This window comes from Gallinula chloropus (assembly GCF_964237585.1).
Source record: "Gallinula chloropus genome assembly, chromosome: 5".
NCBI classification, from domain to species: Eukaryota; Metazoa; Chordata; class Aves; order Gruiformes; family Rallidae; genus Gallinula; species Gallinula chloropus.
In genome coordinates this window covers 26848379-26909326 of record NC_140090.1, presented here as the reverse complement: position 1 = coordinate 26909326, position 60948 = coordinate 26848379, and the positions used below count along the sequence as shown (strand labels likewise).

The 60948-nt window shown below is 53.3% G+C and overlaps 1 protein-coding gene across 1 annotated transcript; it reads left to right on the top strand.

Moving 5' to 3' along the window:
- Positions 1-268: 268 nt before the first annotated feature.
- Positions 269-33998, top strand: MCM3AP (minichromosome maintenance complex component 3 associated protein; the record flags this gene model as incomplete). The annotated part of the gene is made up of 28 exons (XM_084265755.1): positions 269-1025; positions 1111-1325; positions 1929-2007; positions 3005-3152; positions 3841-4037; positions 4949-5088; positions 6289-6486; positions 7634-7902; positions 8886-9048; positions 11017-11177; positions 14624-14868; positions 15899-16089; positions 16728-16828; positions 17661-17792; positions 18179-18292; positions 18801-18953; positions 19796-19993; positions 20718-20786; positions 21773-21907; positions 22801-22954; positions 23822-24080; positions 25025-25122; positions 27192-27582; positions 27677-27934; positions 29207-29336; positions 30368-30574; positions 32234-32384; positions 32774-33998. The coding sequence occupies 28 exons, from the start codon at positions 269-271 to the stop codon at positions 32930-32932; spliced, it is 5472 nt and encodes a 1823-aa protein (XP_084121881.1). The 3' UTR covers positions 32933-33998.
- Positions 33999-60948: the final 26950 nt, after the last annotated feature.

Below are 60948 nucleotides of genomic sequence, written 5' to 3'. Positions count from 1 at the left end.
CCGCACTCGTCCCGGCTGCTCGGCTGCAGCAGCTCCCCCGCCGCCAGGGGAAGGCGCGGAGCCGCTGGGGTCCTGCACAGGCCGCCGAGGCGCCGCCTCAGCCCGTCACCACTGTGGGAGGTGCCCAGGGAGGCCCCTGGGGCGTTCCGCGGTGCTGGCGGCGGGGCCCCGCCTCTCCCTTCCCTCCCGCCCCTTCCCGCCCGCGGCTGCGCGGATTCGCTTAGCGTCCCCGTTCCGCGCCCGCCGGTTAGAGGTAGTACCGGCCGCCATGAACTCGGGGGGCCCGTTCCGCGGGCCGCCCCCTTTCACGCCGCCTCTGCGCTTCGGGCAGGCCGTGGCCTTCGGGCCCGCGGCCGCTTTCGGGCAGCACCACGGGCTGGGCCCGGCGCCGGCCTTCGCGGGCAGCGGCGGGGCCCCGGCGGGCAACGCAGGGTTCAGCTTCAAGCCTCCCACCGACCTGGGCGGCTTCCCAGGGCCGGGCGAGGGGCCCGGCGGCGGCGGCGGCGGGCCGTTCGCGGCGCCCGAGTTCCGCTTCAAGGCGCCCGAGAGCGCCGCCGGCTTCAAGCCGCTGACGGGCGGCGAGGCGGAGAAGGGACCGGCCGTCCCCGCCGCCTTCACCTTCTCGCCGCCCTTCGGCGTCGCGCCCGAGGCGGCGGCGGGGGGTCCCTTCTCCTTCTCGCGTCCCGCCGCCGCCTTGGGCCGCCCGGAGGAGAAGGGCCCGCGGCCGCTCTTCGAGGAGGTGGCCGATGCGGCGCCCAAGGGCCTGAAGCGGAAGGAAGAGCGGGAGCGGTCGCCGCGGCGGGCGGCGGTGGCGGCGGCGGGGGGTCGGGCGGCGGTGGCCCCGCCGGAGAAGCGGGCGGTGCTGCTGAGCCGGCCCCGCGGCGGCGCGCTGTTCGGCCGCATGTTGCGGGACGTGCTGCGCAGCCAGAGCCGCGGCCACCGCGACCACGGGGACGCCGCTGAGACCGAGCGGGAACCCGCCGAGGAGCCGCCGCCGGCCGAGGCCCGGGAGCCGCCCCGGGAAGGTAGGTTGGCAGGAGGTGTGGGGGGGCGAGCCCCGGAGGAGCCGGAGCCCGCGGCCCGAGGTGACTGCCTCCCCTCTCTTGGCAGGCACCGCCGGCGCGCAGCGGGCTCGGGGCAGCGAGAGCATGGAGGGGCCGGGGGCCCTGTTGCCCGGCGAGCTGGTGGCCATCCAGTGCAAGAACATCCCCGATTACCTGAACGACAGGACAGTGCTGGAGAAGCACTTCAGCCAGTTTGTGAAAGTCCAGCGGGTCATGACCAGGCGCAACAAGAAAATGGCCATTCTCCACTTCTTTGATCATGTGAGTATCGGCAGCGACCCGCGGGTTGAGCGGGCGTAGAGCTGGGCGTTTTGGGGCGAGAGCCCCACCCGGTTGGTAGCACGGTGTGTTTATGCCCTGGGCAGAAGCTGTGTCGGCCAGGGATAGCAGGGTGCTGAGCCGCCCCTGAGGCGTGCCAGCTGCCCGAGCTCTGCCTGGCTCTGGCTGTGACATTAGCGTCCAGTCCGAACGTCAAGCAGGTCTTGCCTTGTCACTCAAACATGAACTGTGTCCGTTGCTGCTTTCCTGCTTGGGTTGGGCATCGCCCGGGCAAGGTGAGTTGTGCAAGCTCTGACCTGCGTGCTGGCAGCACCGCTGCTGCATTAGTGCTGAGGTGTGCTGGGGAGCCAGTTCAGTGACTGCCTGGTCTGCTCCTGTTGTGCTTAGAAACGTCGGTCTCGAGAGCTGTTCAGCTTGCTGCAGCTCTTGGGAAAGCAACAGTTGTCGTCCTGTGGGTCTGAAGTGAGAGGCTAAAATGCAGTAACCAGAGCTTCATGGGAACTGGCAAACAGTTCTCCAGTGAAAAAAACCACGCTGTGTGTTTTGGTGTGGTGATGCTCACACTTGGCCTTTGTTTTCCTTCAGGCCTCTGCAGCCCTTGCCAGGAAGAAAGCGAAAGAGCTGCACAAAGACATAGTAACTTTTTGGCAAAAGAAGAAAACGAGTAAGTCTGTGTCTCCAGCTCCCATCACTGGGTGATACGTAAATGATATGGTATCTGCTCTGTGTCCCAATCTGCCAGGAACTAAGTTTGGAAATGGGAAACCTGGATTGCAGACCCTGCTTGGGATTAGGGTGAGAGATGCAGACATTGGCAGTTCACCCCTGGGTCAGGGTTTGAAATGTCAGGTGTTTCTCTTTCTTTGGCTTTCTGAATGCTGCGTGCATACCTCTGAGATCCCAGCCCGGGGATGCCCTTCAGCTGTCAGCAAAGGATCAGTTCACCGTGGCTTTGATCCACCACATGAACTTGCCATGGCAGGAAATGACCAGCTGCAGAGTTGTCTTCCTCAGAATTCACACTTCAAGGCAGCAGATATGGGGCAGGGGGATGTGCTGCTGGTGGTTTTACTGTGGCATTTGGTCTGCAGAAGAGTGAATGGCAGCATCTGAAAATAACTGATCTGAGAGAGTTCAGGAAATGCAGCTGGGTGAGAATTTGTTCCTGGGAGAAGTTGTTCTCCCTTCCTGTAAGCATAGATGTAACTCTTGAAGGCATGCCAACCTGGGTCTGAGCTTGGGTATGTGAAATTAATCATGGAAATGCTCCTGCAGAAGCACTGGGGTTGTAGTTTGGGTGGGTGAAGGGGATTTCATATCCCATAGAGGGTGGATTGTATCCTAAACCCTGGAGAAGTTAGATGCAGGTAGTGATCAGACTTCATTTGCTGCCGGTCTGCTGACCAGTTAGAGTTCATACAGCTTTGTGTATTGAAAAATACTGATTGAAGGACAGTGAAGCAGGCTAGCAATTAGTAGACATAGTACAGCTTCTAGGGCACGTAGTCCTGGGGGGGTCTGCATACACCTACACAACTGTGACTCTTAGTTTTATGTTCTAGTAGTTTGGGGGTTAAAACAAACACTCACTGCTGCCACCCCCATGGGGAAGAAAAGATGCTGTGTGATGAGTACTTGGCTCTGTGTTTGTGTCACTTCAGGCCCAGCAAAAAGGGACTTCTCATCCAAGGAGAAGAAAGTGGGTGAAGAAGAAGGCAGGCAGAGCAGCGAGGAGCAAAGCTACCAGCATTCCCCTCTTCGAAAGCCCTTAATAAGATCCTCTGCTGGCAGCGGCCTGGCTGGTAAAGGGTATGTCTGCTCCTCTGGGAATCCATCAGGCAGGAAACCGGGCACAGGGAGGGGGGGAGGGAGGATCAACATGTGCCACGTAGCTGTGGTCTCAGCGGTGTTTGGTCTGTCTGAATTGCAGCTTCACACATCTCACTTTATCCACAAGATCCTTCTACCTAGATGGTCAGGGGGCTGGAGCCCCTCTCCTATGAGGAAAGGCTGGGAGAGATGGGCCGGTTTAGCCTGGAGAAGAGAAGGCTGCTTCTGGGGAGACCTCCTGATGGCATCCCAATACTTAAATGGGTCCTACAGGAACGTGGGAGAGGGGCTGTTCACCAGGGAGTGCAGGGACAGGACATGGGGCGATGGCTTCAGGCTGACAGAGGGCAGGGTTAGATTACATTTTGGGAAGAAATTCTTTACTGTGAGGGTGGGGAGGCCCTGGCACAGGCTGCCCAGAGAGGCCCCATCACTGGAGGTGTTCAAGGCGGGGTTGGATGAGGCTTCGGGCACCCTGGGCTAGTGGAGGGTGTCCCTGCCCATGTCAGGGGGGTTGGCACTAGGTGATCTTTGAGGTCCCTTCCAACCCAAAGCTTTCTGTGGTTCTATGGGCTGGGCCCTGTAGTATCTGTTGTACAGAAGTCTCTGTTGCTGCAGAAGTGTTTGGGGTTGGGTTTTTTTCTCACCAGTTCCTGGCTTCTTCCAGTTCTCCAGCGAAGAAGCCTGGACTTCGGAAGGCACTGCAGTTCGAAGCAGATCTGTTCGATGCGAGTTCTGAAGGGCAGAGCTCAGAGGCCTTGGGAGCTTCCTTGTCATCACTCAGTAACCTGGTGGGGTTGGTGGCTGAGACGTCTGAAGAAAGATACCGTCTTTTGGACCAGAGAGACAAAATCATGAGACAAGGTAATTGCACAAGTGAGCAAGGGGAACGTCTGCTCCTCTGCTGGAAAGGAGAAGGTGGTCAGTGTCTGCTGTGGTGGTACCATGGGAGTGACAGTGTTTGGAGTGGAGCTGGCTGTGAAATACTCTGCTGCTGGACATCTCTGCGCTGATTTCCTGGGGAATGTGGAGAACCTGTCTCAGGGAAGAGCAGACCGTTGGTGTTTGGAGAAGGAGGCTGTGTGGGGAGCTTGGCATCCCAGCAGGCTCTTTGAAGAGCGCTACCCAAGGCCCGTCCTTGATTCTCTAAATCCAGACTGCTACACAGCTGGTGATGATTTCAAGAAACAGCCCTTGGTTTTACAGTGCTGGGTTGTGAACTATTCTCCCTGGTCTTACCATTTCAAAGCTGACCCTTCTTATAGTTTAAGATCTTTTATTATCAGCAAGCAGATTTCTCATCCACTTGACATGGAATTGTGAAACTGCCAGAGCTTGCTTAGGGGACAGGACGTTGCTTATCCTTTAAAAGCCTCAATCCTTTCAGCAAAACTCTAAATAGCCATATGGGACAGCAGGAGAAACTTCCCCAGTGAGTGGTACAACCCAGGGACATGCCCCAGAGTGGGGGAACCCCATCCTTGACTTCGTCAAGGTGTGGGTGCAGCCTTACCCTGAGTAGAGGTAGGGTGAGACCTTCTCCTGCCAGTGTTTTGTTTGTTTAGGTAGGGTTGTTTTGTGCACTGTTGCCCTCACAATGTACTACTTGACATCCATCCATCCATCCATCCGTCCGTCCGTCCGTCCGTCTCCCAGTGCACAGACTCCAGCTGAGGCACCTGACCTTGGGCTGTGTGGGCCCATCAGGGTTAGTAGGTTGCCATGAAAACAGAACTGTTGGATGCTCAGTGCTTGTTCCATGTTATTTCTTTCAGCTCGAATCAAAAGGACTGATCTTGGCAAAGCAAAAACTGTGGTTGGCACTTGCCCAGACATGTGTCCTGAAAAGGAGCGCTACATGAGGGAGACCAGAAACCAGCTCAGTATCTTTGAAGTGCTTCTAGGATCTGACAAGGTACAGGCTCTCTGGATGCAGGAGTGTCTGGTTCCTGTGACACCTGGCTGCTCATTGCTTACATACAGTGGTTGGTGGTTTTCACAGAATCACAGAACTGTAGGGGTTATAATCATAATCATGGAATCCCAGACTGGTCTGGGTTGGAAGGGACCCCAAGGATCACAGAGCTCCAACCCCTCTGCCACAGGCAGGGCCACCAACCTCCAGGCCTGGAGCTACACAAGGTTGCCCAGAGCCCCATCCAACCTGGCCTTAAACACCCCCAGGGATGGGGCATCCATCCCCTCTCTGGGCAGCCTGTTCCAGTCCCTCACCACTCTGTCTGGAAAGAGCTTCCCCCTAATATCTCATCTAAACCTTCCCTCCTTCAGCTTTACTCCATCCCCCTTGTTCTGCCATTATCTACCCTTTTAAAAAGCTGATTCCCTCCTGTTTCTCTGCTCCCTTCAGGGACTGGAAGGCTGCAGTGAAGTCTCCCCCACAGCCTTCTCTTCTCCAGGCTGAACAAGCCCAGCTCCCTCAGCCTCTCTTTGTAGTGGAGGTGCCCCAGCCCTCTGATCATCTTTGTGGCCTCCTCTGAACCCTCTCCAACAGTCCCACATCTTTCTTGTATTGGGGCCCCAGCTCTGGACACAGGACTCCCTGTCCCTGCTGCCACCCCTCTCCTGATGGAGCCCAGGATCCCATCACCCTTCCGAGCTGCAAGAGCACACTGCTGGCTCATGGGAAGTTTCTCATCCACCAGAACCCCCAGGTCCTCCTCAGCAGGGTTGGAAGGGTCCTCCAGAGATCGAGTCCAACCCCTCTGCCAGGCAGGTTCCTTAGGTTGGCATCCAGACAGGTCTTGAATATCTCTAGAGGAGACTCAGTTGATTGCAGGGTTAATTCTGGTGGGAAGATGCTGGAGACTGTCTCATGAATGTCTTTTAGTTCCCCATAGGAAACCAAGAAGGCTTTTATAACCACAGCTCTCAAACTGCAGGCCAGCAGCGTGCGTTGTCCTGAAGGTTGTGAGACAAAGTCAACGCTTGGGATCCTGTCCTAAAAGAAAATAGCTTTGTTGTTGTGGGGGATGGATGTGGACTGTCAGTGTGAGCACTGGGGAAACTCATTTCATGCAAGGGATGAAGGCCTCTATGTGCCTGAGAAGCTGAACGTGCTTCTTGGGCTTTGATTCTTTACTCCCTGTCTTGGCAGGTGGATCATGCAGCAGCGATCAAGGAATACAGCAGGTCTTCAGCAGATCAGGAGGAACCTTTGCCCCATGAGCTGAGACCCTCTGAGGTGCTGAGCATGACCATGGACTACTTAGTGACAAACATTATGGATCAAGGAGAAGGGAACTACCGAGAGTGGTATGACTTTGTCTGGAACAGGACTCGTGGGATAAGAAAGGTGAGTGCTGGAGATGTTTGATGATGGGAAGCAGAAGATCACATAATGTTTTAAAAAGTGAAGCAAAAAGCAATACTACTTCATGTGTTTTAAGTTGTGAGGTGACTCCAAGTGCAGTTGAAGTGACTTCTGCAAAGAAACCAGACAACTGTGCTCTTCAAGCAAGAGTTCAAAATTACCTGCCATGTGACAAGTGGTGTCCCTCAGGGGTCTGTACTGGGACCAGTGTTACTTATTATCTTCATCAGTGACACTGACAGTGAGGTTGAGTGCACCCTCAGCAAGTCTGCAGGTGACACCAAGCTGAGAGGTGCAGCTGACATGCAGGAAGGGTGGGATGTCATCCAGAGGGACCTGGAGAAGTGGGCCCATGTGAACCTCAGGTGGTTCAAGAGCTGCAAGGTCCTGCACCTGGGTGGGGGCAATCCCCACCATCAATACAGGCTGGGAGATGATGTGATAGAGAGCAGCCCTGCAGAGAAGGGTGCTGGGTGATGAGAAGCTGGACATGAGCTGACAATGTGCAATCACAGCCCAGAAGGCCAACCCCATCCTGGGCTGCAGCAAAAGGAGTGTGGCCAGCAGGTCAAGGGAGGGAATTCTGCCCCTCTGCTCTGCTCCTGAGACCCCACCTGGAGTGCTGGGTCTGGTTCTGGAGTCCCCAGCATAAGAGGGACATGGAGCTGTTGGAACTGGTTCAAAGGAGGCCACAAAGATGCTCAGAGGGCTGGGGCACCTCTCCTGTGAAGCCAGGCTGGGAGAGTTGGGCTTGTGCAGGCTGCGGGAGGCCTTAGAAGGGGCCTTTCCAGTCCCTGAAGGGGCTACAGGGAAGCTGGGGAGGGACTGTTTAGAAGGGCCTGGGGTGACAGGAGAAGGGGAAACGGGTTTAAATTGGAAGGGGGTAGATTTAGAGTGGATGTTAGGAAGGAATTCCTCACTCTGAGGGTGGTGAGGCCCTGGCACAGGGTGCCCAGGGAGGTGGTGGCTGCCTTCTCCCTGGAGGTGTCCAAGGCCGGGCTGGATGGGCCTTGAGTAGCCTGGGCTGGTGAGAGGTGTCCCTGCCATGGCAGGGGGTGGGACTGGATGATCTTTAAGGTCCCTCCCAACCCAGATGGTTCTGTGAGTGTGGGGTTCTCTCTCTGGCCAGGATATCACCCAGCAGCACCTCTGCAACCCGCTGATGGTGTCTCTGATCGAGAAGTGCACTCGCTTCCACATCCACTGTGCCCACCACTTGTGTGAAGAGCCCATGTCCTCCTTCGATGCCAAAATCAACAATGAGAACATGACCAAGTGCCTGCAGAGCCTGAAGGAGATGTACCAGGACCTGGCAAACAAGGGCATTTACTGCAAGAGCGAGGCAGAGTTCCGAGGCTACAACGTCCTGCTGAACCTCAACAAGGGGGACATTCTCAGGTGGGACCTATGGGTGTTGCTGCCTTTCTCTGGGGAGAATCCAGGTTAGGATTAAGCTCAGAAGAACTGGAATCATAGAATCACCTGGGTTGGAAGAAACCCTTAAGATCATCAAGTCCAACCACAGCCTGACCCTGCCTGGTCCACCTCTAGATCATGCCTTTAAGCACTTCATCTACACACCTTTTAAATACCTCTAGGGATGGTGACCCCACCACCTCCTTGGGCAGCCTGTGCCAGTTCCTGGCTGCCCTTGAGTCAAATTTTTCCTGATATTCAACCTAAATCTCCCCTGGTGCAATTTCAAGCCATTTCTTCTCATCCTGTCACTTGTCACCTGAGAGAAAAGAGACCAACCCCAACATCTCTGTAACTACCTTGCAGGTAGCTGTAGAGAGCAATAAGGTCTCCTCTCACTAATGAAAGTAAGAGCTTAGTTGCAAGATTATTATTATTTTTGGAGGGGGGTCAATGTTTTATTTAAAATAACCTATTGAAAACTTTAAAAATGTCTTTTTTAATTAAAAACAAGCTTTTTTTTTCTCATCTGCTGGAATAACTCAGTGGAGCTTCTGCAGGGAGTTTTGAAAAATAGAAAGCAACCAAAAAACAAACCAAACCAAAAAAGAAGACAAAGTTTTGCTGTTCTCAATCGTGACTATTTTTTATCTGCAGTAGGATGAAGGATGAAAAAAACATTTTCTGAGCAGAATCATGCTTTAATTTTCTGGGCAGTCTCTTAACTGCCTGTCTTCCTGGATGCTGGAGTGGCATACCTGAAGATGAGCATGCTGATTGTGCAAGCATCATTAATAATAATAATAACAATAACTCTGTGGATTGAGTTCACAGCCATTGTCTTGGGATAAGAGCTGCAGGTCTCAAAGCTTCTCATTTCAATTCTCTTTTGTAACAGCTGGCTGTTGAGTTGTTACCCCTAACAGTGCACCAAAGGGTTGATCTCCCTTCTCTTGTCTCTACAGAGAAGTACAGCAGTTTCACCCCAGCGTGAGGAACTCTCCAGAAGTTCGATTTGCAGTTCAAGCTTTTGCTGCTTTGAACAGCAACAACTTTGTGAGGTTCTTCAAGCTCGTGCAGGCAGCTTCCTACCTGAATGCTTGTCTCCTACATGGCTATTTCAATCAGGTGAGGAGAAACACAGGTTTTATTCTTGGCAGAACAACCTGGGGCCTTTGGGAGGAAGTCTCCTTAGCAGGAAACCTGGTGGGCATTTAGCATTAAAAATAACCTTACTCTTGCTTCTTCAGAAGCACTGAAACACATCAGGAGTTTTCCACTATGATATAAAAGGCAAATACTAAAAACCTCTCCTCCTTTCCCATAACCCTGTACAAATAACATGGTGTTTGCCCTGAAAATCCCCCCTGGGAAGCAGAGCAGTGACCTGAGACCTCTGCAAATATCCACCTGTGCTTCCAGGATGCTCTGAGGCTTTTTCTGCCATGCAGGAATCCTGAAGGGGATACTGCAGCTTCAGAGAGAAGCAGAAACTAGAAAGCAAACACCTAGAGTTTAAAATTAAACCTGAATACTTGTCTGTCTGGATGTTTGATGACAAAGCACTGATGAAAACATGATTTTCATGTTTATGGTCTGCTTTACATCACGTTTTTGGGGGTGGGGTGTACTTCACTATGGTGGTTTAGCCCTGGCTGGAGGCCAGATGCCCACCAAAGTCAGTCTATTTCTCCCCTGTCCAACTAAGAAGGGGAGTAAATACATATTAAGAGGCTCAGGAGTCAAAATGAGGACAGGGAGAGATCATCCTGTCATCCACAGCATGGGCAAAACAGACTCAATGAAGACTGAAAAAGGAAAACTATCTACTTTATTACACTACACTACAAAGAACAGTGAAAAACTGGAGTTGGGAGCACAACCAGATCTTAAAACAAACGCAACCAGATCTTAAAACACATTCCCCCCACCACTCCCTTCTTAGCAGACTTTAGTCAGGATTTTGCTCCCTTCTTCCCCCCTGTTCACAGCACAGGAGGGACAGGGACTGGGGAAAATGGGGTTCTTGGTCGCACCTTCCCCCACCCCTCCATTCTAAGCAGACTTCCCTGTAGCCATGATCTTGCTCCCTTCTTCCCCCTGCTTGCAGTACAGGGGGGCAGGGACTGAGAAAAAAAATGGGGTTCTCAGTTACTTCTTCATGAGCTGTTTTCCTTTTCCAGATCTTAAAACACCTCTAACCTCCCCCCACTCCCTTCCTAGCAGACTTCACTCTAGTCATGATTTCACTCCCCTCTTCCCCCCAGTCGCAGCACAGGGGGGCAGGGACTGGGAGATGGGGGCTTCAGTCAGTCCCTTGCTAGTTGGTTTCCTTCTCGGCCGGGGGGCAGGGAGGGTGGGCATTCATTCCACACCCTCCCCCTGCTGCACCGTGGGGTCTCACCCACAGGAGACAGTCCTCCACGAACTTCTCCAACATGAATCCTTTCCCCAGGGCTTTATCTGTTCACCAGCTGCCCTGGCGTGGGTCACTGCTATGGTGGGCAGTCATAAATCACAATGTCTCAGTCCCAGTCCTCTGTGGGGTCACCAGCCTCCCCCAGCAAACTTGTTCCGTTGCAAATCTCTCTCTCACTCATCTCTCTGTCTCTGATTCTCCTCATGGCTGCAAGTGCTGGCAGCGGCTTGTTCCAACGTAGGGTCACAGCATCTCCTCTGTGTCTCCACCTTCTCCATCCAGCATGGAGCCCCTCCATGGGCTGTAGGTGGGATCTCGGCCTTTTCCATGGGTTTCTCCACGGGCTGCAGGGGCATCTTTCTCTCTGGCACCTGGGGCGCCTCCTACCCCACCCTTTCCTGACCTTGGTGTCTGCACAGCTCGTTACATCTTCTCACTCCCTTCTCCAGTGGCAAAATGCAGCTGCTTCCGGGTTGTTTTCTCCTATATGTGATTCTCAGAGGCGCTGTGACTGTCTCTCGGGCCGCGACTTTGTCCTTGAATTGCTCGTTGTTTATAGTTTAGGCTGGCAGAAAACTCTACCTGCTGCTTAAAGAAACCGTCTCAGCAGCACAGCCTCACAGAACTGCAACATGCACTTAGTAGTCAGGTGGCTTTTCCTTTTGTCTTTCCCCCAGATTCGTAAAGATGCTCTCAAATCTCTCAATGTTGCCTACACTGTGAGCACCCAGAGGTGCACAGTGTTCCCCTTGGATCACCTGGTCCGCATGCTGCTCTTCAGAGATGGCGAGGAGGCGACCGATTTCATCAGCTACTACGGCCTGAGTGTGTCTGATGGGTGAGTGTCAGGAGTGGTTGGATGAGGTGGTCTTGGAGGTTGTTCCAGACTCCGTGGTTCTGTGGAAAGGGTGCCTGTGCCTTCAAGGGGGAGGGTGCGTGGGGGTTAGGCCTTCAAGGGGGAGGGTGCGTGGGGGTTAGGCCTTCAAGGGGGGGGCTGCGTGGGGCTTAGGCCTTCAAGGGGGGGGCTGCGTGGGGCTTAGGCCTTCAAGGGGGGGGCTGCGTGGGGCTTAGGCCTTCAAGGGGGGGGCTGCGTGGGGCTTAGGCCTTCAAGGGGGGGGCTGCGTGGGGCTTAGGCCTTCAAGGGGGGGGCTGCGTGGGGCTTAGGCCTTCAAGGGGGGGGCTGCGTGGGGCTTAGGCCTTCAAGGGGGGGGCTGCGTGGGGCTTAGGCCTTCAAGGGGGGGGCTGCGTGGGGCTTAGGCCTTCAAGGGGGGGGCTGCGTGGGGCTTAGGCCTTTGGGGGAGCAGCCGTGTGGGTTTAGGCCTTTGGGGGGCCTGCGTGGGGTTAGGCCTTCAAGGGGAGGCCTGCATGTGGTTATGCCTTCAGGGGGGTGGCCGTGTGGGGTTAGGCCTTTGGGGGGGAGGCTGTGTGGGGTTAGCCTGATGTTAGGTGGAGTGTTAATGCGGGTGGGCTGCTCCCCTGCTTTGCAACCAGAAAAAGAAGAGGAACAAAGAATGAGCCCTCTGCTCCCAAGGGCATGGAGCGATAGGACGAGGGGTGAGGGTTTTAAACTAGAAAAGGGGAGATTTAGGTTGGGTGTTAGGAAAAAATTCTTTACTCTGCAGGTGGTGAGACCCTGGCACAGGTTGCCCAGAGAGGTGGGGGAGGTCCCATCCCTGGAGACATCCAAGGTCAGGGTGGATGAAGCTCTGAGCGACCTGCTCCAGTTAAAGGTGTCCCTGCTCACTGCAGGGTGGGACCGGGTGGCCTTTAGAGGTCCCTGCCAACCTAGTGCATTCCATGATTCCAGTACCAGTAACTCTTGAGTTGCACACTGTTTTCACCACAGACAAACTGGCCCTGAGGCCAAATCCACTCCTCACTCAAGAGTGCACTGGGACTTTCAGGGAGACTTGTAGCCCTGAGCAGTGGGACTCCCTGCTGTTTCCATAGTGGCAGTGATTGTGGTGTTTCTGTTCATCAGGAGTTTTTAGCTTGAAGCCAGCTGGTGTCACAGGTAAAAGCAGTCAGATTACCACTTGCCACGTTTCTTTAGCTGTACAAAAACAGGAGCAGTGCAGAGATGGTCAAAGGCAGAAAACCCATCCATGTAAATCCCTCATGAAGCTGTCAACAAACCCAGAAGTGCCTGTGTCAGTAACAGCTACAGCACAGAGTCTGAGACTCAAGCAGCAACCTCTGGGCCATGTTTTGGTAACGGGACTTGAGTTTCTGAAGGCACTTCAGAAGCTAAATCACTGTCTGAGGCTGGATTTAAGGCTTCTGGGAAAAGAACACTGTAGAAGTGTACCTAATCATAACTAAAATCGGAGATTGTCTCTGCTGCTGCACGTAAACACAGGCACAGTTCTTGGTGAAGAACCTTCCTGCTGCTTGATTTAATCTCCATTTTCCTGTGCTCTTTCTACTCCAAAGTCAGAATTGATGGAACAAGCAGGTATCCAGGTGTCTTAAAACAGGAAGCTAACTCCAGGGCTGTGTGCTGGGGGGCAAAACACCCCCAGAAGTTTGCTCCTGGCAGCTTTCAGAACTAGCAGAGATGCCCCTGCTCACTACAGGGGGATGGGACCTCTGAAGGGCCCTTCCAACCTAGTTCTGCAAGTCTCTGAACAGGAGAAGGGTTTGGGGCTGGATTCTGCAGGTGAAGCCCCAGCCTAGTGATGGGAACAAATAGTAATAATTGGTTTTGGGGTGGGGGTTTTGTTGTAATTTTGAAGAATTCTTCTCCTTGGCATCTTTCCCTCCGGAAATGGAATTTGTATCCTTGTAGCCACTGTGACTCCTCACAACAGCAGGTTTTTCTGCACTTGTACATCTCTTGGTTCGCTTTTTTCCTTAGTTTGATACAATAATCCCTCAAAGGTGATGGGAAATGGAAGCAGCATTTCCCTCGAAGGAGAGACTGTGGCTTCAGCCTGTGTCTCTGCTGGGCACCAGGGACATCCTTCCTTGGAAAGAGATGCTGTGGGCAGCCTGATAGAAGAGAAATTCAGGAGTGTTTGAGGGTCTCACCTCCTGGTTGAATCGTAGTGACGTGCAGCGCTGCAGGAGCTGAGGACGTGTGGTTCTGCTTCTGGGGAGATGTGTGTAGGGCAGGATGGAGCTGAGCAGGGCAAGCCAGTATTTAGGGGGTGTTGGAGGCCAGCAGCTTGCAGATAGGGCTGCCTGCCCTGGAAATACTGTGGTGTCAGGTGTGCTCCTGCAGATTTGCAGTGTCAAGGGGCTGGGGGAGGGCGGAGCCTGTCAGGGTGCTCTACTTCCTGTTGATGTTCTGAGGTTTTGAGGGGAGTCTGGGCACCTGTAGCCTGGTTCCAAGACTGGAAGAAGATGGGAGCTCTTAAAATCACTGAAACCCAGACTGGTTCAGTAGGAAGGGCCCTGACACCCAACCCCCAGCCCTGGGTGCCCCAGGCCCCATCCAACCCGGCCTTGAACCCTGCCAGGGAGCCAGGGGCAGCTCCAGCTTCTCTGGACACCCTGTGCAAGGGCCTCCCCGGGAAGGATTTCTGCCCCACAGCCCCTCTCCAGCTGCCCTCCTGCAGCTGAAGGCCAATGCCCTGGGCCTGGCCCTCCCTGCCATGGGCACCAGCCCCTCTCCAGCTCTCCTGTAGCCCCTGGAGGGCCAGGAAGGGGCTTGGAGCTCTCCCCAGAAGCAGCTTTCTCCAGGCTGAAAAATGCTGAGCCTGCTCTCAGCCACACAGGAGAAACTGCTGCAGCCCTCGGATCATCTCTGTGGCCCAGTGACTTCCATAAATACCCCTGGCATCTCTCACATAGGATGTAGTCTCAGTAAAACACGTGTGGGTTACATGCACAGTGGATAAAGGTTAAAAGGAGAGTGGGAATACTCCACAGGAGTGTCCAGAAACATCAGTGGAGCTGGCACTCTGAAGACAGTGCTCTTTACCTGGAACCAGAGCAGGGAAAGCACAGATCAAGATCCTGGCTACACTGAGCAAGCCAGATCTCCCAGTGCCTGTCTCACCTTGCTGAGCTGTCCAGCTAAAACCTCTGTGTCCCCAGAGCTTGGAGTGTGTAGAATCACAGACTGGTCTGGGTTGGAAGGGACCCCAAGGATCACAGAGCTCCAACCCCCTGCCACAGGCAGGGCCACCAACCTCCAGGCCTGGAGCTACACAGGGTTGCCCAGGGCCCCATCCAACCTGGCCTTGAACACCCCCAGGGATGGGGCACCCACCACCTCTCTGGGCAGCCTGTTCCAGCCCCTCACCACTCTCTCTGTACTTGTGGTTTTGTTTCTCCCAGTGCTTACGTGGAGCTGAACCGCTCTGCCTTCCTGGAGCCAGATGGGTTACCCAAACCCCGCCGGTCCCTCTTTGTCAGCCAGAAGCTGGCTGTCAGCGTGGGGGAGGTGGTGAACGGCGGGCCGCTGCCCCCAGCGCCACACCACCTGCCTGTCTCCAGCTTCAACGGGCAGAACAGGTACACCGGTGGAGGCATCTCTGTGGAGCAAGCTGGGAGTAACCAAAAGGCTGCTGTGGAAGCAGCAGGTAAGAGCCCATGTGTGCTTCTGGTACAGCTCAGGGACACGCTGCCCTGTCGGCTCTGCGAGGGGCTTTGTTTTATGAAGCAGAAGCTGGTTCTTGGCTTACGTGTTCTGAGTGAAGTATCAGCTGGAGAGCTGGGCAGGGAGAAACCAGATGAGGTTCAACAAAAGCAAGTGAAAAGCCTTGCATCTGGGAAGGAATAACTGCTGGAGTCAGTACAGGCTGGGGGTGACCTGCTGAAGAGGAGCTCTGTGGAGAAGGACCTGGGGGTCGTGGTAGATGACAGGGTGGCCGTGAGCCAGCAGTGTGCCCTGGTGGCTAAGAGAACCAATGGGATCCTGGGGGGCATCAAGAGGAGTGTGGCCAGCAGGTCACAGGAGGTGACCTCCCCCTCTGCTCTGCCCTGGTCAGGCCCCACCTGGAGTATTGCATCCAGTTCTGGGCTCCCTGGGATAAAAAAGCCAGGGATCTCCTGGAGAGAGTCCAGAGGAGGCTATGGAGATGGTTAAGGGCCTGGAGCATCTCCCCTGTGAGGAAAGGCTGAGTGAGCTGGGGCTGTTCAGCCTGGAGAAAATAAGACTAAGGGGGGACCTTATTAATGTTTATCAGTGGGAAGTGGCCAGCCTCTTAGTGTCTGTGGGGACAGGAGAAGGGGTGATGGCCTCAAGTTGGAGCACAGGGAGTTCCACACCTATCTGGGGAAGAACTTCCCAGTGAGGGTGAGGGAGCCCTGGGACAGGCTGCCCAGGGGGGTGTGGAGTCTCCTTCTCTGGAGATGTTCCAGCCCCATCTGGACACCTCCCTGTACAACCTGTCCTAGGGAGCTGCTTTGGCAGGGGGTTGGACCCGATGGGCTCTGGGGGTCCCTTCTGACCCCTACGAGTCTGTGATCCTGTGGTTTCCGTGATACCTTTCTGTCTGAAGGCAGCAGGCTTCTGTTGTGGACACTTTCCATGACCTGAGGATAAGAATGGCTTTGTTTCTGTTTGTGGCTCACCTGTGTTCCTTTATTTTTCTCCCCCGCTGCTGCAAGAAGGCCGAGTGGAAAGCAGAGCCACAGATCTGGATCCTACAGCTGTCAGAGTGCAGCCCCCAGCTCATCTCCTGCCCTCACTCCTGCCTCGTCAGCTGGTGCCAGTGCTGCCTCTGGCACAGGAAACCCTCCAGCCTGCTGGGCAGCACGAATCTCTCCCGTCAAAGCCTCAGCCTCTCTATGCAGACACGGTAAGGGAGTTTAAAACTAGCATGAAGTATTTGGGAAAGATCTGTGACAGAGAATAAATAGGAACTGAGCTCCTAGGTTGGTTTAGCTTTCCAGAGCCTGCACAGAATCACAGCATCATTTAGGTTGGAAGAGACTTTTAAGATCACCAAATCCAACCACAGCCTAACCATGCTTGCCCACCTCTAGGCTATGTCTCCAAGCACAACATTCACACGCCTTTTAAATCCCCCCAGGGATGGTGACCCCACCACCTCTCAGGGCAGCCTGTTCCAGTGCTTGACTCCCCTTTCAGTACAGAAATTCTTCCTGATACCTGACCTAAATCAGTTCCATGTTCAACCCTCAAGTTCTGTGTTGTCACAACGTCTGGCTGTGGTCGCTCCATCCTCTGTGTAGCTGTCTCAGCGTCAATCCATCAAACTCCCCTGATGTTACTGACCTTCAGCATTGCCTCGGGGCTTATTACAACTGAGGATGCGTAGGAACTTTCTGGCTGAGCAGGTGCCTGGCATCTCAGCTGCTTATCACCCTGGAATGTTCTGGAAATGCTGAGCCTTGTGAAATAGGGCTTAACTTTGAAGTTACTGTTACCTTCAAGTCGTCGTCCCACAGAGCTGCTCCTTCTTGTGCGTTGCAGGACATCGCCGAGGTGGTGGATGGGCTGGTGCAGGATGTCCTCAAAGGAGAGTGTGGAGAAGTCGGCAGAGCAGGGGCAGCCTACGCGACTGCCGCCATCTGGTAAAGAGGGTTTATTGCCGCTGCTCCAAGGTGGGGGTGATAAAAGCCGGTGAGGCAGGGTCTGGAGAGGAGTTTGTCCCACCCATAGAGTGGAGGGGACAGCAGACCCTGCCTCAGATGAGTGCTGCGGGCCAGCTAGCCCAGAGTCAGGCTAACCCCAAACCTCTGTACGCCCTGCCTTGCGTGCCGCGAGGAGCCACCTGTGGAGATGAAGGCACCCAAAGTGGGGCGTAAGGAGTAAGTCCAGGTCTGGATGCTGCTCTGCTTCAACTGACACTTCCTCTGCATGGCAGCTGGTAGTCATAAACCTGGGTTTGCCCAGGTTGATACACCCATGTTCTGGTTATTGCTGAGCAGCACAGTGTCTGCAAGGCCAGGAGGGTGCCCAGCTAGCACAGACTGGACAAAGGGATAGTCTGTAGCCGCTGACTTCATGCTCAGCTATAAAACTGGGTTAGAGGAAGAAGGAGGTGGGGTTTTCTGGCTTCCAGGGTGGCCCCTGCTGGGAGTCTGGGTGAGTGTTGGTCTGTCTGTGGGAGGTGGTGGCTGACTGCCTTTGCTTTCCTGGGGCGGGCTGTCCAGTGTGACTACTTTTCCCTCTTGACCTCTTATGGCATCTTTACCTCCATCCACGAGTGGTATTTTTGCTTTCATTCTGCCTGGTTTCTCCCCCATCCCAGTGTGGGGAAAGGGGTGAGCTAGTAGCGGTGCAGCTGCTGAACTGGTGGTGGGGGTCCACAACAGAGTGAGTATGTGCTTGAGACCAGAGCAGGGGTGGGGCTTGGAGTGGAAACCCCCCAGCTTTGACAAGCAGCTCGTTGTTCCCACACAGCACCTCGGAGGCCATCGTGGAGGAGCTCATGGCTGAGGTGATGGGGGAGATCCTTGGACAAGTGGCTGGCAGCACGCTTAGTGCGGAGAAGGAGCGCCTCAGAGAGGAGAGGCGCAGGGTGGAGGAGGAGAGGTGAGTTGCTGCCCCTGATGTGGGGTGGGGTGGGCCCTGTGTACCCCCGAAGTGGCGTAATGGCAGCAGCTGCCAGCCTGTGCTGGCGTGTGTGCTCAGGCCCCGGGCCCCTGCGCCTGCCCGCTGCCCCAGGCCCCCACACCTGCCCGCTGCTCCAGCACAACCCAGTTACTCTCGCCCTCAGTTCCTGAGGGAAACCTGGCTCTGTGCAGAGCTGTTGGGAGAGAGAAACCAGCAAGCAGGAACACAGTTCCAGGCCAGCGAGCTGCCTGACGCCATGCCACTGGTGTCACTGAGGAGCGGGTTTCCCAGACGGCATCTGTCAGTTTGCATAGATCCTGCTGCTATTGTCTTGCCACTCATGTAAATCTTCTCTCTGTCCACAGGCAAAGGCAGGAAAGGGAGCTGTTAATCAAGCAGCTGAGCCAACTGGTGGGTATGGCGCTGCTGGAGGAAGTAATCAAGGAGAGCGTTCAGGAGGCTTCGGCTACCGAGTTGAAGTACGTCTGTGGTGCTGTGTGCTGTGCTTTGCTGTCAGATGCTTTCCTAAGCATTAGAACTTGTCAGGGAGCAGTGGGGCTTCTAGCTTGGCCTTCCCCGACTCCCATTACACCCCTTCTGTGCGCTCACTTGTAGACCTTTCCTTGGAAGCCTGTGCAAAACTCAAATGGCTTCTGATGGAACAGGCTGCCCAGAGAGGGGGTGGATACCCCATCCCTGGAGGTGTTCAAGGCCAGGTTGGATTGGGCCCTGGGCAACCTTGTGTAGCTCCAGGCCTGGAGGGTGGAGGGTTGGAGCTCTGTGATCCTTGGGGTCCCTTCCAACCCAGACCAGTCTATGATTCTATGGCTTGCTTAGAAGGGGCAGGGAGCTGGAGGGTGGGGAATCCCTCCCATTTGGGGAATGTGGTGGTCTTTCCTGTTTGCACTTCAGCTGTGGCTCTGGATTGGGGTGTACAGTAGTGTCCCTGCCTCACTAGAGGTTTTGGCTGGTTCTCTTTGGGACTAGATGTGCTTTGGAAAGAGATCGGCAAGCCCGAATTGCCCGCTGCTCAGAAGAAGTCTGTGGTCATGTCATGGACCTCTTCCTGGAGGATGAGATTTTCCAGATTGCAAAGGAAACCCTTCAGGAGCTACAGTGTTTCTGCAAGTACTTGCAACGGTGAGTTGCCACCCTGTTCTTTCTATCCTAAAATTGAGTTGGTGTGTGTGAACAGCCATCAGTGAAATAAGGAAGACTGAGGAGGAGCATCACAGGATCACAGAGTCACAGGGGTTGGAAGGGACCCCCAGAGCCCATTGGGTCCAACCCCCTGCCAAAGCAGCTCCCTAGGACAGGGCACACAGGTCGGCGTCCAGACGGGGCTGGAATATCTCCAGAGAAGGAGACTCCACACCCCCCTGGGCAGCCTGTCCCAGGGCTCCCTCACCCTCACTGGGTAAAAGTTCTTCCCCATGTTGGTGTGGAACTTCCTGTGCTCCAACTTCAGGCCATTGCCCCTTGTCCTGTCCCGACAGACCACTGAAAAGGGGCTGGCCATTTCCCCCTGCATCCCATACTTAAGATACTGATAAACATTAATTAGGTCCCCCCTTAGTCTTCTTCCCTCCAGGCTGAACAGTCCCAGCTCACTCAGCCTTTCCTCATAGGGGAGATGCTCCAGGCCCTTAACCATCTCCGTAGCCTCCTCTGGACTGTCTCCAGGAGGTCCCTGGCTTTTTTATCCCAGGGAGCCCAGAACTGAACACAATACTCCAGGTGGGGCCTGACCAGGGCAGAGCAGAGGGGGAGGATCCCCTCCTGTGACCTGCTGGCCACACTCCTCTTGATGCCCCCCAGGATCCCATTGGCTCTCTCAGCCCCCAGGGCACACTGCTGGCTCACAGCCAACCTGTCACCCACCAGGACCCCCAGGTCCTTCTCTGCAGAGCTCCTCTCCAGTAAGTCATCCCCCAAAAAGGAACACTCACGGCTGTGGCACATGTCTCTGCTCTCTCCCAAAGGTGGAGGGAGGCAGTGGCTGCTCGGACCAAGCTGAAACGGCAAATGAGGGAGTTTCCAGCCGCCCCCTCTTATGCCCATCCAGAAAAACAGCTGAAGGCACTGTCCCCCAGTGCTGAGTGGCCTATAACCATGGAGAACCTGTGCAGGAGGATCGTAAACCTGGGGAATGGAGGAAAGCTGGGGGTCTCTTGCACGAGGTAAGGGTACTTAACAGTTTGGGTTGTGCGAGGTGAGTTGGCGTAGTCACCTTCCTTGACCCTTCATTGTGAATGTGGAACTGTTGGAACAGGTCCAGAGGAGGGCAGTGAAGATGCTCAGAGGGCTGGGGCACCTCTCTTGTGAAGTCAGGCTGGGAGAGTTGGGGTTGTAAAGCCTGGAGAACAGAAGGCTGTGGGGAGATCTTACAGCACCTTCCAGTCCCTGAACGGGCTACAACAGAGCTGGGGAAGGGACATTTTAGAAGGGCCTGGAGTGACAGGACAAGGGGGAATGGGTTTAAATTGGCAGGGGGTAGATTTAGAGTGGATGTTAGGAAGGAATTCCTCACTTTGAGGGTGGGGAGGCCCTGGCACAGGGTGCCCAGGGAGCTGGTGGCTGTCCCCTCCCTGGAGGTGTCCAAGGTCGGGCTGGATGGGCCTTGAGCAGCCTGGTCTGGTGAGAGGTGTCCCTGCCATGGAAGGGGGTGAGACTTGGATGATCTTTAAGGTCCCTTCCAGCCCTTCTTTGTTCTCAGATATCCTCCCAAAAAGACCCTTTCTGCACAAATGCCAGGGCAAAGAATGCAAACTTAAAGAAACACTTCTGTTAACAGCAGCTTTCTCAAGTATCTACAGAATTTTTTGGGTCTTAATGTTTCTTAAATTTGGCTCAAGTACCTGTTTTATACTAAAAAATTCCATCCCAAAATTCTTTTCTTTCCAGACTGAATTTGCTGAGAAACATGACAGAGCATGAAATTAAAGTCAGGCACTTCTACCAGCAGCTTGTGAGGTACGTTGGGTGTGTTGATACTCACTTGTTTCCTGAGCCAATTGCCATGGAGATACCAGCAGTCAGTAAGGAATGGCAAATCCTACTCCAGTGTCAGCTTGCAGCCTCACTTCTGGGAGGGTTTCCCAGATAAGGGGAACTAGAGGGTAAAATCATCAGAGTTGGGCCATCTGATCCTACTGCTATGGGTGTAACTTGGATCTGATGGGGGCTGTTCAGCCTGGAGAAAAGCAGCCTGAGAGGGGATCTGATCAATGTGTATCAGTATCTGAAGTATGGGATGCAGAGGGAAATGGCCAGCCCATTTTCAGTGCTCTGTGGGGACAGGACAAGGGGCAATGGCTGCAAGTTGGAGCACAGGAAGAACTTCTTCCGGGTGAGGGAACCCTGGGACAGGCTGCCCAGGGGGTGTGGAGTCTCCTTCTCTGGAGATATTCCAGCCCCGTCTGGATGCAACCTGTGCAGTATGAGCCAGGGAGCTGCTTTGGCAGGGGGGTTGGACCCAAAGAGCTCTGGGGGTCCCTTCCAACCCCTACAGCTCTGTGAGTCGGTGACTTTGATATTATGGGGTTTTAAATCTGCCTGGGATGGGGTCTAGAGGACGAGGAGCAAACAAGCTGTTTACTGGCACGAAGGGATGGACCTGGACACTTGGAGTGAGCAGACTTGAGTCTGCTCAGCTGGTGCTGTGGTGGCTTGTTTGGGTTTTGGGTCAGGGTATGGTGGTGGTGGTGTAGGGAAGGAGTTCACAATCCCCACAGTAACGCTGGGGGAATAGGTGTAGCAGCCAAAATTCTTGAAGGCATCTGCTCTGAGGTGAAACTGATTGGGCAGCAGATCTGAAGAACTAGCTCTTATTTTGGACTCTGTGAACCAGACAGAAACTGCAGACAGTACTGTCACCTATAAAACAACCCACGTTGCCTAGTGGGAATGAGCATTCAGCTGGGGGGTCATTTCACCTGCTTCTCTCTCTCTCTTTGAAGTGATCTAGCTTGGACTCCCCTGGATCTTGTCTCGTTAATCACCAAACATATCCCTGGGCAACAAGAACAGGTGTTTTGGAAGGTGCTGTTGGTTTTGCCAAATGATGATGACTACGCAGAGCATGATCCCAACAGGTAAGCAGAGCTTGATGCCTGGGCCCCTTGCCCAAACAGGGTGCTCAGACAGAGGAGGAGTAGGATAGTCCTTGGTGTCCCCATACCACATTGAATTTCCAGTTTGGCATTTTTTGACCTCCAGAATGTTGTAAAGAACATAGCTGTGATTTATTGCAGCAGTCTGTGTCTTCTCCTGGTGGCATTCATCGAATTGACCATACCTGGAATGTTGTGTCCAGTTCTGGGCCCCTCAGTTCCAGAAGGGGACAGAACTCCTCCAAAGAGCCCAGCGCAGGGTCACCAACATGGAGTGGAACATCTTCCTCATGAGGAGAGACTGAGGGAGCTGGGCCTCTTTAGCCTGGAGAAGAGGGGACTGAGGGGTGACCTTATTAATGTCTATAAATATGTAAAGGGTGAGAGTCAGGCAGCTGGAGCCAGGCTTTTCTCAGTGATGGCAGTGCAGGACAAGGGGCAGTGGGTGCAGGCTGGAGCACAGGAAGTTTCATGGGAATGTCAGGAGAAACTTTGTCACTGTGAGGGTGACAGAGCCCTGGGACAGGCTGCCCAGAGAGGCTGTGGAGTCTCCTTCTCTGGAGACATTCAAACCCCCCTGGACAAGTTCCTGTGTGATTTAGTCTGTGTGATCCTGCTCTGGCAGGGGGGTCAGACTAGATGATCCTTTGAGGTCCCTTCCAACCTCTCACATTCTGTGATCCTGTGATTCCTTTTGCTCCTACTGAAAATAGAACAACTCAAGGTACAGAGCAGTGGGGATAACTTCATGATACTTAAAAGCTGTTTAAAAAAACCCAAGCAGCATGAAGCTTGGGGTTATGCCTTGTGATGATAGTGCTGAGACCCTAAACCACCATTTTTTAAACCAAAGCCCACTCTTTCTTCTTCTCTAGAGTGCTGGTGGATTGGTTGAAAGCCAAATTTCTGGGAGACAAAAGCCAGAAGAGAAACACTTCACATACAGAAGGCAGAATCCAAACACTGACGGTGTTTAACTCCCTTGGCACACGAGGGAGCAGGAGCATGAGAGTCAGCGTGTGTATAAAGGTGAGTGAGGATGCTTCCCCATACCCGATGGGCCATGGATGCTGAGAAGAGCTTCTTCCCCACTGTGTCTGGTCAGATAGAAGGAGATGGTATTGTGAGGGATGGAGTTGTCAAAGAGGTCTGAAAAAAGGTGGATGGATTTTGTTTTTCCACCTTGTTTTGAAATCAAGCAAGTGAAGAGCTGCCCGAGTGCAGTAGGATAGTTACAGCCTCAGTCATCTCACTGGCTGAAGCCAAACCCAGTGCCAAAGTGCTTTTGTGCTCACCTGCATTGGGAGGGCTGCAGAGATGGTTAAGGGCCTGGAGCATCTCCCCTGTGAGGAAAGGCTGAATGAGCTGGGACTGTTCAGCCTGGAGAAAAGCAGCCTGAGAGGGGATCTGATCAGTGGTTATCCACATCTGAAGAGTGGGACGCAGGGGACATGGCCAGCCTCTTCTCAGTGTCTGTGGGGACAGGACAAGAGGCAATGGCCTCAAGTTGGAGCACAGGGAGTTCCACACCAATCTGGGGAAGAACTTCTTCCGGGTGAGGGTGAGGGAGCCCTGGGACAGGCTGCCCAGGGGGTGTGGAGTCTCCTTCTCTGGAGATATTCCAGCCCCATCTGGATGCTGACCTGTGTGACCTGTCCTAGGGAGCTGCTTTGGCAGGGGGTTGGACCCAATGGGCTCTGGACGTCCCTGCCAACCTCTGTGATTCTATTGGCCACATCCCTGTTTGTCATACAACTCGCTGTCATAGGCTCTGTAGAGCTCTTGGTAGTGAATGTCCCTGCTGAAGGCTGATAACAACCACCTGCACACCTCAGTACAAAACCAGCTGTGTTTAAGCTTCACCTGACTTGCTGCTGCCATCTCTAACTCGTACAGGTGGCACACGGCGCCCTGTCCAGCTCTGAGCTCCATACAGTCGAGATGCAGAAAGACTTGCTTGGAACCAGCGGCCTCATTCTTCTCCTGCCCCCTCGAGTCAGGAGCGAAGATGTTGCAGAAGATGATGTTTATTGGCTGTCGGCTTTGCTGCAGCTCAAGCAGCTACTTCAGGCCAAACCTTTCCACCCAATAGTTCCCCTGGTTGTTCTGGTCCCTGGCCAAGAAGAGGAGGCCACAGAGAAGGAGGTAGAAGAAGGTAGGTCATTATGTCTGTGCCTTGAAAAAAAAAATGGGAGCATTTCAGGCTACACAGGGTCTGGCACCGTCTCTCATGTCCAGTGTCTTTAACTAAGGGGGAGGCTCTGAAGTAGAATCACAGGGGTTGGAAGGGACCTCCAGAGCTTATTGGGTCCAACCCCCTGCCAGAGCAGCTCCCTAGTTCATACTGCACAGGTCGGCATCCAGATGGGGCTGGAATATCTCCAGAGAAGGAGACTCCACACCCCCTAGGCAGCCTGTCCCAGGGCTCCCTCACCCGGAAGAAGTTCTTCCCCATGTTGGTGTGGAACTTCCTATGCTCCAACTTGCAGCCATTGCCCCTTGTCCTGTCTCCACAGAGCACTGAAAAGGGGCTGGCCATTCCCCCTGCATCCCATGCTTAAGATATTGATAACCATTGATCAGATCCCCTCTCAGGCTGCTTTTCTCCAGGCTGAACAGTCCCAAGGCATTCAGCCTTTCCTCATAGGGGAGATGCTCCAGGCCCTTAATGATCTCCATAGCCTCCTCTGGACTCTCTCCAGGAGATCCCTGGCTTTTTTTATCCCAGGGAGCCCAGAACTGGACACAATACTCCAGGAGGGGCCTGCCCAGGGCAGAGTAGAGGGGGAGAATCCCCTCCTGTGACCTGCTGGCCACACTCCTCTTGATGCCCCCCAGGATCCCATTGGCTCTCTTAACCACCAGGGCACTTCCCATGGCTTCACTGGAAATTCAGAGGCCTTAAGGACCAGTCAGCATGGAAATAGCTGAACTTCCTTTAGGAGCTCCCTTTCAGCTTCCCGTTTTCCTCGAGGCACAGCCTGGAACCCTGAGAGTCTGTGGACAGGGATGGAGGGGAGACATGTGGCTGGGGACGTGTGCGGGCAGAGCGGGAGGTATCTGCTGGTTCCTTCAGTGCCAGGTTTTCTTCTTCCCAAGGTTTGATGCTGCAGGACCTGGTCTCAGCCCAGCTGGTCTCAGACTACACCGTGGTGGAGCTCCCGGGCTCTGTCAATGACCTGGAAGGCACCAGCAGGGTAAGAGCCCCGTGTGCAGGAAGGGATGCTCCACTGCTTATCCCTGACCTCCCGGGTACTTAGGCCTCTCAGGGAGCAGTGATGCTCTCCATAGCTCACACTGCAGCTGAGTGTTGTGCAGCAGGGTGGACTGCTGCCTTTGGAGATGCAGGGCTTGTTCAGGAAGCTCTCACTGTTGTTTTCATGCTGGGGTTGGGTGCTCCTTTGTAGCAATTCCAGCAGCATCAAGCCAGGACTCTTCTGAAAACCCTTCTGCTGCTTTGCCATTGTTCCTGAATGTTCTCTTGTAACTTCCCAGAGCTCTGTGGCATTCCTGAGATTTAACAAGGGTGAGTGTAGGGTCTGGCATCTAGGGAAGAACAACCCCAGGGACCAGGATAGGTTGGGGACTGGCCTGTTGGAGAGCAGCATTGACAAGAGAGACTTGGGGGTCCTGGGGGACAGCAGGATGACCATGAGCCGGTGATGTGCTCTCATGGCTAAAAAGGCTGATGGCATTCTGGGGTCTATAAGAATGGGGGAGGTCAGGAGAGGTGGTTCTCCCTCTCTGGTGAGGCCACACCTGTAATGTTGTGTCCAGTTCTGGGCCCCTCAGTTCCAGAAGGGGACAGAACTCCTCCAAAGAGCCCAGCGCAGGGACACCAACATGATGGAGTGGAACAGCTTCCCCATGAGGAGAGACTGAGTGAGCTGGGCCTTTTTAGCCTGGAGAAGAGGAGACCAAGGGGTGACCTCATAAATGTCTATAAATATGTAAAGGGTGATAGTCAGGTGGCTGGAGCCAGGCTCTGCTCAGGGATGGCAGTGCAGGACAAGGGGCAGCTCCCTGCCTGTGTTCCCTTCTGGAGGTGTCTAAAGAAAGGACGTGAGAACAAGACAAGCCCAGAGTGATGCTCCCACACAAGCCCTCACAAGCTGAGGTCTCTTTCCAGTCCAGGGCCCGCCAGGATCAGACACGGCTTCTTTGGGGGTAGTCACCCTGTGGGCTGATCCCTGTGAATCTCTCCGATATCTCCTAGATTAGTTTCCAGCATCCATCAGCAGGGAGATCCCACATCCCCAGCCTCCTGCTTGGGAATTCAGTTTGTGACCACCTAGTTGGGGAGTTCCTGTCCCCAAAGGTGGGGTGGTGACAGCTGATGGGTTTGTATTTTACTGAGCAGCATCTTAAACAGCATTAGGACACTGCTAGGTCTGCGGGGCTGTCACGATCCACAACCTGGATAAGACTTAGTTTGGCAGAGATTAAACCCCCTTGTGTTCCAACTGAACCTCAGCTGGCTCTGGGTGGCTGGGGGCAGCTGTGTTTAACCCCTGAGTGACGTCCAGTTGTCAGGGGTTTTATCCTGATCAGTTCCAGAGAACAGAAATAAGACTCAAAACGGAGTCAAGGTTCAAGTTGCTTTATTTGGCCCACAACAAATGTGCAGGGGAAGGGAGGAAGAAAGAGAAAAGGGTGGAAAAGAGAGGGAGAGAGAGTGGAAAAGAGGAAGAGAGAAAATGGGGTGTGGGGGGGTATATCTACCACCATGCAGTGGTAGACATCTGCGGCATTCTGTCCAATGACAGATTCTTCAGTGTCTCCGGGTCCCATGGAGGGGGGGGATGTCCCTTGATGTCTCCATGTCTTCCTTGGTTGTTTGTTCTCTGTTGCTTCTCTCCTCCACCCTTTTTCATGGCAGAATGCTCCCTTTTTGTAGACATCCTTGGCATAGCCACAAGCTTCCACCTGGCTTGTGGGAATGCTTCAGGGTGGATGAGGGAATGTCCCATGTATGAATGGCTCCTGATGTGTCTCCTGATATTTTTTGGGTGGATGTGTGGAAGGAATCTCTCCTGATGTCTGCAGGGTGGCTCGTCATTAGGTCCTTGGCACAAGCCCCTTTAAGTCTGACCGGTGGTGATGTGGTGTGGTAGGAATGAGGTTTGGTTAAGTAAGAGAGAAAAGAGGGGGTACGGTTCTGTTGGCAATTGTTCAGGCAGATTTCCAGTACCTTACAGGGGTCCCATCCTTTGTATCCCCATGGCCACGCAGCCGCTTCCAACCACCCGTCCTCTCTGTGTCCTAGCTCTCCGCGGCCGTGTCCTGGCTGGTGTCCCAGTGCCCGGACTCCCTGGAGCTCTGCAGCCAGACCCTGCGGGACTACGTGGAGGATGGGGTCGATGGGGAATTCGGCAAGCGCTTCTACCATGACTGGAAGGAGAGGCGTGGAGCTGGGCTGCCATCTCAGGAGCCCGGGGTCATCATCGAGCTCTACAACAGCGTGCTGCAGTTCCTCTCAGATGTGGCATCCTCTGAGCACCTCTGTGACTTGTCTTGGCCTGTTCCCGAGTTTTCGGAGCCTGGGGGTAACAAGTTGTTGCCCCACCTGCAGTGGAACGTCCCAGATCACCTGGCCTGGCTGAAGAAGGCTGTGCTGTCCTTCCAGATCCCATACCTGGACCTGCCTCCCCCGGGGGGTACGTACTGCACGCCGCGCTCTCGGATGGAGCGTTACCTGCCTGGAGAGGGGGGTTGGTTTGGCTCCTCCTCACAGTTTGTGTTCTCCCACAGCTCCTTGGCGTCCTGTCTGCCGCATGATCTTCCAGTACATCGCTCAGATCGCCAGCTCTTCCCATACCCAGCCACTCATCCAGTCTCAAGTGGAGAACGTGCTGAGCAAGACTTACTGGAAGTGGAAAACCAGGACGTCTGGGACCTCCAGCGAAGGGGGACCTCCTGTTGATGAGATCCCTTGGGATCATATCCTGGCAGTCTGCATTGACCACAAGCTGAGGGACTGGACACCCCCCAAACTGCCTGTGGATCCAGGTATCTACTCTGTGTCCTGCTACAGGGTGGATGCTGCTTCCTGCTTACACCTCAGTGGTGGAACAGTCGGTGCTTAGCACGGACACAGGCTTGAGCTGCTGAGCAAAATCTTTTGTCTCTGGGTGGGGGAACAGGGGTGGAGTCTCTCAGCCCACCTCTCCCAGTATAGAGGGGTCTGGGATGCCACCAAAGACCAGAATTTGGTCCCTCAGAGGTCAGGTAGGCTCAAGTTGGTCGAGGTGGCAGGCTGCTGATGGTACTGAATGCTTCAACCCATCAGTGAAGCTCCATCTCAGGTTCTGTTTCCTTTCAGTGTCAAGACTGTGGGGTTTGCTTCTGTGCTTTGGCTCAGTGGTATGGAGCCTCCTTCAACGAAGTGACTGCTTCACCCACCCAACGCTGAACTCAGATGCACTGGAGTTGTGACAGTGAAGATAGAGCAGGATGGGATGGGCTTTCCCAGCAAGCTGGTAGCTGTTAAACAGCAAATCAGCTGAAGGTGGACCCTTTTTTATGCATAGGTTGCAACTTAAAGCTACTTGAAAACAAACAATTTTTTCCTCAAATTGGCTTTCTAATACTCATCTGCTGGTGAAAACCCATCCTTTAGTCATAAAATCACAGACTGGGGTCTGGCTTGGGAGGGACCCCAAGGCTGAGTGACCTGGGGCTGTTCAGCCTGGAGAGAAGAAGCCTGAGAGGGGATCTGATAAATGTTTGTCAATATCTGAAGGGTGGGACACAGGGGGACATGGCCAGCCTCTTCTCAGTGTTTGTGGGGACAGGACAAGGGCTGATGGCCTCAAGTTGGAGCACATGGAGTTCCACACCAATCTGGGGAAGAACTTTTACCCAGTGAGGGTGAGGGAGCCCTGGGACAGGCTGCTCAGGGGGTGTGGAGTCTCCTTCTCTAGAGATACTCCAGCCCTGTCTGGACACCGACCTGTGTGACATGTCCTAGGGAGCTGCTTTGGCAGGGAGTTGGACCCTGTGGGCGCTGGGGGTCCCTTCCCACCCCTGTGACTCTGTGATTCTCTGATCACAGAGTTCCAACTCCCCTGCCACTGGCAGGGACACCAACATCCAGGCCTGGAGCTACACAAAGTTGCCCAGGCCCCCATCCAGCCTGGCCTTGAACACCCCCAGGGATGGGGCACCCACCCCCTCTCTGGGCAGCCTGTTCCAGCCCCTCACCACTCTCTCTGTCAAGAACTTCCCCCTGATATCTCATCTAAACCAACTGCCAGTAATCAATATTGGGTTTGTTCACAGAAGCTGTAAGTGAAGATGGCCAGATCCGTGTGTACTTCTTCAAGGAGCATTTGAAGCACTTCACCCTCCCTTTCTCCTGGGAACAGGCCAGGCTGCGCACGCAGGAGGAGATCCGGCGCGGCTGCGAGAGGTGAGGCGGCTGCTGGTGCTGCCAGCTACAGGGAGCAGCACTGAGCTGCCCCACCTGCCCTTGGAGCTGCTCAGGACCTCATCGCTGAAAACCAGCATGTGGCACCCCCCAGAAACGTGCTGGGGTACTTCACAGAATCACAGACTGGTCTGGGTTGGAAGGGACCCCAAGGATCACAGAGCTCCAACCCCCTGCCACAGGCAGGGACACCAACCTCCAGGCCTGGAGCTACACAAGGTTGCCCAGGGCCCCATCCAGCCTGGCCTTGAACACCCCCAGGGACGGGGCATCCACACCCTCTCTGGGCAGCCTGTTCCAGCCCCTCACCACTCTCTCTGTCAAGAACTTCCCCCTAGTATCTAATTTAAACCTTCCTTTAGCTTCACTCCATCCCCCTTGTCCTGCCAGTCTCTGCACTTTAACAAGCTGATTCCCTCCTGTTTCTCTGCTCCCTTCAGGGACTGGAAAGCTTCATGGCCTCCTCTGAACCCTGTCCAACAGTCCCACATCTTTCCTGTACTGGGGCCTCCCTTCCATTTGCCTTGGGGCCTGAACCAGCAAGTTAATTGGATTGTAGTAGAGCTGCACACTTAATGTTGGGAGGTCTGAAGGAGGCTGCAGCCCCAGTCTGTGGGAAGCCATCAGGAAAGTCCCTCTGCTGAGAGAAAGGGCTAGAGGGGGTAGGGTGCTTCAGAGCTGCATGGCCCTCCTCAAGTATGTGGGATGTGGAGAGCCTGGCTCTCTTCCCCAGCTTTGTTTGGGGTGAGGGCAGTCTCTTGCCTCTTGGAAGCTGCTGCTCTGCTCTGCAGCAGGTGTTGGGTGGAGACCTTTCCTTTGGGGGTGAATTCCAGCCCACTGTCAGGTCAGTTCCTCCTGTAACCCCCACATGATATATGTTGAACCCTGTTCAGAGGGAGTTCTGCCTGAGTAACCAATTCTCCTCACAGTTTGCACACTGTGAGTAGGGAAAAACCAATACACTCTTACCAATTTCTCTGCTTTCTTTGTTTGTTCCCCCCTTCCCCTCCCAGGTCAAGGATAAAGTCCCCCAGCTCTTTCAAGAAACCCTGGGACATCCCCATGATGCCGGGGCAATGCAGTGCTGGTGGGAGCGTGCTGCCAGGCCAAGAGCAGAGCATTCCCCATGCAGATGAGTTTGTGGGTGCAGCCTCTGCCCAGGAGCTGCTCCCAGAGCGTCTGTTGGCAAAGCTGCATCTGGAGAGAGTAGAAAGCAGGAGGTGAGTTTGCAGAGCAGCATCCTGGCCTTGCAGCTCTGGCCCAGGGTTTGTAAATGATTTTGAATGTGGATGGAATGGGAAGCTGGAGCCCAGAGGTGCTGGGAAGCAGCCTGGAATTCCTCAGAATCACAGACTCACTGGGTTGGAAAAGTCCTTTGAGCTCATGGAGTCCAACTGTCCCTGTCCTGTGCTGACCCATATCCTTGAGCACCTCATCTCCCTGTCTGTTAAACACACCCAGGGGCAGGGACTCAACTCCCTCCCTGGGCAGCCTGTGCCAGGCCCTGACAGCTCTTTCAGGGAAGAACTTTTCCCTCACAGCTGAGCTGACCCTGCCCTGGCACAGCTTGAGCCCATTTTCCCTTGTCCCACCTCCTGTCCCCTGGCTGAAGAGACCATCGCCCAACTCTCTGCACCCTCCTGGCAGGTCAGTGTAGATGGGGAGAAGGTCTCCCCTCAGCCTCCTCTCCTCCAGGCTGAACACCCCCAGCTCCCTCAGCTGCTCCTCAGAGGATTTTCCCTCTAGCCCCTTCCCCAGCCTGGTTGCCCTTCTCTGGACATGTTCCTGGACCTCTGTGTCCTTCTTGGAGTGAGGGGCCCAAAACTGGACCCAGCACTCGAGGTGCAGCCTCATCAGTGCCCAGTACAGGGGCACAATCCCCTCCCCAGACCTTTCTGGCCCCCAGGGCACACTGCTGGCTCATGTTCACCCTGCGGTCACCCAACACCCCCAGGTCCTTCTCTGCCTGACAGCTCTCCAGCCAGCCTCCCCCAAGCCTGTAGCGCTGCTCGGGGTTGTTGTGTCCCATGTTCAGGACTCTGCCCTTGGTCTTGTTAAACCTCATCCTGTTGGGCTCATCCCACAAGTCCAGTCTGGTCAGGGCTCTTTTAAAGTTTCCATCCTATCAGATTCATAGAATCACAGACTGGTCTGGGTTGGAAGGGACCCCAAGGACCACAGAGCTCCAACCCCCTGCCACAGGCAGGGCCACCAACCTCCAGGCCTGGAGCTACATAGGGTTTCCCAGGGCCCCATCCAACCTGGCCTTGAACACCCCCAGAGATGGGTCACCCACCACCTCTCTGGGCAGCCTGTTCCAGCCCCTCACCACTCTCTCTGGAAAGAACTTCCCCCTAATATCTCATCTAACCCTTCTCCCTCACCTTCACTCCATCCCCCTTGTCCTGCCAGTCTCTGCCCTTTGACAAGCTGATTCCACAGGAGGAGCCTGGGCTGGTAGAAACACTGGGAGAGCGGAGGGAGGGTTGGAAACTGGTTGGTTGAGCCACAGTGCAGAGTGTACAGCAGCCTGTGTCCCCCAGTGTGTACCAGTCCCTGCTGGGATGTCAGTTTGGTGCCTGTAGCCATGCAGCTCACAAAAGCAAAGGATTTTTCGAGCCCAGGGTTGACCCAAGGGTTCATTGTCTCTTCTGCCTTACCCATCAGTTGGGTGTCTTCAGCCTGTCTGCCCCCTTCCTGTCCCTCAGCCACCAACACCAGGTTCTCCTCACAGCAGCAGTGTCCACCACACCACGGTGGGAACATCAGTGACCCTCAGATCCTTCTCCAGATGTTTCTGAACCCAAAACTCCTGGCTGAACCCACTGGTTAGAAGAAAAAATCCAGGCTGTGGTCTGATCCCCCTGCTTTCTGCCCAGGTTTGAAGAACAGTTGCACCAGTACCTAGCTGAAGACGTCACACCCCTCGGAGACTTCGTAGGTCTCCCCCTCTACCTCCCCCAGGCTCTGGTCTCCACCCCATCTGTCACCTGTCCCTTGAGGAGTCGTCCCCTGTCACCTGCTGAAGTGGTAAGATGGGGTGGCATTGGGAACTACTCTGGCTCTGAGGAGTGGTGGGTACCAAACGTGCCCTGGTTGCAAAACCTTTACCAGGAGTCACCTTGGTGGGTGGTGTTGGACAGACTCAGGGAAAGAAAGAGCTGGAAAAACCACCCCTGGGGCAGAAGTAACTCCTCTCTGGGGAGAGGGGAGCACTTTGTGTGGGGTGGAAGAAGAGGTCTTCACTGGTAGTAATGCTTCCTGCTGCTGGTAATGGCTCTTGTGGCTCAGAGGAACGTGCTGGTGTTGCCTGACCTCCCCAGGGGTGGGGAGCGGGGTGCTGACCTCCCAGCAGCAGGGGAGCAGCCTGGTGAGCTGCGAAGCTGGTGCTGGAACTCATCTCTCTCCCCTCTGCCTAGGCTGGGAGCCAGGAGCCACACGAGGGTCTGGAGGAGGAGCTGAGCCCTGCGCTGTCCGACAGGCTGAAACACCTGGAGCGGCTCCTCAGAGCCAACAAGGAGGGGGAAGCTGCCTCTGAGCTCTACCTGTCCACACTGGTGGACATGGTGGACATCTGAGCGGGGCTGAGGCACGCCGTGGAGCTGAGCCTCTCCACCCAGAGGCTTTGTAACGAAGGCTGGAGCTGGGTGATGGAACAGACACCCTCCAGAAACACCCAGAGCCCTCCCAGGAGGCATGTGTGGGGCCTGGGCCTGGGCCCTCCTCAGCCTGCCCATGCTCACTCTGTCCTCTTGGGCTTTGCCCAGCCCGGGCCTCCCCGCTCTGAGATGGGTCAGATGCCTCTCTGGGAAGGGCCTTACACTGACACTGAGCTGTCTGTTTCCTTCTGACACCTCTCACTGTGGGCAAAAATAGCAGCAGCACCAGGAGGAAACCAAGGTAGTGGGGGCCCACAGGAGCATCAGCGCGATTGCTGGCCGTGGTCCCCAAGGTGTCATCCCAGCTCCAAGCTTGTGCACCAGCCTAGAAGTGTCCTTAGTTGCTGTCATGTCTCCTTGGAATGTCAGTGGTGTCCTTCTCCAGGGCCTGTGGCTGCCTCTGGTACCTCCTGATGCTGGGCTAAAGATCCAGAAGGATTCCTGTGCCTACTGCGCCCCCGTTCTGTGGTGCCCAGTACCTCCCAGCATCGTAGCTGGCGGAGCTCCCTGCCACACTGGGAAGTAGGGTGCTCACTGAGTGGCAGTGGAGGAGCACTGGCCTCGTGGTTTGGAGGAGCAGATTACCCCTGCTCCCCAGGATTTATGGGGCCCTTCTATCCCCTCCACTCCCCCCAAGGCCCCTTCTCCCTGCTGTGCTGCAGATTTCAGCAGTTTCAGCCCTTCCTTCACCCCCTTATTCTGTCTGCTGGCTTCTGCTGTGCCCTGTCTCAGCCCCCAGAAGCTCCCAGTTGCCTCCCAGAACAATCCCTTTGCAGTTGGGATGGTTTATTTTTTGTGATAGCTTTTCTATAATTTATTCTAAACCCCAATTAGCTCAGTGCCAGGCTCGAGGAAGGGGTTGTGGGTGATGCTGAGCCTGTGGGTACCTCACCCGCACCCACTGCGGCTCCTGGCTGGGACTGAGGCCCCGAAGAGCGATGGGGATGTGGTTTGTACCTAATAAATTTGTAGCGGTGCCTGTGAAGTGTGTCTTCTTCCTCCTGCTGGGATCAATCCCTGGGGGGGGGGGGGGGTCCTAGGGAAGCCTGGAGAAGCCAGAACCCAAACTCCCTGGTGCTCAGATCATCCCAGACTGGTCTGGGTTGCAAGGGACCCCGAAGATCACAGAGCTCCAACCCCCTGCCACAGGCAGGGCCACCAACCTCCAGGCCTGGAGCTACACAAGGTTGCCCAGGGCCCCATCCAACCTGGCCTTGAACAACCCCAGGGATGGGGCACCCACCAACTCTCTGGGCAGCCTGTTCCAGCCCCTCACCACACTCTGTGGTAAGAACTTCCCCCCTAATAATCTAATTTAAACCTTCCTTCCTTCAGCTTTACTCCCTTCCTCTTGTCCTGCCAGTCAACGAGCTGATTCCCCTCGTGTTTCTCTGCTCCCTTCAGGGACTGGAAGGCTGCAATGAGGTTCCCCCGCAGCCTTCTCTTCTCCAGGCTGAACAAGCCCAGCTCCCCCATCATTCTTCGTAGGGGAGGTGCTCCAGCCCTCTGATCACCTTCGTGGCTCCTCTGAACCCTCTCCAACAGTTCTACATCTTCCTTGTACTGGGGCCCCAGCTCTGGAGACAGGACTCCAGCTGGGGCCTCAGGAGGGCAGAGCAGAGAGGGACAATCCCCTCCCTGTCCCTGCTGTCACCCCTCTGCTGATGGAGCCCAGGATCCCATCGCCCTTCCGAGCTGCAAGAGCACACTGCTGGCTCATGCAAAGTGTCTCATCCACCAGAAACCCCAGGTCCTTCTCCTCAGGGCTGTTCTCCAGGAGCTCTTCTCTCAGGCTGTAAATATGTCTGGGATTCTTCAGGCCCAGGTGCCTGACATGGTAGATCAGGGATTCTTCGTGGCAGCACTGGGCACACTGGGGCTGCTCCTCTGGCTGGCTGTGCCCTTTATAGCCCCATTTCTCATACTGACACACACTGACCAGACACACTCATTAGCATTTTTAAAAGGCAGAGTTATGCAAATTTTTCCCAGGAAGCCATTTCCCTTCTCTCCACCCAAATAGAACATGCTGAGGGACACTGGCAGCTCTTCAGGGATGAAGGCTGGACGTCTCCCTCTCCCTCAGCACCTTGCTCGTTAGGGTTTTCTCCAAAGTTTCAACCCTCCCCATCCCTGCCCCAAGGAGGTCGGAAGCTCCTTAACTGAGAGAAATTCACTCTGGCTCTTAATTGGTTTGGTTATGTATCACTCCCCATCTTCACCTCCCCATCCCCAGAGTTGGGGTGGGTTTCATAGGTGCCCTCACAAGCCAGCTCACGTGGATTCTGCTACCCTCCCACCCACCCAAATGCTGGCTGTCCTCAAACCAAGGGCCTCCTCACCTCTATTCGAGCTAATTAATTGCTCTGATAGAGCAATTGCTAATTAATTGTGTTAATTAATGTGGAAAGTGCTAAGAAATGTTGCTTTTGCAAACTGAAAAATGTTATTGTATTCTTTACTGACTTAAAGGACTTAGGCTGTCTCATCAGGAATCCTGTGTAGAGAATTTAGGATAGCACATAAAATAAGGGGGAACACTGTTCTCAAGGGTTCAATTTGAGTACATAGCTCTGCTAAAAGATAACAGATGATCCTGGACAATGAGATAAAGGGTTAAATCGTGACTGAGGACATGGGCTGGAATTTAAGGAAATCAGGCTCAACGAACAGGCTTCAATCATGTTGATTGCACATCAAGTCAAACAGGAAAAACGATGTGGGGTCTCGATAAATCTAATAATTTTGATCAGGAGTGAACAAACCTTTCACAAAATTAACATGTGCAATCTGAAACCTGTATGGAGCTTTGACTTCCTTCAGCCCAGGGCCGTGTCAGTTGCCGGGAAAGTTAAGATAAAGACAACTACTTGCCAGTAAGCAGTTGTCCCAGACAAAAGGACTCATACATTTTAATTTACTTCACCAATGGAAGTGGGAATGTCCCAGACATGCCATGTGTATTATACTGTGTACTGCTGTGGATGGGGCGCCTGGGTTGAGCCTGTAAAATCCATAGTCAAACAGAGGAAGGAGGTGAAAGGTTCAACCTGAGGAAGACTCGGAGCCTTCATCGCTGAGACCCCCGACGACCACTACCACAGGACAATGCGCAGACGCAATTGGGAGGAGTTTATGGAAACCACCTCTTTGAACTCATCTTAATACAAAGCGGGACAGGTGATGAATATGTATAGATGTATGGTATAAAAAGGCTGCAGGCACTGACCAAAAGTGTGCCTGCTTTGTCGGGTCACCCGTTCTTGCAAGAATGTATAATAAATTACTGCTTCACTACTTGTCTACCTTAAGTTCTGTTTTTAGGACCTTTTGTCATTTCTAACAGTTTGGGGGCTCGTCCGGGATCAACATCATCGCCGTGTGGAGCTCCTGCCGCCGAAGGACGGGGAGACGCGTCCCGTTGATTTCAACGGTCTCGTGTATCGTCGACGGGAGTTCCAGCGGCAGACTGACTAGATCCCGAGACCAATTTTAAAGGTAGACCTAGTGAACCAGTGGGAAGGATAGTAGGCGCTATTGTAGCGACCAGGCAACTCTGTGCACAGACCAAGGTAAGAAAATCGGACGTTAAGTATTGCCTTGGTGGTCGGGACATTCGGGGAGACGTGTGTGTGTGTGTGTGAGTGAGACACACACAGTTAAGTACGAAGTGAGTGCGGGGCCCGGATCCGCGGTTCTGTCTTTCCGCGAGGGAAGCGGCCGGAGAAGGGCAAAGCAAAAGGTGGATTTGTTGTTAAAAAGTCTCCAAGGAACCGAATGGGAAATAAGGATAGCCGGCTTAGCGAGAAAAAGGGGTTGGGGAGAGAAGCCCTGGAAACCTTCCTCCATACAGTCCCTTAGGGAGGATGGAAAGACATGCCTTGTTGGGGATACCTGTAAGTCGTGAGGAGACGTCCTACGCGAGGTAAAGAGCATTGGTGCTCGCCCCACGGGTGGATTCGAAACTGGTAAAGGTTTGCGCGCATACGTGAGACCCTTTGGTGATCTGGGCTTCTCGCTATTTGGGCTAGCAGAAACAATGTGGGATAGCTATCATTGATAACATTCTGCAGCCCATGGGAATTGAAATTTACATCGTTGTGGTTATAATTGGGATTTTCATAACCATTGTTACGCTTTGTGTGTGCAATAAGTTTTTGTGCCCGGTACCGTGTGTTGTAGGAGAAGTTTGTGTGAGAGGTTTTTGAGTGAACAAGCCAGTCTGACTGCGGGGTGAGTGCTGAGTCTCCACGAGGAGAGCAGCTGGAGATGGACAAAGTGAATGGCAGGTTTAAAATGTTTGTGTAAGGGAAATGAGTTTTGAACCAGGTGTTGTTTTCTGGTGCTCTGTATGCGGATCGAAGGATTTTTGTGTATGTGTAAACTGTTGTTTGTATGTTCTGTATGTAAGCAGGAGGTTATGATGCAATTTGGAAGCAATCTTTGGTGTGATGAATGAAAGGGAGATTGGTCTGATTGGGATGGCGTTTTTGGTTCGGGCCAGCTTGAGCAAGTGGTGTGTATGGATTTGAAAAGTGATAAAAAATCGGTGGTGTATGGGAGGAGGACTGTTAAGAGAGCTTTTGGATCTCCCGACCAGGGTCAGGAACAGGTCTTTGCCCGTTTTGTGAACAGTGTGGTTTGTGTATGATGTTGCCCTTTGAGTTGTGTAATGTAAATTGTAACTACAGTGTGACCTCCTGAGAGTGAACAGGGGAAATTTGGATACTACAGTATGGCCCTCTCAGGATGTATTGCCTCTGTAAAGTTTGTACGTAATTATAGGATGGCCGCCCCTAAGGCAGTCAATATTTCTAATGAAGTTTTAGAATGTTGGGATGCACTGCAGTACATGGAAAAAGAAGTTAAATAGTTAGGACATCTAATCAGTGAAGGGAAGGAGAATAAACCTGGAGAGGATAAGAGGAATAGTTGAGTTACCTCTCCCGAGAACTAAGAAAGAGCTGCGAAAATTTTTGGAATTGACAGGCTATTGTCGCCTGTGGATTGAATCACATACACTAAAAACAAAGGGATTCTATTTTAAATTGTTAGAAGAATCCTAATGGCTTGGTATAGAACAGACTAGCAGATGAGGTAGCCAAAGAAAGCTGCCTTGGGGCCTGAATTTGTTAAGACATGTAATCTTACTCCTTGTGTATCTGAACCCAAGGAGGTTCCAATTTTTATTAAAGAAGAGAAATAGAAATGGAAGGAATCGGGAACTATTGAAACAAAAGAAGGGAAGTGGATTCTCTCAGATGGGTGAAAAATGCTAAAAAACCCACAAACAAATCATGAAGGAAATAATGGCCATTTTACACCAAGGGAGTCATTGGGGGGTACAAATAATGTGCGATTTAATCCTAAAGAAGTATGGATACATAGAAATGTATACTGTAGCTAAACAATTCTGTTAAAGGTGCATTGTTTGTAAAAAGATAAATAAAAAGGTTCTCAAGAAACAGCCTCAAGGAGGAAGAGAACCTGGTTTAAGACCTTTTCAAAGTTTGAAATATATCCTAGTATTGGTTGACTATCTAACAGGATGGGTAGAAGTATATCCAATGGCTTCAGCCACAGCTGCAGGGGTAATTAAAATCCTCCTAGAACAGATCATTTCCAGGTATGGAATAATTGTAAATGTGGATTCAGACCAAGGGAGTCACTTTACATCCAGGGTGCTTTCAAGGGACTATGGAAGGATTAGGGATATCCTAGGACTTTCATCCTTCCCCACATCCGCCCTCCTCTGGTAGGGTTGAATGGATGAATCAAACCCGAAAGAAACAATTATCAAAGTTAATTTTAGAAACCAAATTACCTTGGATTAAATGCCTGCCCATTGCCTTGCTGAGAATTCGAATTGCACCTAGGAAAGACATAGGCGTATCTCCCTATGCAATGTTCTTTGGCTTGCATTATATGGGTGAAATCAGAAAAATCCCAAGGTTTGAAACCAAAGATACTTTTCATAAGAACTATATACTGGGGCTAATCTGTTCCTTAGCCTATCTCAGGAATAAAGGACTCTGCACAAACTCCACCATTGGAATTTGCAGCCCATAATATCCAACCTGGAGAATTAATTGGCTCTGAGGCTACATCCCCATCAGTGTACTCAGCATCATTACACTGCGCTGAGTCACCAGCACCCTGAGGCCCTGAGTCTGTAGGGGTTGGGAGGCACGTCGTGTCGTCACGTCACGCCCCGTGAGGTCACGCCCCCGCTGCGGAGAACTCGAGCCCCTGGGGGGGACAAAACAAACACCACCACTACCCCCCCCCCCCCCAAAAAAAAACCCGACGAGGGTGGGATTCGAACCCACGCGTGCAGAGCACAATGGATTAGCAGTCCATCGCCTTCACCACTCGGCCACCTCGTCCTGCCGCGCGCCGCCCGCCGCCCCGCCCCTCGCTAACCGGCGGCGGGCGGGGGGGGTCCGCTGCCGGCCGGGCGGGGCGGAGCGGAGCCGCGCCGGGGCGGCGGGAGAGCTCTGCCCCCGCCGCTCTCGGGCCGCCCCGGCCCGGCCTCATCCCGGCGGGGCTGCCAGCCCGCCCGCTGGAGGCCTGGCGCCGGCCTCGGCTGCAGCCGCCCTCTTAGCGCAGCAGGCAGCGCGTCAGTCTCATAATCTGAAGGTCCTGAGTTCGAGCCTCAGAGAGGGCAGAGCGTTTTTCTCCCCGTGCTGTCGTTTTGCTGCCGCCCCCCGCAGCGGCGTGACGGGGGGTAGGGTCGAGTCGGGCCCTCGCTCCGCGCCCTCCCTCCCCCCCAAAGAGAAAAGCAAACCCACCGTCCGGGCTCCGCCGTCCCCGCCCCGCCCGCTTCACCCCGCTCAGCGGGGCAGCAAAAAAAACCCCGCCCTGCCCTCTCTGAGGCTCGAACTCAGAGAATCCAGAGAATCCTAGAATCACAGACTGGTCTGGGTTGGAAGGGACCCCAAGGACCACAGAGCTCCAACCCCCTGCCACAGGCAGGGCCACCAACCTCCAGGCCTGGAGCTACACAAGGTTGCCCAGGGCCCCATCCAACCTGGCCTTGAACACCCCCAGGGATGGGGCAGCCACCCCCTCTTTTGTCAGCCTGTTCCAGCCCCTCACCACTCGCTCTGGTAAGAACTTCCCCCTAATATCTAATCTAAACCTTCCCTCCTTTAGCTCCGTTCCCCCTTGTCCTGCCAGTCTCTGCCCTTTTAATAAGCTGATTCCCCTCCTGTTCCTCTGCTCCCTTCAGGGATGGGAAGGCTGCAATGAGGTCCCCCTGCAGCCTTCTCTTCTCCAGGCTGAACAAGCCCAGCTCCCCCATCATTCTTCGTAGGGGAGGTGCTCCAGCCCTCTGATCACCTTTGTGGCTCCTCTGAACCCTCTCCAACAGTCCCACATCTTCCTAGTACTGGGGCCCCAGCTCTGGACACAGGACTCCAGCTGGGGCCTCCCAAGGGCAGAGCAGAGAGGGACAATCCCCTCCCTGTCCCTGCTGTCACCCCTCTGCTGATGGAGCCCAGGATCCCATCGCCCTTCCGAGCTGCAAGAGCACACTGCTGGCTCATGCAAAGTGTCTCATCCACCAGACCTCCCAGGTCCTTCTCCTCAGGGCTGCTCTCCAGGAGCTCTTCTCCCAGGCTGTAAATATGTCTGGGATTCCTCCAGCCCAAGTGCAACATCAGACACTTCGCAATGTTGAACCTCATTAGGTTCACCCAGGCCCACAGTCACTTCCTTACAACTTGGGTTGTTTTCTTTGCTGGGGGACATTCCTCACACCCTTCCCCTGCTGCACCCCGGGGTCCCACACACAAAAGACAGTCCTTCACACACTTCTCCAAGAGTCCTTTCTGACGGGGCTTCAGCTCTTCACCAACTGCCTCAGCACGGCTTCTTCCATGGGGTGCTGACCTTCAGGCCCAGACTCCCCCAGCCTGGTCCCCCCCAGAGTCACAAGTCCCCCAGCAAGTCTTCACTGACCTTGGAGTCTGCACAGCTCATTACATCTTTTCACTCCCTTCTCTGGGGGAAAAATGCCTCTGCCTGCAGTTTGTTTTCTCCTCACTGTGATTCCTAGAGGCGCTGTGACCATCGCCGATTGGCTTGGCCTTGGTCAGCAGCGACTTGAATCAGCCAATATTTACTCTCTGGGGCCTGCAGAGAGCTTCTGGCTGTTTCTTGAAGAAGTCAACCCTGCAGCCCCCCCCTTCTCCATTAGAATCCAGCTAGGAAAAAGTGATATAGCAGCTGAATGCCTTGACTACTTGTCTGAAATGGCAATGCTTTCCCACCATGACAGAACAGGAAATTCCTGCAAATGTCCCATAGAATCGTAGAATCAATTGGGTTGGGAGAGACCTTGATGATCATCGAGTCCAACCACAGCCTAACCCTGCCTAGGCCACCTGTAGACTATGTCCTCAAGCACACCATCTACATGTCTTTTAAATACCCCCAGGAATAGTGACGCCACGCAGCCTGGTCCAGTACTTGCCTAAAGTATTCAGTAAAGAAATTCTTCCTTATCAAACCTACATCTCCCTTGGTGCAGTTTGAAACCACTTCCTCCCATCTTATCACTTGATACCTGAGAGAAGACACCAACCCCCACCTATCTGCACCCTCCTTGCAGGTAGTTGTAGAGAGCCATAAGGTCTCTCCTCAGCCTCCTTTTCTCCAGACTAAAAAGCCCCAGTTCCTTCAGCCGCTCCTCACAGGACTTGTGCTCCTGACCATTCACCAGCTTTGTTGCCCTTCTCCAGACACACTCCAGTGTCTTAACATCCTTCTTGTAGTGAGGGTCCCAAAACTGGACACAGCACTCAAGATGTGGCCTCACCAGAGCACAGTACAATAGAACAATCACTTCCCTACTCCTGCCAGCCACGTAATTCCTGATCCAGGCCAGGATGCCCTTGGCCTTTTGGCCACCTGGGCACAGTGCTGTCTCATGTTCAGCTGGCTGGCTGCTAACACCCCCCAGGGCCATCTCCTCCAGGCAGCTCTCCAGCCTCTCTGCCCCAGGCCCGTAGAATTGCCTGGGGTTGTTGTGACCAAAGTGCAGGACCTGGCACTTGGCCTTGTTGAATCCCGTAAAGTTGGCCTCTGCCCATCGCTCCAGCCTGTCCAGGTCCCTCTGCTGAGCCTTCCTGCTGTCCAGCAGATCCATGCTCCCACACAATTTGGTGCTGCCTGCAAACTTACTGAGGGTGCACTCGATCCCCTCATCCAGATCATTAATAAAGGTTTTAACAGGACTGGCCCCAGCACTGAACCCTGGGGAACAGCACTTGTGACCTGCTGCCACTGTTTTTAATGCCGTTCACCACAGCTCCTTGGGCCCGGCCTTCAGCCAGTTTTTAACCCAGCAAAGAGTATACCCATCTAACCCACGAGCGGCTAGTTTCTCTGGGAGGATGTCCTCCAAGAAGAGGACAGCCGCGCCCCAGAGCCCGCTGGGGACCCAGGCAGCCCCAGCCATGTGGGGCAGGGTGTGGAGCCCCGGGGGCCCGGCCCGCCCCCCCGCTTTGCATAGGGGAGCAGGGGAGCACACCTCCATTGTTTACATAGGGGCAGAGCCAGTGACCCTCATCCCACACCTCCTTTCCTTCGTGCCCTAACGCCCCCACGGCTGCCCCAGCACTGCCCCCTCCCACCCCAAACACGCCCCAAGAAAGGTGAAGTTTGGCAGGGGTTCTTGTGAACAAAGTTTTATCCATCCCATTTTCATATAAAACACCATGGAGCAGATGACCCCCCTCACTCAAACCAAGATACAACTTTGTCTCATGTCCCCCCAAGCTCAAGCCCAAACCCGTCTTTCCTCTTCTGACAGTCAATGGTCTCTGCTCTCCATTTGATTTATTCCAACAACAACAACTCTCTGTGAATTGCCAAGGTTTCTTCTGTCCCAGGGATGGTAAAACAGGAGAGAGCGGGCTGCTTGTCAGTTTTCCCCTCTATGCCGTCTTCTGCTGCCCTGCTTTCCAGTCAAGGACGTGTGGATGTGAGGGGTGACACCTGCGGATACAAGAGGAGGATTCCCATCAGACTTCCTAAAAACCTCTTAGACAAATTCTCAATTCCCAGCAGAACTTGGTGAAATGTTTCCTCCCGCCGCAGCTCCGGTATTTCCCTTCAGTGCCAAATTCCTGTTTTCCCACATTTCCCCCCTCTAAAATTCCCCAGGGGAAAGAGGGAAAGGGGGCGGCGAGGGTGATACCCACCTCCTGGTGGCTTTGAGGAGAGAATCCAGCTCCTCGTCACCATGAATGGCCAGCTGCAAATGGCAAGGAGCGATGCGCTTGGCTTTCAAGTCCTATGAGACGTCCCCTGCCAGCTCCAACACCTGCAGAGACACTGGGGATGATCCTGAGGGAAAGGACGGGTCTCCCACCTCCCCACCCCAGCTTCCGGAGGAAGGCGAGGACCTACCTCGGCAGTGAGATACTCCAACACGGCCGCGCTGTAGACAGCAGCTGTAGCACCCACTCGCCTGAGGGTCCTTCCGACAGGGAACTGGGGGCAACCAACACCTCATTAGCACGTATAGTCCCCTAGAAATTTGCATACTACAGCCCCCTAGAAATTTGCATGGTAGAGCCCCCTAGCAATTTGCATACTAGAGCCCGTTACCCATTTGCGTAATTACACCATACGCCACCAATTTTTAACCCCACCCTGCCCATCCACAGCTCCTGGGAGCTTCTGGGAGCTCCTGTAACGCTGCTACCGTGACGATACAAATCACAAAAGATTACATTTTTCCACTCACTCAAAAAACAAAGACAAAAAAAGGGGGTGCAGAGGCCGAGGCATGGCCCCAGAAATGGAGGTGCCCCACCCAAGGACGCCTGGTTTCCCTCACCAGTGGGAGCGGCTGAGCCTTACCTGGAGTCCTGCTCTCTGGGAGTGTGACATGGCCTTTGCTTTGGCCTTGCCATTATCCTTCCACACTTTTCCACCTGCCTGCGAGAGAGAAATCCACCTATTAATAATCTTAATTCATCCCGAGAAACCTGCTGCACCATAATCCAGAGGCTCTTGGCCACGACAGGAAACTTGTGGCCTCTCAAGCCACCCAAAAAGTGGCAAATATGAGGGGATGAGGCAGGCTTGAGGGGTGCGGCAGCTGCTTTATCACCCTGGGGGCCTCATTTCCTGCTCCCACTATTCCCATTGTTGTCCAGAAAAACCACAGATTCACAGAATCACAGAATCGTAGGGGTTGGAAGGGACCTCAAGTGCCCATCGGGTCCAACCCCCTGCCAAAGCAGCTCCCTGGCTCATATTGCCCAGGTCGGCGTCCAGATGAGTCTTGAATATCTCCAGAGAAGGAGACTCCACACCCCCTGGGCAGCCTGTCCCAGGGCTCCATCACCCTCACTGGGTAAAAGTTCTTCCCCATGTTGGTGCGGAACTTCCTGTGCTCCAACTTGCAGCCATTGCCCCTTGTCCTGTCTCCACAGAGCACTGAAAAGGGGCTGGCCATTTCCCCTGTATCCCATACTTCAGATAAACATTAATTAGATCCCCCATTAGTCTTCTTTTCTCTAGACTGAACAGTCCCAGCTCACTCAGCCTTTCCTCATACGGGAGATGCTCCAGGCCCTTAATCATCTTCGTAGCCCTCCGTTGGACTCTCTCAAGGAGATCCCTGTCCTTTTTATCCCAGGGAGCCCAGAACTGGACACAATACTCCAGGTGGGGCCTGACCAGGGCAGAGCAGAGGGGGAGGATCTCCTCCTTAGACCTGTTGGCCACACTCTTCCTGCTGCATCCCAGGATCCCACTAGCTCTCTTAGCCACCAGGGCACACTGCTGGATCACGGCCAACCTGTCATCAACCAGGACCCCCAGGTCCTTCTCCACAGACCTCTTCTCCTGCAGGTCACCCCCAGCCTGTGCTGATACAGACGGTTATTCCTCCCCAAGTGCAAGACTTTACACTTGCTTTTGTTGAATCTCATCTGGTTTCTCCCTGCCCAGCTCTCCAGCCTCTCCAGGTCTCTCTGGATGGCAGTGCAGTGTCCTGCGTGTCAGCCACCCCTCCCAGCTCTGTATCATCAACACTTGCTGAGGGTGGATGCTATTCCCTCATCAAGGTCGTCAATGAAGATATTAAACAGGACTGGACCCAACACCGAGCCCTGGGGAACACCACTAGTCACAGGTCTCCATTCAGATTCTGCTCCACTGATCACCACCCTCTGAGCCTGGTCCGACAGCCAATTCTCAACCCACCTCACTGTCCACTCATCTATCCCATGATCTCTCAGCTTTGCTATCAGGATGTCATGGGAGACAGTATCGAAAGCCTTGCTGAAGTCAAGGTAGATGACATCCACTGCTCTCCCTCCATCCACCCAGCTGGTGACGAGATCATAGAAGGCTGTGAGATTGGTCAAGCACGATCTTCCCTTGGTGAATCCATGCTGGCTACTCCTCATGACCTTCTTCTCTTCCAGTTGCTTGGTGACGGCATCCAGAACAAGCTGTTCCATCACCTTTCCAGGGACAGAGGTGAAGCTGACTGGCCTATATTTGCTGGGATCCTCTTTCTTCCCCTTTTTAAAGACAGGAGTGACGTTGGCTATCCTCCAATCCTCAGGCACTTCTCCTGTTCTCCAAGACCTGTCGAAGATGATAGAGAGCGGCTCCACAATCACTTCTGCCAGCTCCCTCAGCACATGTGGATGTATCCCATCCAGGCCCATGGATTTGTGTGCATTAACCCCTTTGAGCCGCTCCTGGACCACCCCTACCTCAACTAGAGGGAAGCTCTTCATTCCCCAAACACTCCTACTTTCATCCAGGATCTGTGGGTCCCAAGGGGCCTTTGGAGTGAAGACCGAGGCAAAGAAGGCATTCAGTATCTCCACCTTCTCATCACCCGTTACCAGGACACCTGCCTCATTCAGCAAGGGACCCACATTATCCCTGGTCATCCTCTTACTATTCACGTATCTGAAAAAACTCTTTTTATTATCCTGTATGTCCCTTGTCAGCTTCATTTCCAAGCGGGCTTTAGCCTTCCTAGTCACGTCCCTACAGGCCCTGACAACATCCCTATATTCTTCCCAGGTGCTCAGACCCTGTTTCGACAGTTCCTAAACTTTTTGCTTCCCTTTGAGTTTACTCATTAGCTCCCTGCTCATCCACACAGATCTTCTACCTCTCCCGATTTCTTACTCAAAGGGATGCACCTATCCTGTGCTTGGAAGAAGTGCTGTTTAAATGCCACCCAGCACTCACAGGCTCCCTTCTAACAGCGTAGCCCACGGGATAGCTCCTAATAGGTCGCGGAGGAGATCAAAGTCAGCTCTTCCAAACTTCCGGGTAGCTATCCTGCTTTTTGGCTTGCTTCTTCCACCCAGGACCTTGAATTTTGTGGTCGCTTTGTCCTAAGCTGCCCCCGACCTTCACCTCCCTAACGAGCCCGTCCTTGTTAGTAAGAACAAGGTCCAGCACCCTCCCTCCCCTTGTAGGTTCCTGCACCATCTGTAGCAGGAAACTGTCTTCAAATGCCAAAAGGGCGGAAAACAGCCCAAAAAACCCCCAACATTTTGATGGTGTTTGGGGGTTTGTTTGGGATTTCTTCCAGCCATGGTGAGAACAGTTTGATTCCAGACTCATTTTATCAGCTTGGAAGGTATGCGCCGAGTCGGAATTCAAACCCAGACCTGCAGGATTCAAGGACAACTCCCATCCTGCTCAGAAAGTAGAAGCAAAAAGGGAGCACCTTCCCTCCAAACCCCTAACCAGCGAGGTAAAGGCAGCCGCCGCATCTCCCATCCTTTGACAGACCCGAGGCTCAACCGCTTGCTTCCCACCCAGCCGATCGGCGGGGTTCAGGGCTGTTGGGAAGCAGGACACATCCTCTCCGGGATGGGTCGCCAGTGCCGGTGAGATGTTTCACTTACACAACAGCGGCAGCCCTGGGGAGCACGAGGGGAATGGGGAAGGGGGCCAGGGAGCGCTTTTCGACTGGCTTCCAAGCATCCTGACAAGGGAAGGCTCCCAGGGAGTCCCTTGGGAAGGGCAGGGCATGGTGCTACGACCAAGGTCACGGATTGGTGACAGGAGCCCGCCACTGGACCTGCCTGTTGTTCTGGTGTCCCCCCCACCCCAGCAGCAGCTCTGACCCCCCCGCCAAGTTGGGCCGCAGTGCTGCGTAACCCTGGCCACGGCTCCCCACTGACAGTGGCAGCTCCAGCTTTCCTTGGGACAGCCCTGTCACCGCCGGGCTGGTGCTGGATGCCCTGCCCAGGATGCCCCACCACTGCGCTCGTCCTCAGCCTCCTACATGCCCCATTATCAATCCCGGAACCCTCCCTGGCATCCCCAGAAGACCCGGCCCGGCCACTGCTCTCGCCCCTCCCCATTTTACTGCCACCCTCTCTCAAGTTTGAGTCCACTGCCGGAGCTGCCTCAGAAGGTGCCGGATAATAACCCTCCGGAGCAGGCCAAGTAATTCACGTTAGGACGAGTCTGTATTTAATGGGTTTTTTAGTAGTTGGTTTGGGTTTTTTTATTCCTAGTGTGTCTAAGCCATAATAACATGGTGCACGTTCATCCCGTGAAGTATCTCCTGGTCTTGTGTGACCCAGACACCACATAAGGACAAGCTGTGCTCGCTATGAAAACGGTTTGAACAGACCAGCAAAACTCCACACACTGGTATGAGAATGTTTTCTTTTAAGAACTTGCCAAACCAAATTGTAACAGTGCAAAATAAGATTTCTTTGCAGAAATAAGTGTCCAGGCATCCGGGGCATCGCTAGGAGTCAAGCCGCTGAGCCAGTCCTCTTTCTACCAGAGCTCTGTTCACTGACGGCATCTAAAGGGAGGAAAAAGAAGTAGAAAGGTGAACAAGCCACCTGAAGAACCATTGGAACAAGTATTAGAAAAGTTTAAAGTCCCAACTGAAGTCACCCTTCTACAATATGTAGATGATCATTTAATCTCAGGGAAATCAAGAGAATCGTAAAGGAAACAACAAATGCTTTCTTAAATTTCCTAGGAAAATAGGGACTAAAAGCATCAAAACCCAAACTGCAGTACATGGAAAAGAAAGTTAAATATTTAGGACATCTAATCAGTGAAGGGAGACAGAAAATAAACCCAGAGAAGAGGAGTAGTTGAGTTACCTCTCCCGAAAATTAAGAAAGAGCTGTGAAAATTTTTGGGATTGACAGACTATTGTCACCTATGGATTGAATCATATGCACTAAAAACAAAGGGATTATATTTTAAATTGTTAGAAGATGATCCTAATGACTTGGTATGGAGTAATGAAGAAAAAGAATTAATACAAGGATTAAACCAAAACTTGATCACTGCTCCTGTGTTGGCACTGCCCTCCCTTGACAAACCATTCTACTTGTTTGCTACCATAGATGAGGAAACAGCCCTGGGGCGGGGGGGGGGGGGGGGGGGGTTAACTCAAAAGTGGGGAAGCAAGCAACAGCCAATTGCCTATTTATCTAAACTGTTGGACCCAGTAACACAAGGGTGACCTGAATGTGTACAGGCAGTAGCAGCCACAGCCCTCTTGGTGGTAGAAAGCAGAAAACTAACTTTTGGAGGAGCACTTCTAATAAGCACTCCACATCAAGTAAGGACAGTTCTGACTCAGAAGGCAGGAAGATGGCTCACTGATTCTAGGATTTTGAAGTATGAGGCAGTTTTAATGGAAAAAGATGATTTAGTTCTAACTGCTGAATCATGCCTCAATCCTGCCACTTTTTTATCAAAAGGGGAGACTAATAACCAAGAACTTGAGCATAATTGCTTAAGATATAATAGAATATCATACTAAAGTGTGACCTGACTTGAGGGACATACCCTTGCCAACAGGTCTCCGTTTATTTACTCACTGGGGAGTACAGGCACTAGTGGACCACTTTGGAACCAAGTATATGTGTATTGGAATTTATAAAATCGCCAAAAGGATGGTGGGAAAGTGCCTGACATGCCAGAAGGTCAATAAACAACAGCTCAGAAAAGAAAAGATACTGGTGGGGGAGGGACCCTTTCTTGTGTTGCTTACCACAGATACTGCGGTTTGAACGGCCGAAAGAGGTTGGGCGCGCGCTAGCAGAATAAAAGGACCGGTTCGAGAATCTCGGTGGGAAACTACAAACACTCCTGACAACCTAAAGGTCACCTTTCGAAGAACCAGCGAGTAAAAGTGTCTATGAATGACAATTCATTTTGTTCAACTGTTGGATGTATTTGTTATCCTTTCTTTTGTTTTGAGTGTCGAGTGTGTAAAGACAATTGGTGGGTACATTATAGAGAAGAAGAATCTACCCCAGACATTTGTGAAAAGTGTTATTGGGCGGAAAGAAAACGAACCAAATTAACCCTGTAATTAGCAGTAAAAATCGGAGAGATTATCCAGGGGTCTGAAGAGTGGTGGAGGATATATAGAAAAGGGATAAATCCCGAATTAGGTTGTACACATCCTAACGAATATAAACAAGGTAGCCCAAGAATAATTCGGGTAGTGTGCCGGTCCCAGGTGAAACATCTGGATTGTTCAGCCCCGGAAGTGACACGTAAAAATTGGGAAACCTATAACACTCGTAAGCGGAGGACAGGAAGAACCCCTGAAGACTACAACTGCTGCCGATGGAACACCTTGCTGCCCCAAGCAACGGAGTAGGCAAAGGAGGCAGAGGCATAAGGAAATCGTGGGGTATTAAGCCCTCCAGTCCTATCACGAGGTGGCTCCATACACCAAGGCTGAAAAGGCACCAGATACCCAAGAACCAGAAAATACCAAACAAAAACAATAGAGTCCAAGCGTCACCACTCTAGAATAGTTATTATGAATCCACCAATTGCCTTAAAGAATGGGGGGCTAATCATTGTATTTTTATTGATTTACTTTAATTTTGTATTTTGTTATTTGGGGACTGGGACCGCATTAGATCCAAGGCAAAACATACGGGGTACATTAGCTCGAGCTTTGAATACTCCTACGTTTTGTGCTAGTCTTGCCACACCAAATACTCCATTTATCACGTGTTTGGTAGGAGTGCCACTCAATAGTTCCACCTGGAAAGTTTTTGAGGTTGCAATGAGTAAAATAGCAAGATGGCCTTATGTTTATAATGCCAGTGAGGGCATGACAAGGTATGATGCTTGGGATGATAGACTCCCAATTGGTCCAGACCCACAGGAACTGGAAAGAATGGATTCTTTGAATGCCAGCTATTGTATATACATAGATGCTGCCAAGGACCCACGTAACAAAGGTAATCACATTAATGTTTCTTGAACGACGACCCAAAACTGATTTAGAAAAAGAAGAGGCATCAATGCTATTAGCTCAAAAGGCTGTTAGTCGGTTTGAGGAACAAATTGGTCAAAATTGAAAGGGGGGATTGTGATAAGTAGACTAACTAGGACTTGTTCTCAAACCTACTATGGCTGTAAATAGGTAACCAGGGCAAAGGGGAACCATTTTCTTATCATTAGCAACATCTTGATAAATTAACTAAATGAATTAACCAAATAAGGCACGGAACACAACGTAGAGGAGGACTACGAGGGACCAGGACGACCCCCCCCACCAGCATACACGGCCACAGAAGAATACCAGGATATGCCACGTGTACCCGGAACTATGGGAGTATAAAAAGGGGACTCTAGAGGGGTGAGGCAAGTGTTGTTTGCAGGAGCAAGGGTCTCCTCTGCATGCCCAGCGCTGTTTTGTCTGCTCGCATCTTGCTTAAATAAATTGTGTTTGGAAATTTACAAATTTGTCACTGCCATTTATAACACCCCTTGATGGCACCAGGGTGTTTGGCACAGCCATGTGAGGGTGACGTCAAGGGGGGGAACTGCCAGCCAGCGGCAGGGACCTTCTCAGATCTTCCCAAGCTGGGGACAGTGGTGTTATGCTGAGACATAACACCAGAGCTGGGGTCTCCCCACGGGCTCCTGGGGCATATTTCAAAATCCCAAATTTCATAAACCTCCCACACTGGGTATTGCCACCTAGTGCCTCAAAAATTACCAAGAAAACACAGAATTACATCTGCAAGGGCAAAAAGTGCTTTCAATTTTGGCTCTGGTGAGGTGATCCAAAGAGCTGAAGAGGGTTTATGCTCTTCTTTGAGGGCCCCTGGGCAGGTGGGCCAGCCAGCTGAGCTGCGGGTGTCTCTAGAAGGTCTCTCTGAGCTCTTCCTGACCAGAGGCAGCACTGGGAGGAGGGACAGGGTGGGCTGCGGGTGTTCCCTGTGCAGATTGGCCCCTGCTAGGGGCAGTGCTGCTGCTTCATGGCTTCCCCCTCCTCCCTGTTCTTCTCCTGCTCCTCTGGCACAGAAGAAGAAAGATGCTGTGCTTCATCTCCATCCGGGATCACAATCTGCCCCCATCATGATCACAATGTCTCAGCGTTTTATGTGAAATATGTCCCTGGGGTGCTGAAACCCTCCTCCCCCCTGCTCAAGGCTCAATGTCCATGACTTCAAAAAACCAAGTGCAGACCTCATTGCCCTGCTATGTTGATCTGCTTTATTGCCTCTGGAGCCCAGGGTGTAGGACCCAACTGGGAGCTGGCACTGGAGGGCCCGGATTCTGCCGCATCCTGTGCAGTGCAGGAAGGACGGTTCTCCTCCTTTTCCTCCCAGCTGAAGAAGCCTCATAGCTGGTACTGCCCATCAACCAGCCATGGAGGTCATCTTCCCGCTGCGGGGACCTGCTGCGTGGCCTCCGCCTCTGCACAGTGTGCTGCTGAGCAGTCCCTGCTGTGGTTGCCAGATGGGAGCTGGCATTGGAGGGTCCAGATGCTGCAGTATCCCGTGGACTGTGGTCACCACTGAAAAGCACAGTTCGCCTCCTCTTCTTCCCAGCTGAAGAAGCCTCATAGCTGGTGCTGCCCATCAACCAGCCATGGAGGTCATCTTCCCGCTGCGGGGACCTGCTGCGCGGCCTCCGCCTCTGCACAGTGTGCTGCTGAGCAGACCCCGCTGTGGTTGCCAGATGGGAGCTGGCACTGGAGGGCCCGGATGCTGCAGTATCCCGGGGACTGTGGTCACCACTGAAAAGCACTGGTCTCCTTTTCTTCCCAGCTGAAGCGTCATGGCCATGGACTTTGCTGCCCTGCTGTGGGAGTCTGCTTTGCTCCCTCTGCCTTGGCATGCTTTGCTTCCCAGCAGCCGTGGTTGTGGGAGCTGGCTTGGAGCTGGCACTGGAGGGCCCTGGAGCGCCATCATCCCTTGTGTCTTGGTAGCAGTGTGGCAGAGTTCTGCTCCTCTTGCCAGCTGAGGTGACAAGGGACCAGCTGCAGACATCACTGCCCCTCTGTGGGGCTCTGCTCGGAGTCCTCTCCCTGACCCTTCTCCCCTGGCAGCGGGAGGAAGGTTTGACTCCACGCTTGGAGAGGGAGCAGCCCTGCGGCTGTGAAGAAACCTGCCATGTGGGAGGCCAAAGAGAGCAATGTCAGTCCCAGAAGGAAACCCATCCCCTGTCCCTCTGGAACCGTCAGCCACCCTCTGGTGTTACCTCAGTCCTCGGAGGCAGAGCCACTGGTCCCACAGAACCCGCCTGTGTGCAGTCGCCCCCCTGCTGACCGAGGAGGGAACGGGCAGATGATGGCTGCTTATTAAATGCACTATCCACCCGCTCCTCTTGATCAGGGGGCCTGTAGTCCACACCCACGATAATGTCACATGTACTAGCCTGCCCTTTAATTCTTACCCACAAGCTCTCGACGAAGGGTTCATCCCTACCCAGGTGGAGGTCAATACATTCTAGGTACTCTCTAACATAAAGAGCAGCTCCTCCACCTCGCCTCCCTAACCTATCTTTCCTAAAAAGCACATAGCCATCCATGGTAGCGTGCCAGTCGTCCAGGCTGTCCCACCACGTCTCTGTCATTGCAATGAGATCGTGGCCCTGCGACCGCACAAAGATCTCTAATTCTTCTTGTTTGTTCCCCATGCTACGTGCGTTTGTATAAAGGCATTTTAGTGGGGCAGCAGAAGCAGGTATCCCCAACAGCTCACAGTGAGATTTTCGATAGGGGACGGGCAAAATTGGCTCCACTAAGGAGTTCACAGGGTAATTCACAGAGTTATCCCTACTCTCACGTGGAGCAACATCTCCAAGTCTACCATTGTGCTCTTGGCATTAACCTATTGCCACCATCAACTCGTGCTGTGATTCCCAAAGCACCTGCCTGACCCCAGCAGCCTCTGTAATATCCCCTTCCCCCTTCCTAACTAGTTTAAAGCCCTATCAATGAGCCCTGCCATCTCCTGAGCAAGAATCCGCTTTCCTCTTTGGGACTGGTGAGCCCCATTAGCAGTACTCATGCCCGGAGCAGAGTACACCATCCCCTGGTCAAAAAACCCAAAGTTCTTGTGCAGGCACCAGCCTTTCAGCCAATGATTCAATTCATGGGTTCTCCTGACCTGCTCTGAGCCCCACCTCCCACAAGTGGGGATAGAAGAAATTATTATTTGGGCTCCTGCCCCCCCAACAAAGTGCCCTAGGTCACGGAATTCTCTCTGGATAGCGCGCAGGCTACACTTCGTGATTGCATCCTTGCCTGCTTGAACTATCAATAGTGGATAATAATCAGAGGAACTAACCAGCCCTGGGAGCCTTTTGGTAATATCCCTGACCCGGGCTCCAGGAAGGCAGCACACCTCCCTGCGTGTAGGGTCTGGCCTACATATGGGGCCCTCCGTCCCACTGAGGAGGGAATCCCCAACCACAACTACCCTTCTTTCTTGCTTCACTGAGGCCGTCTCAAGGCGTGCAGATACTCGTCTCACTCTGGGCTTGCGCTTCCTCTGAGGTAGAGGGGCTGTATTCATCTCTTCACATACCTCCTCATCAACTTCCAGGGCCCCAAACCTGTTGCTAATGGAAACCTGGGGGAGTGGGGTAGGTAGGCGGGGGGAGCGTCTACGGCGATGAGTAGGGACTGCCTTCCAGACCTCCTCAGGCTTTGGGTCACTCCCATTTACCTGGCTAGGACAGGGCATGGGGACCACTTTCAGTAGGTTGGTGTCTTCCTTGGACTCTTCCTTCTTGGATGCCAGGGAGCTGCAGCACCCGTCGATCTGTCGCTCACTTTCCCGGATGGCTCTCAGCCGTTTGAGCTCCTCTCGCTCACTTTCCCGGATGGCTCTCAGCCGTTTGAGCTCCTCTCGCTCACTTTCCCGGATGGCTCTCAGCCGTTGGAGCTCCTCTCGCTCACTTTCCCGGATGGCTCTCAGCCGTTTGAGCTCCTCTCGCTCACTTTCCCGGATGGCTCTCAGCCGTTCGAGCTTCTCTCGCTCACTTTCCCGGATGGCTCTCAGCCTTGCGAGCTCATCTTCTAGATTAGCAACCCAGCAAAGCAGGTCATCCACCTGCTCACACCTCACACAGGTGAAGCCTTTGCCTCTTTTTCCTGGCAGTAACAGACTCTGACATTCCCTGCAGCCAGTGACCTGAACTGAAGCGTCCCTAGGCAGGTCCCTCATTGGGGCTGGTGAGGAAGCTGCCTTGTCTCTGATCATCAACTCAGACTGCCTGGAGAAAAAAAAGGAGTGATCCCCGGTTAGGGCTATTCTTGCAGCCTCCTCTGGCCTTCAGTTGTTTTCCTGGAGCACATTCTATCATGATTTGGCTTGGAAGGGACCTCAAAGATCACCGAGTTCCACTCCCCCCTGCCACCGCCACAGGCAGGGATGCTCTCCACTTGACCAGGTTGCCCAACACCCCATCCAGCCAAGCCTTGAAGACTTCCAGGGAGCCAGGGGCATCCACCACCTCTCTAGGCAACCTCTCCCAGAGCCTCAACGCCCTCACACAAAAGAATTTCTTCTTCAGATCTAAACTAAAGCTCCCTTCTCTCACTTTCAAAGCAGTCCCCTCGTCCTATCGCTACACGCCCTGATAAAGAGTCGTGCTTCATCTGTCCTGGAGGCCCCCTTTAAGTCCTCTTCTCTACACAGACCAGCTTCAGAGAGCAGACAAGTAGCAGTTAGCTTAAAGCCCAGCAAGGATGGGTAAGAGCTGATGTGGGGTAGGTCAGGATTGGCAGAAAGAGAAACACTGAGGGGATGGGAAGAAAAACTGCAAAACCACAAACAAAGGAAACTTTTCCTGAGGCTATTTTGATGCTGATTCTTACCTGACATAGAACAGTAAAGAGGCCTGCTTCCTGCCAACTGCATTGATGCTGCAGCGTTCCACAGACACATCATCCATCTTATACCACAGTGCGTTGCTGGCCTGCAAAGAAAGGCAGCGGTATCTGGAGATGAACTGCGTGGTTGCTCCACAAAAGCACAGGCAGAAAACTAGGGAGCCAAGAGTGCACCAGAAGAACTCAAGAAAAAAAAAATAAAATCAACCAGCTCATTGCCAGTGCTTCGTAACTGTGTGGCCTCACAGCCTTCTGCATGCTTGTTATTTTCTGTTGATCTCCCTGGGATGGCACTGAGCCAGTACCAGCCTGGAAGAACCAAGAGATGGGTACAGAGCACAGGGCAGGATGTGCGAGCAGGCCAGCGGCTGCTTACCTCTATTCCCCAGCTAAGCAAGTCGGGCTTGCTGGAGATTTCTTCAGGCTTCGAGTTCTGGCGAGTCACCGTCTTCCGCATGGCACAGCCACTGCCCGCAGAATCCATGTTTTCGACTGCCTCTCTCGCCTCAACGCTCGCTGCTGGGGCTTCTTCCTGCTGCTCTTCAGTGGCTGTTTCTTCTTCTCCACTAGAGCTGTCAGACTTTTTCCTTTGGGAGGACAGCCACCAGCAGCCAGCAAGTGCCAGCACTCCAGGTATGGCACACAGGAGGACTGTGTGGAAGCACCAAGCCATTTCACACAGCCTCAGCGCTTCCAGCTGGGAGGAGAAACAAGAAAGCACCTTACAATCGTCACCGGGAAAGTAACACAAAGGCTGAAGTTTCCTAAATGCCTGAAGGCACCAACAGGGTCGTTTTCCAGCCGCCCCTTAAATTCACGTCCCTACCAGAGAGCACACAACAAGTTCCTCACCTAAGACTGGGGATAGCTGGACATTTTGCACCACTAGACTTCTGGATGTGGTGACTGACTTCACCTTTACAGTTCAAACAATTTCACCAGACAGAATCAAGGGAGACTAGAAAGCTCTGGGGGCGGCAGTGCAAAACACTGGTGCCCAAATTGGCTTTTCCTCTTTTCTCTGAATCATAGAATCATAGAATCATAGAATGATCTGGGTTGGAAGGGACCCCAAGGATCATAGAGCTCCAACCCCCTGCCACAGGCAGGGACACCAACCTCCAGGCCTGGATCTACACAAGGCTGCCCAGGGCCCCATCCAACCTGGCCTTGAACACCTCCAGGGACAGGGAAACCACTACCTCTCTGGGCAGCCTGTTCCAGCACCTCACCACTCTTTCTGTAAAAAACTTCCCCCTAATATCTAATCTAAACCTTCCCTCCTTTAGCTTTAGTCCATTCCCCCTTGTCCTGCAATTATCTGCTCTTTTAAAATGTCGAATCCCCTCCTGCCTATAAGCTCCCTTCAGGTACTGGAAGGCTGCAATGAGGTCCCCCCGCAGCCTTCTCTTCTCCAGGCTGAACAAGCCCAGTTCCCTCAGCCTCTCTTTGTAGGGCAGGTGCTCCAGCCCTCTAATCATCCTTGTGGCCCTCCTCTGAACCCTCTCCAACAGTTCCACATCCTTCTTGTATTGAGGGCCCCAGATCTGGACGCAGTACTCCAGATGGGGCCTCACGAGGGCAGAGTAGAGAGGGACAATCACCTCCCTGTCCCTGCTGGCCACTCCTCTCCTGATGGAGCCCAGGATACCATTGGCCCTGTGAGCTGCAAGAGCACACTGCTGGCTCATGTCAAGCTCCTCGTCCACCACAACCCCCAAGTCCTTCTCAGCAGGGCTACTCTCAAGAAGCTCTTCTCCTAGTCTGTATCTGTGCCTGGGATGCTTCCGTCCCAAGTGCAACACCTTACACTTGGCAGTGTTGAACCTCATTAGTTTCCCCCGGGCACATCTTTCAAGCCTGTCAAGGTCCCTCTGGATGGCTTCCTTTCCTTCTGGGGTGTCGACCACACCACTCAGCTTGGTGTCGTCCGCAAACTTGCTGAGGGTGCACTCAATTCCATCATCGATGTCATTGATAAAGATGGTAAAGAGCACCGGTCCCAAGACAGACCCCTGGGGGACACCGCTTGTCACCGGCCTCCACCTGGACATAGACCCATTGACCACCACCCTTTGGCTATGGTCTGTTAACCAGTTTCTTATCCACTGGATGGTCCACCCATCAAATCCACGTCTCTCCAATTTAGAATCCATTTCTCTCCAATTTAGAATGAATGGGCTGGGAAATCTCAAGCCGCTCAACTCCGGGCTACACGGCTGGTACTAAGGCCAGGGGTTTGGCTTTGACGACAAGGGGATGTTCTTTGGTGACTCCAACCCGTTGGAGAGGCACAGGATCCACCTGTCTGGGAGGGACCCTGAGGAATCCCAGACCCGGGAGGTAGGATAAAGTCTGGAGAAAGGGCAGACTGAGTAAATACTGGCTTTACCATCTCTACCATCACCCAGCTGAGCCATCAAACAGAAGACTTAAGAAATGAAGAAGATAAGAAAAGGACATTCCTCCCAGGCTGCCCAGGGAGGTTGGGGAGTCTCTGGAAGGATTCAAAACCTACCTGGATGATGTCGTGTGTGACCTGCTCGAGGTGATCTCCCCTGACAAGACTAGAGGTGATCTCCCCCAACAAGACAAGAGGTGATCTCCCCCAACAAGAGGTGATCTCCCCTGACAAGACTAGAGGTGATCTCTCCCGACAAGACTAGAGGTGCTTCCACTCTGAGAAGTGACCTCCCAAGTGATGCCCCTCTGCCAGAGATGTCTACTGGTTGATCACCAGAGGTCCCTGGCAACCGTTGCTGTTCTAGACCTCTATTGGGTGTTTGCTTAGCAACAGTTGGTTGGCTAGAGACAGGGGGCAGGAGGCGGAAAACCAGGACACACGTCTTTCAGATGGGGACAAAGCCAGGACATTCAAGATCCTGTCAAACTCCAGAGGTTTATTAGTCCATCTGCAGCAGATACAGGACTCTTCTTTTTTTTTTTTTAAATTACTATTTTTTAAGAGAATAGGCATAGCAGTAAAGGAGGGGCTCCTGTTTCAGCTAGAAATGTGAGGAAAAGGAGCTCCATCCCATTCCCAAGACTGTTTTTCCTCCTTTTCTTAAAGGTGGGTCTGCCAGTATCTGACAGGGAATAATGTGCTTGCAGGGGTGGGAGCTGGGGAAGCCGTCTCTCCTGCCCAGGGCTGATTCTCAGGCGTCAGGAGGTGACAGGGAGCTGAGGAAGGTGCAGTTGTTTGGTCCTAGCAGGGACAGCAGGGCCGAAGTGATGGCTTGCTGGGGACTGGCACGCACCACACCAGGTTTTGTGGGACCTGAGCACTGCCATTTCATCCTGGGTTCTGCCAGACTGGCTGGGAGGGTCGGGTTTGCAAAAGCTTTTTGTTCTGCTGAATCTGAGGGTGTGATGTTCCTCTTGCCTGTGCCACAGCCTCTGCGGCCAGGATGGATGCTGGGGCGAGCCTGGGTGCCCACAGCTCTGCTGCTCTCAAGGCAGGTCCTGGGGCAGCCCATGCCAGCGTGGCCAAACTCTGGCAAGGCTTGAAAATAGCCCTCAAAGTGCAGTGATTTCCCAGCTGCAGGCTGGGTGCTTTTCCCCTCTGACTCATCCCTGGTTTTCTCCCGAGTTGCCCCAACCTGTCACTCTCCTGCAGTCACGTTTCTGTGCTGGATAACTGTGTTTTGCGACTCTGCTGGTCTGAACGCATCAGTTCCAGGCAGCGGTGACGCAAAATGTCCCTTAGGTCACCCGTCCCCGTAACTAGAGGTGGGGAAAGGTGCAGTTTAATGAGTTGCACTGTCTGCTCATCCCCCGGTGTAAACGGACATGGCTGCAAGAGGGTCCAGGGGCTGCGAGCATCTGGCATGGAAGAGGGTAAGGAGCGAGGGGCAGGAACAGCAGCTCGCAGGCAGAGCCTGTCTGCCTCTCTCTCTCTGTGTGCCATCTGTGGCCTTTGGAGCTTTCCAGTGGGGACTTGACCAGGGCAGAGGGGAGGATCACCTCCTTTGACCTGCTGGCCACGCTCCTCTTGATGCACCCTAGGATCCCACTGGCCTTCTTAGCTCCCAGGGCACAGTGCTGGCTCATGGCCAACCTGTCACCCACCAGGGTCTCCCTATGAACATCCAGCCCAGCACCAGCAGTCAGGATGCCAGGAGGAGCTGGGCTTCAGTCACAATCACTTCTGAAGCGGCTCGAACCCCTTCATATGCTGACAGTGTTTCCTTTTCTGTTGGAGTGTAATGAGCCTGGGGTCCTCTGTAGCCCTGACTCCAAAGCCCCAGCGCTCTGCCTCCAGTTTCCTCTGGTGCTCTCTGCCAGAGACTCCAAGTAGAGCCATTCTCCCGGGCTGCAGTGCAAAGCATGTTTTTTACACCTGGCCCTGTGCAGACAGGTGCAAGGGCTGCTGCATGGACTGTCCCGTTTGATCTGTTTGAAAGTTTGTCGCTGCTTAGGGCCCCACTGGAAATCCTTTTTCTTCTGGGTTCCGTGGTAGAGAGGGCTGCCAATGAGACTGTAGTTGGGGATACGTATTTGCCAGAAACCCACAGTGCCCAGGAAAGCTTGTGTCTCCTGTTTCTTGGTCGGAGGAGACATGGCTGCTATTTTATTAATAACGTCTGTGGGGACTTTACCCCCACGACCCTCAACGACCAGCACCAAACAGCAGTGCGCAGGCGCAGTTGGGAGGAGTTGATGGAAATCACTTCTTGGAACTCATTTTAATACGAAGCAGGACAGGTTATTAATATGTATAGGTGTATGAGGTAACCTAATGAATAAGTATCATTGAACTGTCCATAACCAAGAACTGCCAGGTTAGTGTGCACATCCATGTTAGTGTGTCCAGGCATCCGGGGCATCGCTAGGAGTCAAGCCGCTGAGCCAGTCCTCTTTCTACCAGAGCTCTGTTCACTGACAGCATCTAAAGAGAGGAAAAAGAAGTAGAAAGGTGAACAAGCCACCTGAAGAACCATTGGAACAAGTATTAGAAAAGTTTAAAGTCCCAACTGAAGTCACCCTTCTACAATATGTAGATGATCATTTAATCAGTTAATTAATACAAGGATTAAACCAAAACTTGATCACTGCTCCTGTGTTGGCACTGCCCTCCCTTGACAAACCATTCTACTAGTTTGCTACCATAGATAAGGAAACAGCCCTGGGGCGGGGGGGGGGTGTAACTCAAAAGTGGGGAAGCAAGCAACAGCCAATTGCCTATTTATCTAAACTGTTGGACCCAGTAACACAAGGGTGACCTTCTGACTCAGAAGGCAGGAAGATGGGTCACTGATTCTAGGATTTTTGAAGTATGAGGCAGTTTTAATGGAAAAAGATGATTTAGTCCTAACTGCTGAATCATGCCTCAATCCTGCCACTTTTTTATCAAAAGGGGAGACTAATAACCAAGAACTTGAGCATAATTGCTTAAGATATAATAGAATATCATACTAAAGTGTGACCTGACTTGAGGGACATACCCTTGCCAACAGGTCTCCGTTTATTTACTCACTGGGGAGTACAGGCACTAGTGGACCACTTTGGAACCAAGTATATGTGTATTGGAATTTATAAAATCGCCAAAAGGATGGTGGGAAAGTGCCTGACATGCCAGAAGGTCAATAAACAACAGCTCAGAAAAGAAAAGATACTGGGGGGGAGGGACCCTTTCTTGTGTTGCTTACCACAGATACTGCGGTTTGAACGGCCGAAAGAGGTTGGGCGCGCGCTAGCAGAATAAAAGGACCGGTTCGAGAATCTCGGTGGGAAACTACAAACACTCCTGACAACCTAAAGGTCACCTTTCGAAGAACCAGCGAGTAAAAGTGTC